Source organism: Peromyscus leucopus, chromosome 3 (genome assembly GCF_004664715.2).
Source record: "Peromyscus leucopus breed LL Stock chromosome 3, UCI_PerLeu_2.1, whole genome shotgun sequence".
NCBI classification, from domain to species: domain Eukaryota; kingdom Metazoa; phylum Chordata; class Mammalia; order Rodentia; family Cricetidae; genus Peromyscus; species Peromyscus leucopus.
The window spans coordinates 147669187-147741002 of record NC_051065.1 but is presented as its reverse complement, the minus strand read 5'-3'; the positions used below and the strand labels follow the sequence as shown (position 1 = coordinate 147741002).

Below are 71816 nucleotides of genomic sequence, written 5' to 3'. Positions count from 1 at the left end.
GGGTTTGAAGATGACCTGTCTAAAACATCTCTGTTCAATTTTAAAACATATCTAATATGACTACAAGTTCTATTGTAATGTCTAACTACTAACTTTCATTTCTTTATATCCTAATAGTAGGTAATAATAACATTCATGGATCAGAAATTTGCATTACATTGTTAAATGAATGGTATGAATACAATTAGAAATATACATATAGCATTTTCTAACAATATCAGTTTCAAATTTGTATACAATATAAAACAATTCAATCCAATGTAAAGTATTTAAAACTAGTAATTGTCTTTTTCTTTTCTTTCTTTCTTTTTTTTCTTTTTTCTTTTTTCTTTTTTTAAAACAAGAACCTTAAATCTAATCTCCTTTGCTTAGCCTTTTTCCTAACCCTTGACAATAACTTGTAACCAACCCCCCTAAATACTGAAAATTATCCCAGACCCAAAACCCATTAAAAAGACCAAAAAACCACCAGCCCCACACCACCTCTTTGGGAATGTGGGCGTCGTATTCTTAAAATTGCTTCCTGCTGGGTATGGGCGAAGTTTTCTTTATCTTGAAAGAAAAATTTTAGGTTAATTGTCAAATTCTAGGTGAGGTAACTATATCCTTCATTATCCAGTCTGTGTATAATGCCAAAGTTCAGGGTTTATCTCAAGTCCTTATTCAAGTAGTCTTTGAGACTGGATCATCTCAGCTAGTCATCTCAAATTTGCTCTGAGCACCTTGTAGTTCAAAGCTGATCTATGGATGATGTTTGTCAGCTTAATGATATTATTATTGTCCACGTGGAATTGTTGTTGTTGTGGGGCCCCATCTTCTTTCTGGAGACTTCAGTTGATGTTAGGCCTGGCCGTGATTTCCTGCAGAAAACTGATAAGAGACTCGAACACAAAAACATATATATGCAGCTAGCCTTTTTTTCTAGAATTAGTTAGTACTCTATGTGACCATTCATATCTTAACAAAGTTTAAAATGTATATATATTAATCTTGTAAATTTTGATATAAAATTTATACTTTAAGAAAAGTTTAAAGAATCAGAATAGAATCAAAGAGTTGAGATTAGTAATAGAATAGTCCCTTAATTAATTTTGCTTTTGTCCTGTACCATAGCAGAAGATGGCTCTTATTCTGGCATGATACAGGGAGTTTGCATTTACCTTTTAACAACATGCTTGATTTTAAAGAAGGAGAGAGCCATTCTCCAACTCCAAAGTCAGCTTTAAATTTTAATTGAACTGGGACTGTTAGAAGACCAATAGTGTTAAATCTTTAGAGAAAAGCAGAAACAAACATTTAGGAAGACATAAAATTTTTTTAGATAATATATAACCATACACCATTTCACTCTGTTTCTTGGATAGATGATTTGTCCCTTTTCTTCAGTTGTCTCATTTGTCCAGTGTTCTTCAGATTCCTTAATCTTCATTCTCCTAAAAGATAAAAACAAAAACCTTTCCCCAAGACTAATTTTGGGGATGTTCCTTTTTGGCAAGTTATTATCTGATTAAATGAAAAGGCATGTGTTATTGATACAAGTTAGTTTAAATTGGATGTTCATGCTGGTTGATGAACTATCACCTCCTCTAATTAAGAGGTCTCTCTTGTTCAAATCGAACCTTTATCAATTTTGATGGTACCCACAGCTTATCTTCTCCTGTAGAAACAAAAGCAAAACCTCGTCCCCAATGTAATACATACCCTGGTTTCCATTCTGAGGTCAGCACATCCTTAAAGTATATAGGCTGATTTAATTCTGTAGTTTTTTCTATTATCCAATGTCTCTCTGCAGCTGTTGTTCCTTTCTCATTGGCATTCAGAAAATTCAAAGTTAGAAGAGCATTATGCAGTCTATTTCTGGGGGTTTTTGTTACCCATTTCTGTTTGTTTAGCATATCCTTTAGAGTTCTGTTTGATCTTTCTATAACTGCTTGACCTGTAGGATTATGTGGTATGCCTGTAATATGCTTTATATTGTAATAAGCAAAAAACTGTTTCATTTTAACAGAGACATATGATGGAGCATTGTCAGTTTTGATTTGTGCAGGTATACCCATGATGGCCATAACTTCTAGCAAATGAGTGATTGCAGAATCAGCCTTTTCAGAACTCAAAGCAGTTGCCCATTGAAATCCTGAAAAAGTATCAATGGTGTGGTGTACATATTTCAGTTTTCCAAATTCTGCAAAGTGAAACACGTCCATCTGCCAGATTTCATTTCTCTGAGTACCCTTTGGGTTACATCCTGCTGGTAATGGCGTTTGATTGTAGAAGGAACAAGTAGGACATTTCTTTACTATTTCTTTGGCTTGTTGCCAGGTTATGGAAAAATCCTTTTTTAAACCTTTACTATTGACGTGATATTTTTTATGAAATTCTGAGGCTTCCAGCACATTTCCTATCAATAATTTATCAATCTCATCATTGCCTTGTGCTAGAGGGCCTGGCAGACCAGTATGGGATCGAATGTGAGTTATATATAAAGGATGATTCCTTTTCCTGATTGTATCTTGTAATTGAATAAATAGTGAAGTTAATTCTGAAGCATCAGGGATAAATTCTGCAGTCTCAATATGTAACACCACTCTTTCAGCATACTGAGAGTCAGTTACTATGTTGAGAGGTTCTGAAAAATCCATTAATACCAACAGAATAGCATACAATTCTGATTTTTGAACTGAATTATACGGACTTTGAACCACTTTACTTAAATTTTCTGATTTGTAACCTGCCTTTCCTTCTTTGTTGGCATCTGTATAAAATGTACGAACTCCAGATATGGGTTTTTGCCGTACAATTTGAGGCAAGATCCATTCAGCTCTCTTTATAAGATCAATTCTATTGCTTTTGGGATATTTGCTGTTAATTTCTCCCAAAAAATTACTGCAAGCTCTTTGCCAAGGTTCACTTTCTGTCCATAATTTTTCAATGTCCTCCTTAGTTAATGGTATGACAATTTCTGCTGGGTCTATGCTGCTAATTGACGAAGTCTCAATTTTCCTTTGTAAATCAAGTCAGAGATTTTTTCCACATAAGTTTTTAATTTTTTATTTGGTTTATTTGGTAAAAATATCCATTCCAATATAATATCTTCCTCTGCATTAATATTCCAGTAGGAGAACGCCTAGAAGGTAAGATAACCAAAATGCAATCCAGCTTTGGATCAATACGATTCACGTGTCCTTCATGCACTTTCTTTTCTACCAAGGCCAATTCTTTCTCAGCTTCAGGTGATAATTCTCTTGGACTATTTAAGTCCTTGTCACCTTCTAAGGTTCTGAACAAATTATTCAGTTCATCATTTTTTACCCCAACAATAGTTCGTAGATGAGAAATATCTCCAAATAATCTTTGAAAGTCATTAAGAGTCTGTAGTCTATCTCTCCGAATTTGCACCTTTTGGGGTCTAATTTTTTGTAGCTCTATTTTATATCCTAAATAATTAATAGAATCTCCTCTTTGTATCTTTTCAGGAGCAATTTGTAATCCCCAGCAAGGCAAAATTTTCTTTACTTCTTCAAACATTATTTCTAAAGTATCTGCATTTGAGTCAGCTAGTAAAATATCGTCCATATAATGATAAATTATAGATTTAGGAAATTTTTTAGTATCACTTCCAATGGCTGTTGTACAAAATATTGGCACAGAGTTGGGCTATTCAACATTCCCTGTGGGAGGACCCTCCATTGAAATCTTTTAACCGGTTGAGAATTATTATAAGTAGGCACTGTAAAAGCAAATCTTTCTCTGTCTTCTTCTTGTAAGGGTATTGAAAAGAAACAGTCTTTAAAATCAATAACTATGAGAGGCCATCCTTTTGGTAACAGAGTAGGCAAAGGCATCCCAGATTGTAGAGAGCCCATTGGCTGAATTATTTTGTTAATTGCTCTAAGGTCGGTTACTATTCTCCATTTACCAGATTTCTTTTTAATAACAAATACAGGAGAATTCCAAGGGCTGGGTGATTCTTCAATATGCTGAGCATTTAACTGTTCTTCTACCAGCTCTTCTAAAGCCTGGAGTTTCTCTGTTGTTAAAGGCCATTTCTGGACCCATACAGGCTTGTCTGTTAACCATTTTAAAGGTAGAGCTGTTGGTATCTTTGGAAGATCATTAATTATTGTGCCCTGTTCTTGTATAATATGGATGGCTGGTGAACACTCATTAGAACAATATCTTCTAATATTTCTCTCAGTAACATGTGTTAGTTTATGATTTGTTTCTGAGATTGGAGGGATGTTAATCTGAGTATTCCATTGTTGCAACAAGTCTCGACCCCACAGGTTCATAGTTATGTTAGCCACATATGGTTTTAATTTTCCTCTCTGTCCTTCTGGACCTATACATTCGAGCCATCTTGCACTCTGTTTCACCTGAGTAGAAATCCGAGGGGATTTTCAAAGCAGCCACCTAGTGTCCCAGGTGTAAATCCAAAGAGAAAGAGAGAGAGAGAGAGAGAGAGAGAGAGAGAGAGAGAGCAAGAAAGCATAGCTGGCTAAAGTTTAAATGCAGCCACGTGTTCCCTCTTGTGCCGAGTCAAGGCTTGGGTCTGGCTTCCTTAAGCTCCGACCACGTGCGTTGGCTTTACAGGCAGGGCCCTGTTCGGCAGGGCAACTCTGAGTTGTTTGTAGCACCGGCTTTAAGCAAGCAGGATTTAAGCAAGCAGCTCACCTATAGTCCAGCCTGAGGTCAAGCAGAACTAGACCCAGGCTAAGAAGCCGCTGCTCGGACTAAGAAGCCGATTGCCGCCGGCCGCCGTGTGCCGCTGCCGCCGCCGCCGTGGGAAAGCGGACCTGCCGCCAAGCCAAGCAGTTTTTAATGGATTCTTGTCACGTTGGGCGCCAGATATAGATGTAACCAACCGTCTTATTAAATAAGAAACACAGAAACAATGTAAAAGAGAAAGCCGAGAGGTCAGAGCTCACAGCTAAAATCTCACCCTTCCTCCTGCTGTCCCAGCTTCGCGGAAAAAAGAGACCTACTTCCTGTCTGTTCTTTTTTTTATAGTATGTTGTTCTGCCTTCTCATTGGTTGTAAACCCAAACACATGACTGCCTCGTCACTGTCTGAATGTACAGCCCCCTAGGTCTTAAAGGCATATGTCTCCAATGCTGCCTATATCTCTGAACACACAGATATCTATGGGATTAAAGGCATGTGCCACCACCGCCACACTCTTGCTATGGCTCTAATAGCTCTGACCCCCGGACAACTTTATTTATTAACATACAATCAAAATAATATTTCAGTACAATTAGATTACCACCACAACTAGGTATTATAACTGGAATTCTTGTTTGATAACTGTTTTGTTATATATAATTTTACTATGTTAAAGTTAGAACTTTCCTTTTTAATTAAACTGAAGGGGGAAATGCTGTGGGATAATGCTTTTGTACACTGGTTTAATAAAATGCTGATTGGCCAGTAGCCAGGCAGGAAGTATAGAATGGATAAGCAGACAAGGAGAATTCTGGGACCAGGAAGGCTGAGTCAGGAGATGCCATCCTGCTGTTCAGGGAGCAGCATGTAATGGCACACAGGTTAAGCCACAGAACACATGGTAACATATAGATTAACAGAAATGGGCTGAGTTTAAATGCTATGAGCTAGTCAGTGGTAGGCCTGAGCTAATGGCTGAGCAGTTTTAATTAATATAAGCCTCTGTGTGTTTACTTGGGTCTGAGCAGCTGTGGACCAGGCGGGACATAGGACAACTTCTAGCTACAGACATATATACCACAACTCCCTTCCATACAAAGCTCAAGGAACATTGTGGAAGAGGGCACAGAAAGTTTAAGAGCCAAATGTGATGGGTAACTATAAGGAAACAGTGTATTTTGGACAGAGCAGGACACCTGAATATAGGACTCATAGTGGTTGTTAAAGAATGCACAAGCCCAAGTCATACCAAACCCTATCATGGGAAAAAACCTGTCTCTAGGTTGTTTCCAGGTTGTGGCTATTAGGAATAACACTGCTATGAACATAGTTGAGCAATTGTCCTTTTAGAATGATTGATCATCCTTTGGGGTATATGCCCAATATTCTTCCAGGGATTCTTATGTCTCCACTTCATTTTAACTGGTGCAAAATAGAATCTAAAAACTGTTTATATTTTTATTTCCTTTAAGGCTAAGTATTTTGAACACATTTTTAGGTATCCACTGGCCATCTGTATTTATTCCTTTGAGAATTCTCTGCTCAGTTCATGAGTCCTGTTGGGAAAGATTTTTTTAAAAACCTGTCCTGTAAGCTATCTCTCCACCTTGCTAATTGTTTGTTTTGCTGTTTATACCACATTTTTGAGGATGCTATTAGCAATCCTTTAGCTAGATAATGTAAAGTGATTGGAAGTGGTCTGCATAATTGATCAAGTGTGTTTGCATAATTCTCTGTGGAAGGATTAAACTTTGAAGCTCTTGACACATTTTTGGGTGGGACCTACAGTGTAGGTTGTCTGTCTTTCTACCTATTTATAGGTTTGTGCAAGTGACTGCTATTGACTAGTAATATAAGAGTGACTTTTTAATGACCACTACATTATTTGTGTGTGTGTGTGTGTGTGTGTGTGTGTGTGTGTGTGTGTGTGTGTGTTTCTCTTATCATATTCAGGGATTGAAGTTGGGTGATCAGGCTTGGTAGCAAACACCTATACCTGCTGAGCCATATCACTAGCCTTGAACGTCACATTAGAATAGAGGAGTATATTTCATGCTTAAATACTCTGTGGTCTTGGCTCCAAAATGAGGAAATGCATGGAAGGATCCAAGCAGAATTAGCCTTAGCTAAACCCTAAGCACAAATAAAATGTGATTGAGAAATAAGTGTTTGGTGTTGTAAGCCAGTTAGGTCCTGGAATTGTTGATGACATGGTATAGTTCATGCACATTGTGGTTTTTACCTGAGGGAGAGAGAGGTAACTTTAAAACTCAATTTTGTAAACTGAGTTTGAATGATAGACTCTGGAATAAGTGGTTACAGTTGGGAGGATGTGTGTGCATGAATCACTGGGTCCCTGAACCACATATGGAGAACTACTAATTCTCTTGTTCTTCTTGTATCCTTTAAAAATACTATATTCCTTTTCCTTACTAAATAATGCAATTTTGAGTAAAGTATTATACGACAAGGCAGGGTAGGCGTCCATGGTAGGGTGGGGTGTGGAGAAGCAATGATCTGTCTGTGCAGAGGGCTGGCTTGAGAGCTGAATTGGTCCTGAGCAGTGACGGGAAATGTGTCTTGAATGGGGAGTAAGTCCACAGCAGCAGCCTGATGTAAAACTTCAGAGCCTGAGAGGTGACAATGTGTCTGATAATGGGCAGGTGCAGAGCCTCTGAGCTCAAGCATGGGGAGAAGGCATCCATGCTTGAGGCCCCTTCTTCAGGGAAGTCAGAACCCTGAATGAGTGAGTGAGCAGAGGGTCCTCACGGACAGCCTGGTGTGACACCTCAGCACTTGAAGGAGGTGAGGGTGGGACCCAGTGCACAATGTTAGCTCAAGTCAGGTGGGATCCGGAGACTCAGCAGGCTGAGATGACCTTTCTTGCAGAGTGTAAACCAGGAGTGGGTTCCAGGGACCAGGCAAGGTAGAGAATGTGGGAGTGGAAAACACAGGTGGAACTCAGTGACTTTCAAGAGAACGAGGAAACCCTTGATGGGGTGAGGAAGAACTGGGTGTCAGAGTGCAAGCAGGTTAAGGGGAGTATCCATGCCTCAGATAGAGCTGGTGTGGGTTCCACAGACTGAGGAGGGCGAAGACACTGTCTCCATGAGGTGGGACAGTCTAGGGTGTATACTAGGTGTCTTTGTGTTGAAGAACTCTTCTGTGCATGGGGGCGACTTGAGTGTGGTGTTAAAGCTTCAGGTAGGCCATGAGGCAACTCTTCAGGTTGTGGGAGTAGGAATCACAGCACAAGATGGGAAATGGAGGCTTTATTGTAGAGGTCAGCTCAGACCGAGTGTCAGAATCTCAACTCTGTGAGGAGTTTGACTTCTCTAACGGCCTGGTTCCTCTTTTCCATTCCTTCCTGTTTTCTTCTCTTGCCCTTTGAGTTCTTGGTATCTCTATGACTGTATACAGATCCTGGGTGTGTTCTCCATCTGTGATTCTCCTTTTGCAGGTCAGCAGACTGCACCTCATGGTGTACGCTCAGGGCAGCTGTCTGTTGCTGCCTCTCATCTCTAGCTGGTATTGGGTCCATTTGCTGCCACATTTGTTTCTCGTTCAGGATCTATTTTAAAGAAGGGATGGCATACACTTTGCGAGGGCAGGTTCTCAACACGTTTTCAGAAAACATTTATATTAACAAGAACCTCAGGAATAAACTTGATTCCACAGACATGGATGCAGACTCTCCTCCAGGTAAGAAAACATTTTCTGCTGCTCTTAGTGATGGTGTAAAGGACAAAGATGATCTTAGTCACTGGCCATGTCTCTGGGTCACTGGAGCGTCAACCAAGTGTGTTGCCTGTAGACAGATGTGAAAGGATGTGGGATTGTACAATGGAGAAGAGAAGGTGTTATCTTTTGCCATCTAGAGAAAATCCCACCACCCATTTTATGGTATCATTTTTACATATAAACAGACACGTACATGTGTAACAAATTGTTTCAAAGCTAAACCAATACATACTGATTTCCCCTCTATCTGGTGACATGTCATAGTCTGTTGGCATCCAGGTGTTGAGTACTTTCTTTCGCTCTCTCCCTCCTGTGATGGGGACAGAACCCAGGATCTCATCCATGGTTGGGAAGTATTGTAACTCATTTAGAAGTGGTGACTGAAAACGTGGTGACTTTATCACAAAATGTGACTTCTTGACTATTGCATATTTGAAGTTGGAAGCAAGCTGGAAGCTTTTTTTTTTCTTTTTTATTTATTTATTTTATTTTTATTTTTATTTTTATTTTACAACACCATTCAGTTCCACATAATAGCCACAGATTCCCCTGCTCTCCCCCCCCCCCCGCAAGCTGGAAGCTTTAAAAGTATATAATGGAATACTATGCAATCATAATAAAACTAATAAAGAAGACATGATAATACAGAAAATTTACCATTCAGTTGTGCTGGCAAAAGCCTGTAATCACAAAACTCAGGAGTTACAGACAGGGGGTTGCTGTGAGTTTGAGGCCTGCTTGGACTACAAAATGAATTGGAGTCAACTTGGGGTACATACCAGTCACTGTCTCAAAATAGAACATAAAAATATAATGGAAAAAATCATGATATAATGTCACAGAAAATGATGGTCACTAAGTGGTATTAATGGTGTTCTAATTATGGAAAATACGTATTTTATATGTAAAAGCTTTAAACTTTAGGAAAGATACATACCAAAAGACTGAGAACAATCATTCTCAATGTCAGGAATGAATGATTTTATGTACATTGTAATGTTTTTATAATTAACATAAATTATATATGTATACATTATGTATATAGTATATAAATATAATATATAAGGAATATAATTATTTAGAGTTATATTTTCCTATTATTTCAAACATCATGTTTTTATTGTTTATCATGCACAAAGAGTAAAATAGGAGAAAGAAGAGGAAATAGGAACAGAACTGAAGACATGAATTTGGTTTGTCTTTTAGCTCCTCAAAAGAAGACCAGGACTCATGAAAGTTGTCACAGATTCTCCAAATTGCTCCTCATCTCATTCATAATATTTTTACTGCTATTGAAAATGTTATTCTCAGTTGCTCTGATCAGTAAGTATGCCCCTGGGAGAATATATCACAGAGTAGGAAAGGGACTCATTAGACAGATGGTGACCCAGAAACCTGAGACAGACACTCTCTGGATGAATGGATGACATTGGGAATTTCTCTCTGTTTCAGAATAACTCTTCTGTAAAAGTCATTCAATCTCACTGGGAAGCAAGTATGTGTTTGTTGGTGTCACAGAGTGAAATCCTGGGGCATCTGTATTAGGTTCCAGTACTGAGGATGAATCTGTATTTCCTCAGCAGTATTTAGAATCCAGATCCATTGGATATACAAATATTTATATTTTTGAATGATCAGGGTGATGGAGAAGGTGACCAGAGCTATTCCAGGGACAGTGCTCCAGTGGAGTTCCTTCTAATCATTTATTTTTGTTCCAGATCATGTGAGACCTGAAAGCTATTTAGAAAATAGTGGATTTCTCTAAATTTATCAAAAATAAAAAGCATAAAATATATTTTATGATTATTCATTCATTCATTCAATAATTAATAATATCCATTTACTATATATTAGGCCACAAATCAGAGAGTCCAAAAAGATCAACAGTCCCCAGTCTCAGGAAATGTAGAGAACAGTCAAGTGAACCAGTGCTTAGAAATTGCATGGGAAATGCTGTGCAGGTGAGAAGTAAGGAGTAAGCACAGGGGCTAAGAAAAGCTTGGAGCAGATGACACCTAGAACTGTGTGTGCCAGCAATGTCCTAGACATGTGGAGGCATGGGAAATATGGGCAAATATAGGTGTACATTATTGTCATGTATAGTGCTACATGGAGAACTAAGCATGAAACTGTAGGGAACAGACAAAACTGGACGTAGATCACAATATAGCTCATACTATATCACACAGGTATCCCCTCTAATGTTATTTTATTTAGTAGCTCTTGCTGAACCATTAACCAACTTAAAACTTAGTAGGTTAATTGAACTATTTGTTTATTCTTGCTTGGTGGTTTCACAGAGACTGGTCTCTCTTGGGAGATTCCCATGGTCCTAGGTGAACTTACTCATTCTCATGGAGTCATACATCAGTAACAGACAATCCAGCTTCCCATGGCAACTTCAAACTTTCAGGATGGATGGTGGCAGTAAGCCAAGCCCAACATGGAGCACACACACATTTCCCTTTGCGTATTTTAGTGGCCAAAGAACTCTTAAAGGCATCTCAGATGAGGTGATGTAGACACAGACCAGTTTCTTTTCTTTTTTTTTTTTGTGATATATATTTTTTATTTTACAGTATCATTCAGTTCTACATATCAGCCATGGGTTCCCCTATTCTCCCCCTCCCACGCCCTCCCCTTACCCCAGCCTACCCTCCATTCCCACCTCCTCCAGGACAATTCCTCCCCCGAGGACTGTGATCAACTTGGTAGACTCAGTCCAGGGAGGTCCAGTCCCTTCCTCTCAGACTAAGCCAAGTGTCCCTGCATAAGTTCCAGGTTTCAGACAGCCAACTCATGCAATGAGCACAGGACTAGGTCCCACTGCCTAGATGCCTCCCAAACTGATCAAGCCAATCAACTGTCTCACCTATTCAGAGGCCTGATCCAGCTGGGAGCCCTCAGCCTTTGGTTCATAGTTCATGTGTTTCCATTCATTTGGCTATTTTTTTTCAATAATTGAGTAAAACTGAAATTTATTATATGCCACAGTCGTCCTAGGGACCTCCATGCTATATATATAGCCTCTATGGTTCTATGGGTTGTGGTCTGATTGTTCTTTATTTTATATCTAGAATCCACCAATGAGTGAGTACATACCATAACTGTCTTTCTGGGTTTGGGTTACCTCCTCAGGATGATTTTTTCTAGTTCCATCCATTTGCCTGCAAATTTCATGCTTTCATTGTTTTTCTCTGCTGAGTAGTACTCCATTGTGTATATGTACCACATTTTTTTCATCCATTCTTCCGTTGATGGGCAACTAGGTTGTTTCCAGGTTCTGGCTATTACAAATAGTGCTGCTATGAACATAGCTGAGCATGTATCTTTATGGTATAAATCAGCATTCCTTGGGTAGATGCCCAAGAGTGGGATGGCTGGGTCTTGAGGTAGTTCGATTCCTAATTTTCTGAGAAATGGCCATACTGATTTCCACAGTGGTTGTACAAGTTTACATTCCCACCAACAGTGGAGGAGTGTTCCCTTTGCTCCACATCCTCTCCAACATTGGTTGTCATTGGTGTTTTTGATCGTAGCCATTCTAACAGGTGTAAGGTGGTATCTCAGAGTCGTTTTGATTTGCATTTCTCTGATGATTAAGGATGTTGAGCATTTCTTTAAATGTCTTTCAGTCATTTGTAGTTCTTGTTTTGTGAATTCTCTGTTTAGCTCTTTAGCCATTTTTTAATTGGACTGTTCAGTGCTTTGATGTCTAGTTTCTTGAGTTCTTTATATATTGTGGAGATCAATCCTCTGTCAGATGTGGGGTTGGTGAAGATCTTTTCCCAATCTGTTGGCTGTCTTTTTGTCTTATTGACTGTGTCTTTTGCCCTGCAAAAGCTTCTCAGTTTTGAGAGGTCCCATTTATTAATGGTTGTGCTCAGGGTCTGTGCTGTCGGTGTTTTATTTAGGAAATGGTCTCCGGTGCCAATGCGTTCAAGAGTGCTTCCTATTTTCTTTTCTATTAAGTTTAGTGTAACTGGATTTATGTTTAGGTCTTTGATCCACTTGGACTTGAGTTTTGTGCATGGTGACAGATATGGATCTATTTGTAATCTTTTACATATTGACATCCAGTTATGCCAGCACCATTTGTTGAAGATACTTTCTTTGTTCCATTGTATAGTTTTGGCTCCTTTGTCAAAAACCAGGTGTTCATATGTGCATGGATTAATGTCAGGGTCTTCAATTCGATTCCATTGGTCCGTATGTCGGTTTTTATACCAGTACCAAGCTGTTTTTATTACTATAGCTCTATAGTAGAGTTTGAGGTCCGGGATGGTGATGCTCCAAGGGTTGCTTTATCATATAGGATTCTTTTAGCTATCCTGGGTCTTTTGTTTTTCCATATAAAGTTGAGTATTTTTCTTTCCAAGTCTGTGAAGAATTGTGCTGGGATTTTGATGGGGATTGCATTGAATCTGTAGATTGCTTTTGGTAAGATTGCCATTTTTACTATGTTAATCCTACCTATCCATGAGCATGGGAGATCCTTCCATTTTCTGATATCTTCTTCAATTTCTTTCTTTAGAGATTTAAAGTTCTTATCAAAAAGGTCTTTCACTTGTTTCGTTAGTGTTATCCCAAGGTATTTTATATTATTTGTGGCTATTGTAAAGTGTGATGTTTCTCTGACTTCTTTCTCAGCCCTTTTATCATTTGTGTATAGGAGGGCTACTGATTTTTTTGAGTTGATCTTGTATCCTGCCACTTTACTGAAGGAGTTTATCAGCTGTAGAAGTTCCCTGGTAGAGTTTTTGGGGTCACTTATGTATACTATCATATCATCTGCAAATAGTGAAAGTTTGACTTCTTCCTTGCCAATTTGTATCCCTTTGATCTCCTTTTGTTGTCTTATTGCTCTAGCTAGAACTTCTAGTACTATATTGAATAAATATGGGGAGAGTGGACAGCCTTGTCTTGTTCCTGAATTTAGTGGTATCGCTTTGAGTTTCTCTCCATTTAATTTGATGTTTGCTGTTGGCTTGCTATAAATTGCTTTTTATTATGTTTAGAAATGTTCCTTGTATTCCTAATCTTTCTAAGACCTTTATCATGAAGGGGTGTTGGATTTTGTCAAAGGCTTTTTCAGCATCTAAGGAGATGATCATGTGGTTTTTTTCTTTCAGTTTGTTTATATGGTGTATTACATTGACTGATTTCCGTATGTTGAACCATCCTTGCATCCCTGGGATGAATTCTACTTGGTCGTGATGGATGATTGTTTTGATGTATTCTTGGATTCGGTTTGCCAATATTTTGTTGAGTATTTTTGCATCAATGTTCATGAGGGAGATTGGTCTGTAGTTCTCTTTCTTTGTTGCATCTTTGTGTGGTTTGGGTATCAGGGTAATTGTAGCCTCATAAAAAGAGTTTGGTAGTGTTCCTTCTGTTTCTATTGTGTGGAACACTTTGAAGAGGATTGGTATTAGTTCTTCTTTGAAAGTCTGGTAGAATTCTGCACTGAAACCATCTGGTCCTGGGCTTTTTTTGGTTGGGAGACTTTTGATGACTGTTTCTATTTCTTTAGGGTTATTGGTCTATTTAAATGGTTTATCTGGTCTTGATTTAATTTTGGTATGTGGTATTTATCCAGAAAATTGTCCATTTCTTCCTGGTTTTCCATTTTTGTGGAGTACAGGTTTTTGAAGTATGATCTGATGATTCTCTGGATTTCCTCATTGTCTGTTGTTATGTCTCCCTTTTCATTTCTGATTTTGTGAATTTGGGTGCTCTCTCTTTGCCTTTTGGTTAATTTGGCTAGTGGTTTGTCTATCTTGTTGATTTTTTTTAAAGAACCAACTCTTTGTTTCATTGATTTTTTGTATTGTTCTCTTGTTTTCTATTTCGTTGATTTCAGCCCTCAATTTGATTATTTCCTGGCATCTATTACTCCTGGGTGAGTTTGTTTCTTTTTGTTCTAGAGCTTTCAGTTGTGCTGTTAATTCATTGGTATGGGATTGCTCCATCTTCTTTATGTGTGCATTTAGAGCTATGAATTTTCCTCTTAGCACTGCTTTCATAGTGTCCATAAGTTTGGGTATGTTGTACTTTCATTTTCATTGAATTCTAGGAACTCTTTAATTTCTGTTTTTATTTCTTCCTTGACCCATTGATGTTTCAGGTGGGCATTATTCAGTTTCCATGAGTTTGTGGGTTTTCTATAATTTTTGTTGTTATTGAGTTCTAACTTTAAGGCATGGTGGTCTGATAAGATACAGGAGGTTATTCCAATTTTTTTGTATCTGTTGAGATTTGTTTTGTGTCCGAGCATGTGGTCAATTTTTGAGAAGGTTCCATGGGGTGCTGAGAAGAAGGTATATTCTTTTGTGTTAGGATGGAATATTCTGTAGATATCTATTAGGTCCATTTGAGTCATAACATCTGTTAGGTCCTTTATTTCTTTGTTAAGTTTCAGTCTGGTAGATCTATCTTTTGGTGAGAGTGGTGTGTTAAAATCTCCCACTACTAATGTGTGGGTTTTGATGTGCGTTTTAAACTTTAGTAGTGTTTCTTTTATGAATGTGGGTGCTTTTGTATTTGGAGCATAAATGTTTAGAATCAAGACTTCATCTTGGTGGATTTTTCCCGTGATGAATATGTAATGTCCATCCTGGTCTCTTTTGATTGATTTTAGTTTGAAGTCTATTTTATTAGATATTAGGATAGCTACACCAGCTTGTTTCTTAAGTCCATTTGCTTGGAAAACCTTTTCCCAGCCCTTTACTCGGAGGTAGTGTCTGTCTTTGGAGTTAAGGTGTGTTTCTTGTATGCAGCATATGGATGGGTCCTGTTTTCTTATCCATTCTGTTAGCCTGTGTCTTTTTATAGGTGAGTTGAGACCATTGATATTGATGGATATTAATGACCAGTGATTGTTAATTCCTGTTATTTTTTTGGTTGTGTTGTGTTGTCCTTCTGTGGTGTATGTTGGTGTAGGATTATCTATTGCTTGATTTTTCATTGATGTGTTTAACTTCTTTGGGTTGAATTTTCCCTTCTAGTGCTTTCTGTAGGGCTGGGTTTGTGGACAGGTATTGATTAAATCTGGTTTTATCCTGGAATATTTTGTTTACTCCGCCTATGGTGATTGAAAGTTTTGCTGGGTATAATAGTCTGGGTTGGCATCCGTGGTCTCTTAGTGTCTGCATAAGGTTTGTCCATGATCTTCTAGTTTTCATAGTCTCTATTGAGTAGTCTGGTGTTATTATGATGAGTTTGCCTTTATATGTTACTTGGTCCTTTTCCTTTGCAGCTCTTAATATTTTTTCTTTATTCTGTGTGTTTAGTGTTTTGATTATTATGTGGCGAGGGGACTTTTTTTTTGGATCCAGCCTATTCGGTGTTCTGTAAGCTTCTTGTATCTTCATAGGTATTTCTTTCATTAGGTTAGGAAAGTTTTCTTCTATGATTTTGTTGAATATATTTTCTGTGCCTTTGAGTTGGTATTCTTCTCCTTCTTCTATCCCTATTATTCTTAGGTTTGGTCTTTTTATGGTGTCCCAAATTTCCTGGACGTTTTGTGTTAGGACTTTTTTGTCTTTATTGTTTTCTTTGACTGATGAATCTATTTTCTCTATCGTGTCTTCAGCGTTAGAGATTCTCTGTTCCATCTCTTGCAATCGGTTGGTTATGCTTGTTTCTGTAGTTCCTGTTCGTTTAGTCAGGATTTCTATTTCCAGCATTCCCTCAGCATGTGTTTTCTTTATTGTCTCAAATTCATTTTTCAGATCTTGGAAGGTTTCTTTCATCTGTTTAATTGCTTTTTCTTGGCTTGATTTGATTTCTTTCCATTTTTTTTTCGTTTTTTCTTCCATTTCTTTAAGGGAGTTTTTTATTTCCTCTTTAATGGAGTTTTTCATTTCCTCTTTAAGGGAAGTTTTTATTTCCTCTTAAAGGAGTTTTTTATTTCCTCTTTAAGGAAAGTTTTTATTTCCTCTTTAAGGTAGTTTTTCATTTCCTCTTTAAGGAAAGTTTTTATTTCCTCATTGAGGGAATGTTTTATTTCTTCTTTAAGGGCCTCTATCATCTTCTTAAAGTCATTTTTAGGGTTGATTTCTTCTGTTTCTTCTGTCATGGTATGTTTAGGTCTTGCAGGTGTAGAATCACTAGGTTCTGATGTTGCCATATAGGTCTTTATGTTGTTGCCTGTATTTTTGCACTGGCGTCTACTCATCTTTTCCTCTGTGTGGTGCAGGTGGTGTCTGTGTCTGAGAGTGCTCTCTTGTTCTAATTTTTAGTCTTGGTTTAGTAGTGGTTCTTGGTTAAATTGGTGCTATTGGGCTATTTCTTCAGGGGCAGCTGATTTCGATCAGTGAATTATATACTTATGATTCTGGTGATCTGGTTTGGTGTCTGGGTAGCGCCTTCTTCTGTGTTCCCAGGTCACATTTTGTTCATTTGTCAACTCCTCAGCTGATCTTGTTTCTTCAGACTTTAAACTGTAGGCATCTGAATCCTCTCCCAGATGGGTTTCAGCTGAGCAGGGTAGTCTCACCAACACCTCCAAGTTGTTGGGTTTCACAGGATCAGCAGCTGGGCCCTGGGTTGTCCTCAGAAGGAGTGTTCAGATTCGTTCTGGTTCTGACCCACGGAGATAGCTTCTTCCCCAGATGTTGGGGTTAGGGGCGTCCCTGTTCCAAGCTGCGTCTGCTTGTCTCCGTCCCTGGGCCTGTCTACCTCTGTGGTCTGTCTGCCTCTAGGGGCCACCACCGGGCCTGAATGTCTCTGCCGGCTGCAGCCAGGACTGAATGTCCCTGTCGGCCACTGCCGCCGGGTCCGTTTACCTCAGCGGGCCGCCGCTGGGCCCGTCTACCTCTGTGGGCTGCCGCTGGGCCTGAATGTATCTGCTGGCTACTGCCGGGTCTGAATATCCCTGTCGGCTGCCGCCGCTGGGCCTGTCTACCTCTGTGGGCCGCCGCCGCAGGCCTACCTGCGTCTGCTTGTCTCCGCCGCCGGGCCTGTCTACCTCTGTGGGCTGCCGCTGGGCCTGAATGTCTCTGCCGGCTGCCGCCGGGCCTGAATGTCCCTGTCGGCCGCTGCCGCCGGGTCCGTTTACCTCAGCGGGCCGCCGCTGGGCCCGTCTACCTCTGTGGGCTGCTGCTGGGCCTGAATGTATCTGCTGGCTACTGCCGGGTCTGAATATCCCTGTCGGCTGCCGCCGCTGGGCCCGTCTACCTCCACGGGCCGCCGCCACAGGCTTACCTGCGTCTGCTTGTCTCCACCGCTGGGCCTGTCTCCAGACCAGTTTCTTTAGTAGGGAACTGCAAAGGCATAGTCTAAATGGATATTCACATGGGGAAGGATAAGGAGTGTGTCCAGTGTTTCAAATATGCCACAGTCGTGGAGATTCACTGAAGAATCTGAAGCAGGCCATGATAAAATTAAAACTGACTTAGAGAAGTTTGCTCTTACAGAGTGTGAAAACAAAGGGAAGGAGAAATTAGGACATTAATTCAGAATCCATCTGAGCAGCACTAGGGGTTTGATCCAAGGATCATGTGAGTGATGCTCAGGAGAGGAGATAACTTGGACAAAAGGAGGTGACTTTTTGGTCAATATGGATAGCTGAGAATAGGGGACACAGAGGAGTGAGGTATGACTTTAATATTCTGACTTCACACAGTTAGCAGTCATGAAGTAATTTGAAGAGGAAGATGAGCAGGAGGTTTGGGTTGGAATAGATGATTTAATTTTGTTTGTTCACCTAAATCTCAGATGCACAGTTTAGTTGATGCATACTAACATGTTTTAGGAAAGAGGTGTACATTTTAGAAGACCTTTGCTTATAGGCAGCCGATAACAAAAACAGATTAAAAAACAAAACAACCACTTCTACCCCCACCCCAACACCAACAACCCAGGGCAATGAATATCACTAAGGAAGAGGATTTTGGAGGAGAAAGAGAAATACAGAAGGAACTGGATGCAATGTTCTGTTTTAAGAGAGGTGGGTGTAGAAGGAAACAGGTAGGAAAGAGCACAGGAAACAGCAGCAAACAGGACCAGGCAAAACCAGAGGGAGCCACTGTCTCCCAACAGTTAAGGAGGAAGAGAAGTGGGCAGGGTAATGTGAGAAGTCCCACAGGAAGATGACTGATCAGTGGTCATGAGGAGCCATTGACATCTAGTTCAGGAGTGTTTGGTAAATGAGCAGAAGTGAAAGCCAGAATCTAGTGACTCCAGGAACAAGTGGGAGATGAGGAAGAGAAGAAAGAAAATTCAATTTTCTAGAGGAAAGATGAGTTAGTTTTAAGTTAGGAACTCCATGAAAGTGTGGGGACACTGGGAAGTCAGAGCTAGCTGGGGTGGAGGCAGATACCGGAAAGAAGAGGACGAAAACAAAGTCCTTTTGATCAGTGTTGGGCTTCTATAACTTCTGTGCTCAGGTAACCTGGAACTGCTCTGGATTAGCTCATCTCTCACCTCATTTCCTGTGGTGCTCACATACTGAATAGAACTTATCACCTAAGATGTAGTCTTTATTTTACCCTCCATTAATTGTTGAAGAGTCCCCAGGTCATGGATCTGTCCTGTCCTTCCAGCTCTTCCTGAAGATAGCTGTGGTCATAAATCACTAGGAGTAGTGTAATCTTGACTGTGGAGTAATGGAAAATTGTCTTTTTGTTTTTTTGGTTTTTTGAGACAGGGTTTCTCTGTGTAGCTTTGCGCCTTTCCTGGAACTCACTTGGTAGCTCAGGCTGGCCTCGAACTCACAGAGATCCGCCTGGCTCTGCCTCCCAAGTGCTGGGATTAAAGACGTGCGCCACCAGCGCCTGGTGGAAAATTGTCTTTATTGTGGTAGGGTCTCATGTAGCCCAGACTAGCAATGAAATAGCTAAGTAATCAACTAACTAAACCAACCAACTAACGAAGCCAAACTAACTAACCAACCAACTAACTAGTAAAACCAACCAACCAACTCTACTAACTTGTATAGTAAGGATGACCTGATTCTTTTTCTATATCTTATTCTAATTCCCAAGTGCTAGGGCCAAAGCCATCACATTTTGTGGGGATGGGGAAACTTTCCCAGGATGGCTTTAACTACTCAGGTAATTGGACATTTATACATTTCGTTTCTACAAAGAATGTAAGAAAGTGAAAGTAAAAAGTCAAGTCTTAGCACTACCAGGAAAATGAATTGTTTTTATTCTGTTTTACAGCTTTGTCTAAAAAATATTCTCAGCTTCTTGATGAAAAAGAAATCATAAAAGAACTGAATTACGCTGAGTTGGTGTGTAGAAAACAGCATTTACTCTCGAAAGGTAAAACTTAATGTGCTTAAAACCAGTATTTCCAACAAGATTCTGGGGTAGCTCCACCAGCAATGGGCACTATGGGAACATGACTTAATACCACACACTTTATACCAGGTGCCTGTGGAGTTTTTTTTAGAGGTCTCCCATCAGGCATAATTGGAATTGTGTGGCCTCCTAGTGTCAACAAAGAAGAGTTTCAGAGAAGGAGAAGTAATACTGGACTGAGTAGAATTTTATTATAAACAGAAAGGAGCTCCAGAAAGAATAAAGCAAATCTGCTGGTGTGAATGTGAGCATCTCCAGGGAGTCATGCTCAATGGTGTGTGTTTAAGATTTCATTTTTAATTAATACATGTATATATGCACGTGCCTGTGTGTGGGTTGGTGTACGTGAGTGCAGTGCCTGCAGAGGCAGAAGAGGCGGTCAGATCCTGGAGCTGGAGTTAGATGTGGTTGTGAGTCACAGGCTCTGGGTGCTGGGAACTGAACTCAAGTCCTCTGTGAGAGCAGTACACACTCTTAACCACTGGGCCATTTCTGTAGTCCCTCAAGTGTTTTCATAAGTGTGTGTGTGTGTGTGTGTGTGTGTGTGTGTGTGTGTGTGTGTGTGTTTGTGAGTGTTCTTATGCTGGTCTGTGTATGTTCTTGTGTTTTTCTCAGTTTCAGTGTCTACAAAGTGTAATTTACTCAAGATTTAAATAGAGAATTTGTTTTTCTAGTAAACTAAGTTGGAAGGTGGACAGATGAATGTGTATTGTTTAGGTTTAGGAAAGAGAGGGAAGTGCTTAATGCTATCCATCAGTTTGCCCCCGAGTAAGTTAAGATTCTCGACTGTCTTTGACATCTGTAATTGAGATGTCTTTGGAATACACCATCTGGCCCTAAATAGGCACAATTTGTTTATTGTCTTTGACAAGATACCATTTGGAAACACTTGTTTCTTTAGACCATTTGAGCTTGTCTGGGGTTCCTGCCTTTCTCAGCAGATCTCTCTCTCTTTGCTCACTATATTCTTTGCTGTAAAGAAGCCTGTAGTCCTATTCAGGGAGTCTTTGCCTATGCCCACATCTTGAAATGTTGTCTTTACTTTTTTTGTAATAACTTCAAGGTTCCAAGCCTCACAGTAAGGTGTTTAATTCATTTAGACTCTATTTTAGAGTCAATTTTCACGCAGAATGGCTATGGGTCTAGCTTCACTCTTCTGCACATTGGTACCTAGTTTTCCCAGTACAGTTTGTTGAAGAGCATATCTTCCTCCGGTATGTATTTCTAGTGAAAAGTCCGATGGTTGTAGCTGTGTGGGTTCATGTTTGTGGTTCTCTTTTGTGTTCATTGATCAATGTGTGTACTTTTGTTGTGGTCCCATGCTCTATAGCGTAGCCTGAAGTCAGGTTTGGAGATACCTCCAACATCATTCTTTTTTCTTTATGGTTGCTTTGGCTATCCAGTTTTTTTTTGTGCTCTCTTTATAAATTTTGAGATTGTTTTGTTCATTTATCTTATGAAGAATCTTGGAATTTCTATGAGGACTTCATTCATTTGTAGATATTTAGGGTTTTTACATGAGACTTTATTTTTCTGTTTCATTTCACTTTTTTTTTCCTTGAGGGTTCACTGATATCTCTGTTGCTTTCAGGATGCAATTAACATCCTGGAATACTTAAAATATGTGTCTCAGATATAAAATTTCCATTCAGCTCTTTACATCTTTTTCTGTTCATGGTTTACATATATATATATTTTTTTCTGAGTTAGGGTTTCTCTATGTAGTTTTGGTGCCTGTCTTCCATCTTGCTCTGTAGACCAGGCTGACCTTGAACTCACAGAGTTGGTTTACATGTTTTTAAAACCTTTTCCAGAATCTTTTTATTTCCATCCAGAAAATAAAAATATCATGGGCATTAAAGTTTTTAGATTAAACCTATAATTAATTATCTTGCTTGTTATAATATATTGACTACCACTTTTATCATCACTAATTAAAAATGTCTGCTAACTCTGAAAATTTGCTTCCTTGGATAGTGGCATCTATTGTTTTCATGTGTAAATACGTATATATTTATGTAATATGAGAACTTCTGGTTCTTGGTATGATGAGTTCTATTCTTTGGAGACCCAGAATGTTTTGCATTATGTCTTGGGCATCTGAGGGTTCTATACACTCAGTTTTCCTGACACCAACCCGTTAGGATAAAGAGGCCCTGACATTGGTGTCAACAGTGGTAGACTGGGGTTTCTTGGCACCTGACAGAGAGTCCAGAGTCCCAGTTTCCATGTGGTCTTCACATCAAGCAGCTTTTAAAATGACTCTATGACATTGCACTTACATTTCCTTCTTCCCCCAAAGTCTGGAGCTGTTGCCCAAAGGATTGGAAGCCATTTAGTTCCCACTGCTACTTCACTGCGACTGGCCCAGCATCTTGGAGAGAGAGTGAGGAGAAGTGCTCCAGCATGGGTGCTCATCTGATGGTGATCCACAGCCAGGAAGAGGAGGTGCATCCTGGGAGAGAGTGGGGCCTGGGCCTTGCCTGCTGTCTGCCTCCTTTTACTAAGAGGGAGTTTTGTTGACATGGGTGTTGCTGATGTGGCAGAAGGCTTTCCATCAGGAAGCTGGAAAGGTTGCTCCAGCCTTGGCATTCTACACCTTGTCCCTGCTTCAGTGAAGCTGAACAACCCACAAGGAACCATGGCAACAGAAATACAACCTCTGAGGTGGAGGGAAGGATGAAATGTTTCTGCTTGAAAGAGCAGTTTGTGATTTCAGCACTCTAATGCTTCCTGTAGTACCCACTGCCTAACAGAGGAGGGTGCAGAGTTGATTAGGGAAAGGGGATCAAATCAGGAGAGTCACAGCCAACCATCAGAAATGAAATATCTGAGGTTGTGAATGGAGAATGCTTAAATCTGCTAAATTCTCTCATGCACAACATTCAAGAATGGTGTTGGGGAAGAAAAGAGGGGAGTGAGTCTGAGATTGTTTCCAATGTCATGGAAATCAGGCCCATGAGTGATGACTTTGTGTCCTGCTCAACCAGAGAAGATGGCACTCCTGGTGGTGTGGGTGGCTCTTCTATTCCTTGATCCTTTCTTTGTCTTTTCATCTCTGTGTGACCAGAAGAAAGTCAGTCAAAATATCACAGTGTTCCTCTAAAATATATACTTGGTGAATTCAGTCTATAATTTGAAAACTATTGATGGACCTAGAGAGATGAATAGGATTTGATTATTATGTATTTCCATATGTGCATCACATTGGATCTATACTTTTGTATAGTTAAAATAACTTTTAAAAGATTTTATACAATTTCTATAACAGAAAAAGAAGCATTCCATCCAGGCTGAATGCTGTGTCTTTCTTTCCTCTTAGGATTTCATCACCAAGATCCTGGATCCTAAAGCTGTTTATTATATTGGGCTTTTGGATGCAGGTCATCGACAGTGGCGCTGGGTTGATCAGACACCATACAATGAAAGTGCCACGTGAGTCCAGAGTTACCTAGAGGAGTCCTGGGTCCTGTAGCATGAGAAGACTTTAGGGTGTTCCAGCTGTTGGTTATGAAACTAAAACAGCTCACTCCTGGTGTGAGTCCTGAGGATGGAGTTACTTTATCCCCATTTCCTCATCAAGGAGTCCTGTGAGACACATGTCACTGATACTCCAGGACAGATGAGGGAACTGAGTTTAAGAGTGTAGGATGATAAGTACCCAGGGTACTCAACCAAGGTGCTGCACCATGGTGTGTTTTATTATTCAATCTCTCTCTATATTTTAAAATAGGATTTAATTTATTTTTATTTGTGTGTATATGGCGGTATTTTATTTGTACTGAAATGTGATTTTAATTGTATGTTAATAAATAAAGTTGCCCGGGGTCATAGCTATTAGAGCCATAGCAAGAGCCAGGCGGTGGTGGTGCACGCCTTTAATCCCTGCATTTGGTAGACAGAGCTAGGTAGATCTCTCTGTGTTCAGGGATACAGCCAGCATTGTAGATGTACACCTTTAAGACCTGGAGGGCTGTACTTACAGTCAGTGACGAGACAGTCATGTGTTTGGGTTTACAACCAATGAGAAGGCAGAACAGAAAGACTATATTAAAGATAAACACACAGGAAGTAGGTCTCTTTCAGAGAGGTAGGGCCACCGTGGGAGCAAGGGTAAGGTTTTAGCTCTGAGCTCTGACCTCTTGGCTTTCTTCTTTACATTGGTTCTGTGTCTCTGTATGAGTGTGTGTCGTGTGTATGTGGGTACCCATGGAGCCCAGAAGATGGTGTTGGATGCCCTGGAGCTGGGGTTGCAAGTGGCATGACTGTGCAAACATGGGTGCTGGGAACAGAACTCTCATAGTTTCTAGAAAAGCACAAGCGCCCTTAATTCCTTAGCCATCTCTCTAGCTTTTATTTATATCTTTATAATAAAAATTGATTTTAAGATCATAACTGATTATTTCTCATAAATCAAAAGTCCTCAATCTGATATGTGTGTTGTATTTATGTAATTATTTAAAAATTTAATATCTTAGTATGTTCCCACATTCTATCCTGATTTCTGTTGTGAGAAACAGGTAGTGATGCTACTGTCCTTCTCAGTCTTCAGAAGAGACAGGTAGGAGTCCAGGATTGTAAGTTACTTGTCCTAGATGACAGAAATAATTGGATTATCTAGATATTTTAAGTAGTTCTCCAGTCTCGAAAATAACACTATTGTAAAATGAAAAAAAAAAAAACTTTAATAAAACATGAGAATAAGGAAAGACCTTTTCATCATACAAATAATCACATGGAATGACAGTCCCTGGGTACCAAGACCTAGGGATGAAGTAGCCCTTGGAATATGTTCTGGGAGAAAATTAAGTAACAGGCTAAGAGAATATTGAGTGAGGTGGTCCTGTTTTCAGGGACATGTCAGACATGGGTGGTGGAGAACGGTTGTTTTGTACACACCTGAATCTGATTTCCACAAATTCCCATTGTATCCTGAGGCTTGCTTACTCTTATTTTCTCTTTCCCAGAATCACTGAGGGAAACACACTAATTCTCTTTCTTCCCTTCCAGGTTCTGGCACCCAGGTGAGCCCAACAGTGACATTGAACAATGTGTTATAATAAATCATCGATATTCTGGTTGGGGCTGGAATGACATCCCTTGCAGTGCTAAAGAGAAGTCAGTTTGTCAGATGAAGAAAATATACTTATGAATCAAGCATTCTCCATGGACATGGATTGCATTTTTATCCAGCATTTCCAGACACCTGGAAAGATCTTCTTGTGGAAGAGATGTCCATTAAAAATTTAGGTAGGCAGCCAACAGTTATCCATTTGATAACACTGGCCTTCACAAATACTTATCTATTCATCCTTTACTCTTTTATATAATGAGACTTTCTCTTATACCTGGTAGCACACACCTTTAATCCTAGCATTTCAGAGGCAGAAATCTGTAGCTGGAGTTTTTCTGCCTGGCCCACAGTCAGGACAAATCTCTCTCACCCGCCAGTCCCACAGCGGCTCAGACCCAACCAAGTAAACACAGAGACTTATATTGCTTACAAACTGTATGGCCGTGGCAGGCTTCTTGCTAACTGTTCTTATATCTTAAATTAACCCATTTCTATAAATCTATACCTTGCCCCGTGGCTCGTGGCTTACTGGCATCTTCACATGCGGCTTGTCATGGCGGCGGCTGGCAGTGTCTCTGACTCAGCCTTCCACTTCCCAGAATTCTTCTCCTCCTTGTCCCGCCTACACTTCCTCCTGCCTGACTACTGGCCAGTGTTTTATTTACTAACCAATCAGAGCAACACATTTGCCATACAGAACATCCCACAGCAGAAATCCATCTGTTCAAGGATACAGTCAAGCATGGTGACTCACGCCTTTAATCCCAGAAAGCCAGCCTTTAATCCTAGGGAGTGATGGTAGAAAGCAAAAAGATATATAAGGCATGAGGACCAGAGACTAGAAGCATTTGGCTGGTTGAGCTTTTAGGTTTTGAGCAGCACAGTTCAGCTGAGAGCCATTCAGATATGAGGACACAAGGGTTCCAGTCTGAGGAAACAAGATCAGCTGAGAAGTTGGCCAGATGAGGTTAGCTGTGGCTTTTTCTGTCTCTCTGATCATCCAGCATATACCCCAATACCTGGCTCAGGTTTGATTTTATTAATAAAGACTCTTTAAGATTCATGCTACATATACCAGAGACTCTGTGTCCATTCTTAGATTCCTAAAGTGTTATTTGATGATAATTTTGTATGGTTTGGTTCCTCTACCCATTTCTCTCTCTCTTTGTTCCTCTGTCTTTGGATTTATTGATGTATAATTGACAAATAAAATATATATATATTTACATTACAATATCTTGACTTGATATGGAAACATATTGGGCAATGGCTACCACAATCAAGTTAACAACACCCTCTATTACCTAACATTGTTGTCTGTTTTGTGTGTGTGTGTGGTGTTAGAACATTTAAGATCTTCTTAAACAAATTCAGACAGACAGGATGACATTGTTACCATTGTCACTTTGATCGTCAGTGCTTACTCACATTTTCTCTGGCAGTTTGTGCCCTTCCATCAGCATTTTCTGTGTCCCCCAATACCTGCACTGCCAGGAACCATTCAGGAACTTGATCCTCATGGCTAGTGCATCAGGTGCTATGGGTGACGTGAGGCTGATGTGGGCCTCTAATGGTGGCTGATGCTGGCTGGGTGGACTTTATCCATATCAAGTTTAAGAAGACGATGAACAACATTCTACTGCCACACCCATGATTTTTCGTGTCTCAGGTTGGTGCAGGCCACATTAGGGACAGCCTGTGCCCTGTGGATGGACATTAAGGAGACTCACATGTCCCTTGGGAGCCTGTATGCTACTTAACACTTGGGAAGGCTTTTCAACTTCTTATCAGAAGTATTTTGAAACAGAAGTTGGCTGGATGGTATCATCAACTGTTGACATTTAGATAATTCGATATGTGTATGTATGTGTACATATATGAAAATGTTACTTGATAGGTTACTTGAGAGTTAGTTCGATACATTACACTTCAGTCAATATTTCAGTATATATCATCTGAAATTGTCATTGTACAAAAAAACTATACCACTATCACTCTTAGAAAATGTAACAGTTCTTTTCTCAGATGATGTGTGATCTTGCCTGTATTTCCTCAGCCATCTCCAAAATGTTTCTTATGACTGTTCTGATAAGCCACAGCTGAAAAAATTTAATTTACTAATTAAATTATTCTACAAGTTTAGGCCATGACTCCAAAGACTGTCCTCATTTCAGACTTGAGCTTCAAGTTCAGGAGTTCCCAAGGGTGCCCTTACTTCAAGTCAACTCTCTGCAGAGTCCCAGGATCCCTTGATACCTGCAGATTTATAAGTTGTAGGATGACACACTGAACTAATGATTCTGCTATATTAGTATTATAGTTTTGTTATGTAGAAGAACACAAAGCAGAACTAAAGGGAGGGACATCCCAGGAAAGGTCAGGGAGGGTTCCAAATAGGGAACTTCCATTGACCCCATTTATGCATCTTTTCCCACAATGTTAATAAGAGACAGTATACAGAATAGGCCAACCAGGGGGCACTCATCTGGGCTCTGATGTTCAGAGATTAATCAGGGTTCATTATATAGGTGTGATTGTTTGATTTATAAGAGATTGAACTCAGCCTTCAGCATCACTTCCCTGCCAGGGTGAGCATCTCATGGCTCAAAGACTTCACACTTTAATCACAATGTCAGTGTTTCTGAAATGGTGAGCTCCCAATATGAATTGTCTTGTTAGCATGAACTGTGAAAGAACTGAGCAGCATAAAGCTTCATGACCTACCATCATAAAGCAGCCTTCCCAATAGCTCCAGGAATTCCAAAGAATTAGAGAGGTAGCCTCCTATGAACTGGGTAAAAGTCTACATAAAGTCTTTCTTTGACAGGTCAGGTGTAAAAGATATGAATACAGATATTTGTGAACAGGAAAATGTGCACCATCACCATCCCAGACATAACCACACTGCTTCCTGACAGACCCCATGGTGTACATGACAGACACCCAACACTAAACTTGTATGACACCAGTCTACTTCACTATCAGAGAAAATAAAGCTCAAGTTGAATATTTTATTTATTTATTTTTATGTATGAGTTCTCTATCTGCATGTGTGGCTTTATGCCAGTAGAGGGGATCAGATCCCTCTAGAGACGGTTGTGAGCAACTATATAGTTGCTGGGAATTGATCTTGGGACCTTTGGAAGAGCAGTCAGTGCTCTTAACCACTGAGCCATCTCTCCAGCAAGTTTTAGTATTTCATGCTCGTGTTGCAATAGTACCTCTTTTCTGCTGATGGGATTAATGTTTCATTTTAAAACCCAATAACATAAATCTCCTGAGTAAACAGTAAAGGGATTAGGTGTAGATCCTATGCTGGTTCCCAGTGCTTTCATACTCCTCTGTAAAGGGACTGTTTCAAAGCCTTTGACTCATCTTTCTTTTTATAGAGTATGCTTTCAACCCCAATTGTCTGGTTTGTCCAGGTCACTTTCACTGACCCATAGAATGAGAAATAATCTGATTATCTAAATACAGGAGGCTACTACACATTCAACTTACAAGAAGCTGTGATTCTCTGACCTCACTCCAAAGTGATAAATGTGTAAAGAAGCTGAACAGCATCTCAGTGACCCATAACCAAACCCTTAGGACATATCCAAATGAGAAATATTTGTCATTGGAAGCCACTTGAATATTGTGTGTGGATTATTCTAGTATATGTGGGATATGATAAATTTAGAAATATATTTTTGCTGAGGGGGTAAAACCCCTGAGCACCTGTGACTGGAGTGAAGTGGTGTGTAGGTATATTTATCACCATGGAAACAGTCAATTGGTCTAATAATTACACAGGAGTTCATATTCTGTCATATCTGGTTTCTTTCCTTGCATCACCTCAGTTACTTAGTAACTTACTGAATAAAGAATGGTGTAGGAGGGCAAGGCAGGTGTCTGTGGAAGGGTCAGGTGTGGGGCAGCAATGGTCTGGCCCAGGGTCTGGGTGACCGTGCTGAGGGCTGGCATGACAGCAGAACTGGAGCCCAAGCAGTGAGGGGAATGTCAGCATGCTGGTGAGAAAGTGTCTGGATTCAGGAGAGAGTCTCAAGCAGCAGTCTGGTGTGAGACATCAGAGCCTGAGATGTGAGGGGGCAGCTATGCTATGGAATGGTCACTTGTAGGGAGTCTGTGCTCCAGCATGGTGAGTAGAGTATGAACTCATTAGGTAACTTCCTGTGGGGGGTCAGAACTGGAAATAGGAGAGGAGAGGGTTCTAATGGAGGAACTGGGAATTTGGAAGGATTAGGAGGGCACCTGTGTAGAGTGAGGAGGGCACCTGTGTGGAGTGAGGAGTGCACCTGTGTATAGTGAGGAGTGCACCTGTGTAGAGTGAGCAGTGCACATGTGTATAGTGAGGAGGGCATCTGTGTATAGTGAGGAGTGCACCTGTGTATAGTGAGGAGTGCACCTGTGTGGAGTGAGGAGTGCACCTGTGTATAGTGAGGAGTGCACCTGTGTAGAGTGAGCAGTGCACCTGTGTATAGTGAGGAGGGCACCTGTGTATAGTGAGGAGGGCACCTGTGTATAGTGAGGAGGGCACCTGTGTATAGTGAGGAGTGCACCTGTGTAGAGTGAGGAGTGCACCTGTGTATAGTGAGGAGGGCACCTGTGTATAGTGAGGAGTGCACCTGTGTATAGTGAGGAGTGCACCTGTGTAGAGTGAGGAGTGCACCTGTGTATAGTGAGGAGTACACCTGTGTATAGTGAGGAGTGCACCTGTGTATAGTGAGGAGTGCACCTGTGTATAGTGAGGAGTGCACCTGTGTATAGTGAGGAGTGCACCTGTGTATAGTGAGGAGTGCACCTGTGTATAGTGAGGAGTGCACCTGTGTATAGTGAGGACTGCACCTGTGTATAGTGAGGAGTGCACCTGTGTATAGTGAGGAGGGCACCTGTGTAGAGTGAGGAGGGCACCTGTGTAGAGTGAGGAGTGCACCTGTGTATAGTGAGGAGGGCACCTGTGTATAGTGAGGAGTGCACCTGTGTATAGTGAGGAGTGCACCTGTGTATAGTGAGGAGTGCACCTGTGTAGAGTGAGGAGTGCACCTGTGTATAGTGAGGAGTGCACCTGTGTATAGTGAGGACTGCACCTGTGTATAGTGAGGAGTGCACCTGTGTATAGTGTGGAGGGCACCTGTGTAGAGTGAGGAGTGCACCTGTGTATAGTGAGGAGTGCACCTGTGCAGAGTGAGGAGGACATTCATGCATGGTGTTGATGTTACCCATGCATAGTGAGAAGGGCACCGGGCATAGTGAGGAGTGCACCTGTCTATAGTGTTGGCTCTATACTGGGTTGGATTCAGAGACACAGAAGGTTGAAAGGAGATTCCTTGCAGAGGGCAGACCAGGCATGGGTAAAGACTGTCTCTATGGTGAGTATCAACATGGGACCTTAGTGTCTAGTAGAGTAAGGAGAGCACCCTTGCCTGGTTGTGGATGTCCTGGCATTGGGTGTAGTGGTCAAATAGGCCGAGGAGAGTGTCTGTGCAGAAGGCAGAGCTGGTATGGGTTTCAGAGACTGGCAAGGTAAGGATGCTGTCTACCTGGTGGGATAACTGTGTGGCCACTCAGTACCGTCCAGGGGGATGAGGGCTTCTGCACATGGAGGTGACCTAGTGGAGTGTAAAGCCTCAGGGGTAAAGGGAGGTTCCTCAGGGATTTGCACCAGGAGTCATCACAGAAGACCGGTGAAGGAGGTTCCTCAGGAGTGAGAACTCCAGCAAGGTGTCCGGTCCTGCTAAAGGGAGGAAGGCATCAGTGCAGGGACACAGGCTTGACCTGAGGGCTGGAGCCCATCCTGGAGAGACAGGCAGCTTAGACGTGGGAGGGTGATGGGCAGCATCAAGAGATTGTCACTTGAGAGCTTTCCATTGAGATAATGAACACAGATTTTTTTCACTCACAGAAGTAGGTAGAAATGCTGAAATTTGGGAAAGAAATGAGACCCGTGGCGGCATTACATTAAAATGGGGTAATAGTGTGAACCCATGGTTTTCAGTATGTTTGGATACAAAAGTATGAGAAAACCTAGAAACATGAACTGTGTGTGTGTGTGTGTGTGTGTGTGTGTGTGTGTGTGTGTGTGTTCTGCATGCATGTATGTCAGTGGCCGTGTCAGAGGAGCAGCAGCTGACAGTTAAGGTCCAGGAAGCCGACTCACCAGGAATCACAACGCTCATGGTGAATCTGGGATAGGCATAGCCCTGAGAACCTCAGCCCCAGAACGTCTCTTGCTACTGCTGTGCATTTCCACCTTTGCTGCTGCCGTCTTCCTCTGGTATCTGGCATGGTGAGAATGGGCCTGGGGAGTCCCCACTGCCCTTAATGCAGTGTGATCATCTCTTGGTAATATCCCGTTCTACTGGACATTTTTACCTGAGGATTATTATGAAGATGATTTCCTTCTGAGCTGTACTGTTCAACTGAGACAATGATTTTATACACTAATAGTGTTACTGTAAATAGAAGTTTGATGATTGAGAGTTTTTAATCAACATAATAAGGGATTATGATAGAAGTTAGTTTAGTGGGAAAGTTAACATAGGTAAAGGGAGGATAAAATGTTGCTCCTGACTCTGATAAAACAGAGCCTGCAGAGGATAAAAAATAAAACAAGGAAATGTCACACAGCTATTTCTCTTGAAGAGCCATGTAGACTGTGGCTTAGGTTAATGATTAAGTCCCAGTAGCCTAGGTAGCTTAAATTCTTTTAATCTTAGTGTTGGAAAATGTGTTCATAGGTTTCAGATTGCATCACAGCTGAAACAAAGCTTTGAAAAGTAACTTAAGGTTAGACTGTGAAAGTTTTGTGACTAGCTTTGAGGGGGAAAACCCTAGGAAACCATCTAAAGTTTAGAAAGGTGCACAGTTGAGTGAGGACGCGTTAAGGTCAGGGAACAAGAATAAATTATTACTAGCTCATGTGCCTCTTGCTACATTGGTTGATGACCAAAGGTGATGATTAATTCCTTGTGCCCATTTCTGCCCTCAACTTCCTGTTGATGAATGGGTATGCATCCTAAAGATTTAAAGTAGAGATGACTGATTGTTTTTCATATATAAATTTTATATTTGTGATTATTCTAAGGTTTCCTATAAGTTTACTTTTAGAGATAAATAATAAAATGATTGGTCCTTTCTCTGTAACCACAGTATACAACCTGCCGGCAAAAGAACTGGCTGATAAAATACCCTGCTTGCTCACACTCTGTTAATCTATAACAAGTTACTTAGAGGTGAATGCATGTGGGTTCTTGGGATGATTTTGTTTTAATCATGTAAGGGAAATGAGAAACATATTTTTCTAATCTGTATTCATTGTAATCATTCACTTGAAAAATAAAGTGCAGTATATTGTAATTTTATATTGCCTGAAAGATTTTGCTGGGGTATTTAAGCTGTAAGGGAAAAAAAAATCAAGTTAATTAGAATGAAGACATCAAGAGAGACAGAAGGGACATTTATGGATAGAGGTCAGAAAAGAAATGAAGAACTGAGAGAGATGATAAAAAGATCCTAAGTGTGTGTGTGTGTGTGTGTGTGTGTGTGTGTGTGTGTGTGTGTGTGTGTGTTCCCTCTCTAGCAGGCCCCAGACTGTTAAGTTTTACTCCCTCAGATAAAAAATCCAGGTCCAGTAGTTCCGTAGGCTCCCCCTCAAGCCCTGTGCTGCTGGAGGCTGGTCCTCAAGGCAGAAGAACATGTGCTGTTTGCTTATAATGTGTCTGAATGGGAGTAGCTAGAGTAGATTTCAAGAAGGGAAGTGTTTGGCAGAGTTGGAGCCTGAGCATGTGGATATGAGCTAGAAGACATTTGCAGGAGGGACTCAAATGATCCTATTATTAGTAAGTAGTTTAAGTTCCCCTCTGGTATATTGTGATCCATTAATTTTCCCAACTGTTCCCAAAGTTCTGTGAACCCATGAGGCTCCTGCTCAGCAGTTCAGGGATCAAGGGAAGAGAGGCATGAGGAGAGAGACATCCTCCTCCCACAGCTGCTAACCAGAGCTGTGTCAGGATGTGGCCAGTGGTCCAGTGAGTGGAGAGAGCCCATGAGTGAGTTATGAAGACAGTGGGAAGCAGAGAGCTCAGAGGAGCAGCTTCAGAAGGACCAGGATGTGAGGTTTGCCTTCCCTCTGCTGGAGGCAGCTGAGTGGGAAGTGGGAGCCCACACAATGGTGAGTGGCCAATGGTCCTCTAGAATGTGGTGTCAGAACTTGTCTGTCCCGTCAAAATGGATGTTGTCAGTGTCTTAAGTGTTTGCTCACGTTTCTGGTTCGTCTAAAACCATATTTGCATACAGAAGCTCATGAATTTATGTTTGTTGCAGAGTGTCTTAGGACAGAGTTCTCTCACAGTGTGGTTCCTCTTCTCCTCTTCTTCGCATGTCTTTCTTTCCCCCTTTGAGTTCCCACTTTATACTATTTGTATATCGTGCTGAGTAGGTTCAAATGCTACAGTTCTTATCTTCTTGTTTCAAGATTTTGCATCTCTGTATGTGGCCTGAGTGATTCTGTGGTTTCACATTCTCACGGTATATCCCAGGGGGAAATCCCTCATCTCTCATACAATTGTGTGATATGACAACTTATTCCCATGGTACTGTGGTCCCAAATTTTAATTTAGAGAATACCAGGAATAAAAGTACTTGCTCAAGCTATGATAAATAAGAGGTGTGTATATTTTAGTTAGTTCCTCAGGTTCTAAATCATTCCATTAAGAAGGGCAGATGCACACATGAGCTCACAGAGACTGTGACAGCATACTTTAGACCTGCACATGCTCAAGCCAGACTAAATCCCAGCATGGAGGAGGGGACATGGGCACAGAGTCCCACCCTAACACAGATGCTCTTCCCATTTATAGCTTCTGGAGAGGAAAACCAGCTTTCCCTAGTGGAGTGTCACTAGGTACAACAACCACACTCCAGGGCAGGCCCCATGCTCAGGAGCAGTCGACAAACACAAATGGACTCCATGGTTTTTGTTCTTTTAATGAGAGAGAATAAACATGAAGTTGAGTGAGTAAGGAGTTTGGGGAAAGTCCAGAAGAAGATAGGGACAGGAAAGACTATGATCAAAATATCTTGTATTAAGATCTCAAAGAGTAAATAAGAATGTTATTTAGAAAAGGTGAGCCTTTGGGATACTTGCCTGCATTGTTTTTTTTAAATTTCTTTTATTTTATATATTTTATTTTACAATACTCTTCAGTTCTACATAACAGCCACAGATTTCCTTGTTCTCCCCCTTCCTGCCCCCCTCCCCGTCCCCCCAGCCCACCCCCCTTTCCCATCACCTCCAGATCAAGGCCACCCCCAAGGACTGAGATCGACCTGATAGACTCAGTCCAACTTGCCTGCATTCTACATAATACAATAAGGTGCTGTGGGCTCAGTTTTCAAGGGAAAGCCAGAGATTCAAGTGGAGGAGAAGCTGCATGTGTAGTGTGTGAGGGGTAACTTGGGCACCCATGACCTTGATTTCCTCAAAGTTCACTCACAGCTTTCAGACCCCTGTTGCCTCTATCCCTTTTCAAAGTATTGTTGTGTGAATTACCTTCATCATTTTCTCTTTCAGACTCTGGCGCTCAGAGGAACACAGTGGCAAGAAGGGATTTTGTGTTGTGCTAAATTATCACCCAAACATTAAAGGATGGAGCTGGAGTGATGTCTCTTATGATGGTTATTATAGGTTAGTTAGTGAGATGATGCAGCTGTCTTATGAATCAAACATTCTCTATGGACACATGACGTGGTTGGAGTGAAATCCATAATTATGAACATAGTTAGGGTTCAAACATAGGTGCTTGGAATTGTATCAGTAATCTAGGGTCTTAGTAATTTCTCTCTCTCTCTCTCTCTCTCTCTCTCTCTCTCTCTCTCTGGTTATCTCTCTTTCTCTCAGAAGTCAGGGTCTCCCTATGTAGCTCTAGCTGTCCTAAAACTTACTATGTAGACCAGGATGGTCTCATACTCACAAAGATCCTCCTGCCTTTCCTTCCTGAGTGCCGGGATTAAAGGCATTTGACCCTGCACCCAGAGTCTTAGTAAATTCTTGATGTCTGCAGAATTTTATGTAGCTGGGTCACAGATTCTTCCATTTATGAGAACATTGGCTCATGTTTGTCCTCATTCATCCATTTGTTCATTCATAAAAGAAGCATTTTCTCCCTGTCAGCCACTATGTTAGAGAGCCCTTTGTGCACACACAGAAAGCACTTGTGTCTCTCTGCTAAGGTCTGTCTGATGCTAAGGTTTTACTCACTGATTGGATGCTGTGATTCTGTCCCCATCTGCCATTTGTCTTTCCTCTTTGGCTTTGTTGATGTATAACTGACTAGTAAACTTCTGTATGCTTAAGATACCGATGTGCTGATCTGATATACGTATATACTAGGAAATGATTACAGGTTAGCTAACACATGCATTACTGAAGGCAGTGGCCATTTATTTGTGTTTGTGCAGAAAGAACACATAAGGTCTTCCCAAACAAATTCCTGTCGGGCTGTAATACTATTGACTGTTGTCACCACAGTGCACACTGGTCTCCAGAACTTCTCTTGGATCTGAATTTTCAGTTCACCATCACCATCCTATTTCTTCCAACACCCAGCTCCTTGAAATTGCTATTGAATTTCTTCCTGTGAGATTTCCTTGTGAAGATCCCACAGAAGTGGGATCTTATCTACACATGGCCATCCCAATGTGACCCCAGAGTTCCTGCAACTGTGCCTTTCATTAGCTGCTCATTTCCTGACCACAATCAAACTCAAGTTCTTTCTATGCAGGTTTTGGTTTCATGTGTATCAGATTTACAAGTTCACTTCCCAGGGAAGAAGGTGCACAATAATTCTTGGGGGGAACTTTTTATTTTCTTCCTTAGACAAGGTTTCTGTGCAGCCCTGGATGTCCCAGAATTTGCTCTGTAGAGTATGCTGGCCTTAAACTCAGAGATCTGTCTCCCAAGTGCTGGGATTAAAGGTGCGGGCCTTCATGGCCTGACATCTGGGGGGACTTTTACTTTGTTTAGAGTGAGTTTTCACCATTATTGTTTCTACAACAGAGCCGGGTGAAGGAAGCAGAAAGGTCCCCCATCACTTAGCTCCTCTGACTGCACAGTAGAGTGAACTTGAACTGCAGCATTGCCCCAGTACTCAGTGCTGGACAGCTTCAGTCTATTTTGTATTTTATGTGCTCCTTAATTTTCCTCAGAGGACTTTTTTTTTTTTTTTGGTTTTTTCGAGACAGGGTTTCTCTGTGTAGCTTTGCGCCTTTCCTGGAGCTCACTTGGTAGCCCAGGCTGGCCTCGAACTCACAAAGATCCGCCTGCCTCTGCCTCCCAAGTGCTGGGATTAAAGGCGTGCGCCACCACGCCCGGCTTCCTCAGAGGACTTTTAAATACACAGATATGTCACAGAATTAAAGACTGGAGTCTAAGAAATGTTTGCTCAGACTTGCTCAAAACCAAATGGATCAAGGACCCTGACATTAGATTTTAGACCCTGAATTCGATGGGGCAGAAAGTAGGGGATAGGCTTGACTTCAATGGCCCAGGAAAAGACTTTGAACAGAACTCCAATAGACCAGAAATTAAGACAAACAGTTAATAATGGGGATCTCATTAAACTAAGGGCTTCTGATCAGCAAAGGCTGTCAGTGGAATCAGAAAGAATTCAATACCAACTGTATATCTGATAGAGAGTTACTATCTAGAATAGACAAAGAGCTTTAGAAAAAGGAAAGTACTCCCACAAAAGGAAGGAAATTAACAATTCAATAAAAAGAAAGATAACAACTGGAGAAAAATCCTTATCCACACAATTTAAAAATTCTTTGAGGTTTTTCACACCCCAGTCAGAATGATTAAGATAAAACAAAACTAAACAACAACAATGAAACCCAGCATCAACAAATGCTGAGCTGGATGTGGGACATGGGAACACTTATTCATTGCCAGAAGGAGTGCAAACTGGAGTAATGACTGTAAATATCAGTGTGGAGTTCCTCAGAAAGCTAAAAATAATGTCTGCCAGACGATCAAGCTGTACCTCTCTTGGGCATTTACCCAAAGGACTCCGTATCCTAATCTAGAGACACATGCTCATCCATGTTCATTGATGCTCTGCTCACAATAGCCAGGAGAAAAAGGCCTAGATGTCCATCAGCTGATGAATGAATAATGAAATGTATATTTATGCAATGGAATATTATTCAGCTGTTCAGAAAGATGAAATTATGAAATTTTCAGGCAAATGAATGAAGCTGGAAGCATTCATCCTTGTTGTCTAGCTATCATAGTGCTGGGAAGTGCTGTTCATACTACCAGAGAAGAAGAGGATTCATCAATCTTATCCAGTTCTGAACCCTGGGAGCTACAAGTATGATGTGACTTGGCAAGACCTGCCCACTGGTGGAATAGTGGCTGCAACATCATGACAGCAACCAACAACTTTCTGATTAGATTTAAGTTTAGCTCCATAAGATGAAGCACACACCTGAAACCATAATTGGGTAAGAACCTGCGACTAGAGTGATCATAGGCTATAGGGGAGAATCTATTACTATTATTTAGCTAAAGGGACATAATACACTGGCTCTTAAAGACTTACCATTAAATCTGAATCAATGTATCAGCCTTCTCCTGAGAAGCTTCAATTTGCTATAGATGATGATTAATACAGAGACCCACAACTGGCCAAGGTACAGTGAATAAGCAGAATGCTCACCCCTAAATGGGACATGTAATGGGGGATTTATTAAGGCAACTACATGTAGTTAGAAGGGAGGTTTATTTTGGGGCAACTTACAACACGTAAATGGATAGTTTACAAGATCCGGGAGAGGTGCAGTGCAGTCCAGCGGTGTTCTCTGGAGAACTCTGCTTGGTCTACCATCCAACACCCAGGATCACCAGGAACCAAGAGAGCTGGCACATCCAGATCTCAGGTCTTAGGTAGGGGTGACAGTTACCGGAAGCCTCACTGGGGGTAGAACTTCCAGGCCAAAGTTGGAAAAGCTACCCGCTACATCCCCCCTTTTGTCTAAATAAGAAAGTTCTAACCTAATACAAAACTATTCAAAAGGGGAATCATCATCAAATATTGTCCATGAGGAATAAGGGATAATGACCTAGACAAGATGGAACTACAACCAACATGAACAATATCAAACAAAAGACACATACTAAAATCCAGAGAAGTCTGGAGCATAGGTAAATGGCATGTTACAAAGACCATTCCAAAAGCTGTCCTATCCTAAAGAACCTAAATCTAATACTTAATATGTTCTAGCTCAGATACAAAAAGATTGTAACTATAACTGTTAGTCTTCAATCCTATCAAAGACCTGAGAAGGAATATAATATCTGAGAAATGGGAGAAGGACGCAAGCAACTTTTAGAAGTCTTGTGAGAGTAGACAGAGACAGCTGGCCGCCTGGACGGTCACCTGAAGTTACTCAGCATTGCTGGTGCATTCAAAGTGGCTACAGGTTTAGAGTACCTGTCAGACCATTTTACTGTCAGCAGTCGAGGCAAGGGCAGGTGTTTGCCTAGTAGGCCATTTTGTACCAAGATGAAGACAAATTTCCAAATGGAAATGTCACAGAAGCCCAGCATTGTCTTGGGATCAGATCAGTGCTGCCAGGAGCAATAAGAAACATTTAAATGCCATATTATTCAGGTTTATAAAGTTTTGACGATACTTATGTATCTGACATATGTTTCTGTAAGTCTGGAGAACCTATCTAAAATAACAATAGAAATGTCAAACATAGGTGACTATAAATCTCTAAGTCTTATCTACCCAGATAACCTAAGTACTAAGGCCTCACGTAAACAGGGTAAACAGTTTGTAAGCAAATGTGCAGTAAAAGGATGATGACTTCAAAATTGTGACAATACACAAAATAGCTTAAGCAGAGGTGGAAATGTATAGAACAATATGCAATATGACAATAATCCTAAATATATATCAATATACCAAATATCCTAAGCAGAGGTAGAACATACATACAGTATAACAAATATAATTTTACATTTGTATCAATATACAAAACATTTCAAATAAGAGTAGAAATATATGTACATTACAACAAATATGGTTCTGTATTTGTAACAATATACAAATTATCTGGAATAAGAATATAAACATAGTTTGCATTTGTATCAATATACAAGAATCCATAACAGTACAATTTATCTAAGGCTGATATTTTACTAAATTAGTTTACTAGTATATACAATAATCTACCTTAATATCCTATACATATCCATTCCCTTTTATTAGGTAATATTATATCCTTCTGAGGTCTTTGATGTAGTTGAAGACTATATAGTTATAATTTTCCTTAGTTATGATAAAAGGTAAATTAGATATGAAACCTTAGACTCACAAATATAGGATAAATAGAATATTTTCTTTGAATTTGCCAAATATATATAGTCTAGATATTGTAACTGTAATTCTTGTTTGATAACTGTTTTGTTATATATAATTTTACTATGTTAAAGTTAGAACTTTCCTTTTTAATTAAACTGAAGGGGGAAATGCTGTGGGATAATGCTTTTGTACACTGGTTTAATAAAATGCTGATTGGCCAGTAGCCAGGCAGGAAGTATAGCATGGATAAGCAGACAAGGAGAATTCTGGGACCAGGAAGGCTGAGTCAGGAGATGCCATCCTGCTGTTCAGGGAGCAGCATGTAATGGCACACAGGTTAAGCCACAGAACACGTGTTAACATATAGATTAACAGAAATGGGCTGAGTTTAAATGCTATGAGCTAGTCAGTGGTAGGCCTGAGCTAATGGCTGAGCAGTTTTAATTAATATAAGCCTCTGTGTGTTTACTTGGGTCTGAGCAGCTGTGGACCAGGCAGGACATAGGACAACTTCTAGCTACAGACATATATACCACAACTCCCTTCCATACAAAGCTCAAGGAACATTGTGGAAGAGGGCACAGAAAGTTTAAGAGCCAAATGTGATGGGTAACTATAAGGAAACAGTGTATTTTGGACAGAGCAGGACACCTGAATATAGGACTCATAGTGGTTGTTAAAGAATGCTCAAGCCCAAGTCATACCAAACCCTATCATGGGAGAAAACCTGTCTCTAGGTTGTTTCCAGGTTCTGGCTATTAGGAATAACACTGCTATGAACATAGTTGAGCAATTGTCCTTTTAGAATAATTGATCATCCTTTGGCTACACGCCCAATATTCTTCCAGGGATTCTTATGTCTCCACTTTATTTTAACGGGTGCAAAATAGAATATCAAAACTGTTTATATTTTTATTTCCTTTAAGGCTAAGTATTTTGAACACATTTTTAGGTATCCACTGGCCATCTGTATTTATTCCTTTGAGAATTCTCTGCTCAGTTCATGAGTCCTGTTGGAAAAGATTTTTTTTTTTTTTAAAACCTATCCTGTAAGCTATCTCTCCACCTTGCTAATTGTTTGTTTTGCTGTTTATACCACATTTTTGAGGATGCTACTAGCAATCCTTTAGCTAGATAATGTAAAGTGATTGGAAGTGGTCTGCATAATTGATCAAGTATGTTTGCATAATTCTCTGTGGAAGGATTAAACTTTGATGCTCTTGACATATTTTCCCGTGGGACCTACATTGTCCATTGTCTGTCTTTCTACCTATTTATAGGTTTGTGCAAGTGACTGCTATTGACTAGTAATATAAGAGTGACTTTTTAATGACCACTACATTACTTGTGTGTGTGTGTGTGTGTGTGTGTGTGTGTGTGTGTGTGTGTGGTTCTCTTATCATATTCAGGGATTGAAGTTGGGTGATCAGGCTTGGTAGCAAACACCTATACCTGCTGAGCCATATCACTAGCCTTGAATGTCGCATTAGAATAGAGGAGTATATTTCATGCTTAACTACTCTGTGGTCTTGGCTCCAAAATGAGGAAATGCATGGAAGGATCCAAGCAGAATTAGCCTTAGCTAAACCCTAAGCACAAATAAAATGTGATTGAGAAATAAGTGTTTGGTGTTGTAAGCCAGTTAGGCCCTGAAATTGTTGATGAGAAAGTATAGTTCATGCACATTGTGGTTTTTTTTCCCAAGGGAGAGAGAGGTAACTTTAGAACTCAATTTTGTAAACTGAGTTTGAATGATAGACTCTGGAATAAGTGGTTACAGTTGGGAGGATGTGTGTACATGAATCACTGGGTCCCTGAACCACATATGGAGAACTACTAATTCTCTTTTTCTTCTTGTATCCTTTAAAAATACTATATTCCTTTTCCTTACTAAATAATGCAATTTTGAGTAAAGTATTATACAGGACAAGGCAGGGTAGGCGTCCATGGTACGGTGGGGTGTGGGGAAACAATGATCTGTCTGTGCAGAGGGCTGGCTTGACAGCTGAATTGGTCCCGAGCAGTGACGGGAAATGTGTCTTGAATGGGGAGTAAGTCCACAAGCAGCAGCCTGATGTGAGACTTCAGAGCCTGAGAGGTGACAATGTGTCTGATAATGGGCAGGTGCAGAGCCTCTGAGCTCAAGCATGGGGAGAAGGCATCCATGCTTGAGGCCCCTTCTTGTGGGAAGTCAGAACCCTGAATGAGTGAGTGAGCAGAGGGTCCTCACGGACAGCCTGGTGTGACACCTCAGCACTTGAAGGAGGTGAGGGTGGGACCCAGTGCACAATGTTAGGTGGGATCCGGAGACTCAGCAGTCTGAGGCGACCTTTCTTGTAGAGTGTAAACCAGGAGTGGGTTCCAGGGACCAGGCAAGGTACAGAATGTGGGAGTGGAAAACACAGGTGGAACTCAGTGACTTTCAAGAGAACGAGGAAACCCTTGATGGGGTGAGGAAGAACTGGGTGTCAGAGCGCAGGCAGGTTAAGGGGAGTATCCATGCCTCAGATAGAGCTGGTGTGGGTTCCAGAGACTGAGCAGGGTGAAGACACTGACTCCATGAGGTGGGACAGTCTAGGGTGTATACTAGGTGTCTTTGTGTTGAAGAACTCTTCTGTCCATGGGGGCGACTTGAGTGTGGTGTTAAAGCTTCAGGTAGGCTAAGAGGCAGCTCTTCAGGTTGTGGGAGTAGGAATCACAGCACAAGATGGGAAATGGAGGCTTTATTGTAGAGGTCAGCTCAGACCGAGTGTCAGAATCTCAACTCTGTGAGGAGTTTGACTTCTCTAACAGCCTGGTTCCTCTTTTCCATTCCTTCCTGTTTTCTTCTCTCCTCCATTGAGTTCTTGGTATCTCTATGACTGTATACAGATCCTGGGTGTGTTCTCCATCTGTGATTCTCCCTTTGCAGGTCAGGGGACTGGACCTCATGTTGTATGCTCAGGGCAGCTGTCTGTTGCTGCCTCTCATCTCTAGCTGGTATCGGGACAATTTGCTGCCACATTTGTTTCTCATTCAGGATCTATTTTAAAGAGGAATGGCATACATTTTATGAGGGCAGGTTCTCAACACATTTTCAGAAAACATTTATATTAACAAGACCTCAGGAATAAACTTGATTCCACAGACATGGATGCAGACTCTCTTCCAGGTAAGAAAACATTTTCTGCTGCTTTTAGTGAGTGATGGTGTAAAGGACAAAGATGATCTTAGTCACTGGCCATGTCTCTGGGTCACTGGAGCGTCAACCAAGTGTGTTGCCTGTAGACAGATGTGAAAGGTTGTGGGATTGTACAATGGAGAAGAGAAGGTGTTGTCTTTTGCCATCTAGAGAAAATCCCACCACCCATGTTATGGTATCCTTTTTTACATATAAACAGACACGTACATGTGTAACAAATTGTTTCAAAGCTAAACCAATACATACTGATTTCCCCTCTATCTGGTGACATGTCATAGTCTGTTGGCATCCAGGTGTTGAGTACTTTCTTTCGATCTCTCCCTCCTGTGATGGGGACAGAACCCAGGACCTCATCCATGGTTGGGAAGTATTGTAACTCATTAAGAATTGGTGACTGAAAACGTGGTGACTTTATCATAAAATGTGACTTCTTGACTATTGCATATTTGAAGTTGGAAGCAAGCTGGAAACTTTAAAAGTATATAATGGAATACTATGCAATCATAATAAAACTAATAAAGAAGACATGATGATACAGAAAAATTACCATCCAGTTGTTTTGGCACAAGCCTGTAATCACAAAACTCAGGAGTTAGAGACAGGGGGGTTGCTGTGAGTTTGAGGCCTGCTTGGACTACAAAATGAATTGGAGTCAACTTGGGGTACATACCAGTCACTGTCTCAAAATAGAACATAAAAATATAATGGAAAAAATCATGATATAATGTCAAAGAAAATGATGGTCACTAAGTTGTATTGATGGTGTTCTAATTATGGAAAACACGTATTTTATATGTAAAAGCTTTAAACTTTAGGAAAGATACATACCAAAAGACTGAGAACAATCATTCTCAATGTCAGGAATGAATGATTTTATGTACAATGTAATGTTTTTTATAATTAACATAAATTACATATGTATATATTATGTATATAGTATATAAATATAATATATAAGGAATATAATTATTTCCAATTATATTTTCCTATTATTTCAAACATCATGTTTTTATTGTTTATCATGCACAAAGAGTAAAATAGGAGAAAGAAGAGGAAATAGGAACAGAACTGAAGACATGAATTTGGTTTGTCTTTTAGCTCCTCAAAAGAAGACCAGGACTCATGAAAGTTGTCACAGATTCTCCAAATTGCTCCTCATCTCATTCATAATATTTTTACTGCTATTGAAAATGTTATTCGCAGTTGCTCTGATCAGTAAGTATGCCCCTGGGAGAATATATCACAGAGTAGGAAAGGGACTCATTAGACAGATGGTGACCCAGAAACCTGAGACAGACACTCTGTGGAGGAATGGATGACATTGGGAATTTCTCTGTTTCAGAATAACTCTTCTCTAAAAGTCATTCAATCTCACTGGAGAAGCAAGTATGTGTTTGTTGGTGTCACAGAGTGAAATCCTGGGGCATCTGTGTTAGGTTCCAGTACTGAGGATGAATCTGTATTTCCTCAGCAGTATTTAGAAGCCAGATTCATTGGCTGCACAAATATTTATATTTTTGAATGATCAGGGTGATAGAGAAGGGATGGTCAGAGCTATTCCAGGGACAGTGCTCCTGTGGAGTTCCTTCTAATCATTTGTTTTTGTTCCAGATCATGTGAGATCTGGAAGCTATTTAGAAAATAGGTGATTTCTCTATGGATTGGCTTTGAAATTTATCAAAAATAAAAAGCATAAACTATATTTTATGTAGATGTTTATTCATTCATTCAATAATTAATAATATCCATTTAATATATTAGGCCATATGTCAGAGAGTCCAAAAAGATCAACAGTCCCCAGTCTCAGGAAACTAGAGAACAGTCAAGTGAACCAGTGCTTATCAAATTGCATGGGAAATGCTGTGCAGGTGAGAAGTAAGATGTAAGCACACGGGGCTAAGAAAAGCTTGGAGCAGATGACACCTAGACCTGTGTGTGCCAGCAATGTCCTGGACACGTGGGGGCATGGAAAACATGGGCAAATATAAGTACACATTACTGTCATGTACAGTGCTACATGGAGAACTAAGCATGAAACTGTAGGGAGCAGACAAAACTGGACATAGATTACAATATAGCTCATACTATATCACACAGGTATCCCCTCTAATGTTATTTTATTTAGTAGCTCTTGCTGAACTATTAACCAACTTAAAACTTAGTAGGTTAATTGAACTACTTATTTATTCTTGCTTGGTGGTTTCACAGAGACTGGTCTCTCTTGGGAGATTCCGATGGTCCTAGGTGAACTTACTCATTCTCATTGAGTCTGCATCAGTAACAGACAACCCAGCTTCCCATGGCAACTTCAGACCTTCAAGATGGATGGTGGCAGTAAGCCAAGCCCAACATGGAGCACACACACATTTCCCTTTGTGTATTTTAGTGGCCAAAGAACTCTTAAAGGCAGCTCAGATGAGGTGATGTAGACACAGACCAGTTTCTTTAGTAGGGAACTGCAAAGGCATAGTCTAAATGGATATTCACATGGGGAAGGATAAGGAGTGTGTCCAGTGTTTCAAATATGCCATACTCATGGAGATTCACTGAAGAATGTGAAGCAAGCCATGATAAAATTAAAACTGACTTAGAGAAGTGTGCTCTTACAGAGTGTGAAAACGAAGGGAAGGAGAAATTAGGACATTAATTCAGAATCCATCTGAGCAGCACTAGGGGTTTGATCCAAGGATCATGTGAGTGATGCTCAGGAGAGGAGATAACTTGGACAGAAAGAGGTGACTTTTTGGTCAATATGGATAGCTGAGAATAGGGGACACAGAGGAGTGAGGTATGACTTTAATATTCTGATTTCATAAAGTTAGCCGTCATGAGGTAATTTGAAGAGGAAGATGAGCAGGAGGTTTGAGTTGGAATATGATGATTTAATTTTGTTTGTTCACCTAAATCTCAGATGTACAGTTTAGTTGATTGTGGGAGCCCGTTCTCCGGTTCCTCGTGGCTTTACCCAGCAGGTCCGAATAGAGGATGATCAGGACCACAGGCCTGAGTGCAGGTGTCTGAGGTGGTCTGCACTTGGCTGTGCTGGGGAAGGAGGTCTTTTGCTCCACCCCTTGGCATCTCTATAAAAATCCTGGGACAGAGACAGTCGGGGCCAGTTGGAATAGGTTCCAGGCCCTCTCGAGGCTATCCTTTATTTTCTGTTTATCTCAGCAAGATTCTCCTGTATAAATCCTTCTATGTAATATTTCCTGCTGATTGCACTCAAGAAAACTCTGGGGAACTGTGGGGGTGGTGGGTAAACGCCCCACAGAATGGTATCTGAACAGGGACTAAAGAAAAAAGAAAAAAAAAAGGGACTAAAGAAAAAAAAGGGGGGAAGATAAAAAAGGGGACTAAAGACAAATGAACAGGGACTAAAGACAAAGTAATAGGGACTAAAGATAAAGGAAAATAATAGTTTTATTACAGAGTTTTTGGGGAAAGTGCTGTCAGCCCTGCCAGTGGAAGAGCATGCCGGTGTTTGAAAAAATATTTTTTATATATATTTTTGGGAGGCAGGGGTTTTATCCTCAAGAGAAAAGGAAAGCAGACTGGAAGGATGTCCGATGCTGCAGCAAAATTCTCTTCTGTCAAAATTTTCTATCTTCTATCCCTTTCTCAAATTCTATCTGTGATAAGTATAAGGTATAGGGTAGTAATATAGTGTAGGAAAAACTTAGAAGTGTAAGATTGTGTAGGAATAAGTAAGGCAACTAGACAGAAAAACTCTTCAATTTTCTAACTTTGGGGGCTATGAAAGCAAACTGGGGAAAAAAATCTTTCTTTGGGCTTTATGGTTAGTAAAATAAGCTCTTCTTTGAGCTTATGGGGAAGAAAAAGTTTCCTATGGAAGCTTTTGATTTAGGGATAGCTGAAATGCCAAATCCAAGTGGCAGGAGAAAGTAATTTCTCCCTGAGGCAAAAATGGGGGTGTAAGAAGTCAAAATTTAAAGTTGGGAAGTTTTGGGAAAAGTTGGTTTTTCTCCTGGGGAAAACAATCTTTCTCTTAAACTCTAAAGCTTTTCTTGTAAAATTTGGGGGAAAAATCTCTCTAAAAAGCCTTAATCTTTCTCAAAAGCTCTCTTAAACTTAAAAACTAAAGCTTTTCAGAACTCTTTCAAAAGGACAAAAATTAGAATCACCTAAAGATATTAGTATGGGGACCACCTGTGATTAGCTCTAAGAGAAAACAACAAACCTCTTAAGACAGCAAAACCTTTAAGTTCTCTTTTAAGCTTTAAAAACCCTCCCTGCAAAGCAGGAGGCAGGGACAGTTTCCTAAAAACCTAGGCTAAGCTCTGTCTCTTCAAGCTAGTAAAAGACAGTGGGTCAGAGTACCCTGAGGGGAAACGCTTGGGAGAGTGGGTGAAGAGCTACCGAGAGCCCAAAAGGGCCGGAAACTTTGAGAAAAGCAGAAAAACCAAGCTTTTCAGTTCCAGCCAAGCTGAGGCATCAAGGGTTTTGTTTCTGAGTGAGTGTTTCAGAATGAAAAGGTGCTCCTAATAGTCCTAATGCAAAGTTCCCCTGAAGCAATGCAAACTGTTAGCATTGCATCCTTGCTTCTGACCAAAAACTCAGAGGTGACTGGCCAGTATCTCTGAGTTGGAGTGCATTTCGGGGATACTAGGGTTCCTGCAATTGTGAACTTCCTGGAGCACAGAGCTGAGGCAGGAAGGTGCAGGACCCAGGGGAAGATTGCTAATGAACAAACAAAACTAAAGCCTGTGGGAATGGCACAGTTGTGTGCTTTCCTACAAGTCCTGGGTTGATAGGTCCACAGCTGCGAAGAAAATCTGAGAAAAACTTTCCTATCAGAGAAAGAACCTTTCTGGGAAAACAGTAAAGCTGAACTGTGTCTGAAGCAGTTGTGCTGCCGAGTCAGAACGCTGTCTGGGGAAAGAGCCCAGCCAGGGCAGAACAGAACTATCCAGGAGTAAAGCTTGCTTTTCTGTCAGAGAAAGCACCTCTTTGAGAAAAGCTTTGTTTCAACTGACTCCCGATGAGATGAGGGAGTGTAGCCCTGAGGGGTGATTGCCTCTGGCATAAGCTCTGTCCTTGAGCACCCAGACAAGCAAACACAACCCACTGGGGGACTGGGCCAGGTGAAGGCCTGATGATGCAAAGCACCTGTTCTAATGGGAGTTTAGAAATGGCAAAAACCTCCCTTGTTAAATTTTTCAGTCTGTACGCAAACCACACAGACCCCGAAAACAGAAACGGACAAAAAAACTCCTACCTTCAGTAGCAGGGAAAGCCGCCACTCTAGTGTCGGAAACCGTTTCTGGGGTAGAGGGGATAAATTGAGACCAAACTGGATACTGTCTTGGAGAAAGACTCTGAAGAAACAGAGAAGGGACAAATACCTCCCCAGAAAATGTATGACCTGAAAAAGCTGCTAGAATTGGAGGCAGATTCGGGGGAGAAAAAAAGCCCCTACCTCCAAAGGCAGCTAGCAGAAGTACAGAGCTGCAGACAGATAGCTGAAGCTCTGCATCTCGGGGGTGGGGTGGGGAAGGAACAAGCAAAATGAGAATAACATCAGTGGGAGAAAATCTCTGAAGGAGCTATGGAAAAGCTCTGTTGCAAATGATCTTGTTTTTCACTGACTGGCTAAGGCAAGCACAAGGCCCGAGCAAAGTTGCTATCAGAAATGCCAGCCTCAATGCTGGCTAACGAGGCAGGTGTGGTTCTGATTCGGGGGCCAGTATCTGATGAAGTTGAAACACCTGTTAAAGCCAGCTGAGGAGAGACCAGAAACTTCCCAATGTGCCATAGCTGAAAATGTAAAATGCTTGTTCAAATCTCCCATTGCAAAAGCAAAAAACTTTGTTCAAACCTCCCGGGCAAGAATTTGTAAGCAAGTCTGGTAAAAGAGAACCAGTTGACTCTCAGACCCAAAAAGTAATATGGGAAATGATATAAGGGACTGATATTATTATGGACTGATATAAGGGAAATGCATTCTGGGAAAGGTAGTTTTCCGCTAAAGATGGCGACATTGCCCTGAAACACTTTTGTCAGCTTGAAAATACATTCATGGTAAACTTAAAATACAGCTTTTAAAAATAAGGAGGAAAATCGTCTAAGGGTTTAAGTATCAGTTCCAGTGAAAGATTGAAAGGATACAGAACTAGGTGCTTAGCGGTTTGGGGCTCTGTTGGTAAAATGCCTTATTTACCCTAATAGCTGTGCAAAGTTTTTATTGTAGTTGGATGACAAAAAGCTACCTTTAAGAGCAAACAAGCCACTTTAAAATCCTTAAGAAAACAAGGGAAAACAGTTTATACACTGAATGTTGTCTTAGATATGAAGAAACTTATGTTGAAATTAAAAAAGTTTTTTGCCTTTTAAACAAACTGCCTGCAATGAATAATTCCTTTGCAAATCTAGTAAGGAGACAAGGAAACAAACTTCAGAAAATCTAGCTGTCTTACAAAAGAGTTGCTTTACCTGAAAGTTCCTTATAAGAAATCAATGCTAAATATCACAGCTGCTAATAACATCAGGAGTTAAAGCTAATGAAGTGAAAATACTAAATCCTGAAACTCAAGTGAAATGGAAAGATCTCTGCTCGGGATTATGGAAGGGTCCCGATCCTGTTTTAATATGGGGTCAAGGACATGTTTGTGTTTTTTTGCAAGAGGAGAATGAAGCTCGGTGGTTACAGGAGCGTTTGGTAAGGAGTGTGGAACTAAGAAAAGTCAGCTCCAATGACGTTCCTATAAAGGAACCAGAATGAAAGTGGCTCGATTAGTGTTTCTGAGGTTTTGTCACTGGTTTAATGCAAACAGTGAGGAATAAGAGTTCGGAGCTGTGCCGCTTTTGGCTTTACTAGCTCCTTTAGAAAAATACCTTATATCACCTAATAGCTGTGCAGTTTGGCGAAGAGCTTTACAGCAGCTAAATACGGTAATTTCACCCTCAGCGTGAAGTGAAGTTTTTCCATAGAACAAACCAAAAGTGCTGCTGTAATAGAAACGTTTGTCTGAATTGAGGCATTCAGGGGAACTATTATGAATTTGGGTGAAGGGACAGCCTCTAGATAAAAACTGTCTACCGCTGACAGTGCATCTCTGCTGGTCCGGAACGGCTGAGAGAACTGGCAATTTTGGAGTGTGGCTTCGTCCCAAGAATGTTACAATCCCCTAGCAACAAGTATCACAACTCTATAACGACAACACTCACTAAATCCCAGTGCTTTATAACAAAGCTGACTATAAACTCTAAACTTAGAAATGATGTACGTACTTCCTGTCTAGTTAAGAGAATCTTTCTAATAGAGATGGTGATAATAATTAAGAGTAAGAAGTAGAAAAATGAAAATAAGATATGTGAGTTTGTAAAAATTCTGTCTTGTTATATCTGTGTTAAGAAATCTTTAGGTGTTTACTAAGTTAGATATATGCTAATGGTAGCCTATATAAGTTTGTAAAATAGATCTATAGAGTTCCTTTAAGAATATAAGCTTGTAAGAAGTATCTAAGGTAGTCTTAAGACATGTAGTAATAAGCTTGTAAGATGCTAGTTGTAAATGTAAGTTCAAATAAGAAGTAAGATGGAATGAATATAAGTATATAAAAATTAATAAGAAATATATTTGCTAAAGTAGTTCTATAGTTTCCTTAAAGTATAAATAAGTAGATGTTAATATGTTGTATGTGAGTTTGTAAAAACATGTAAATGTTGAATATGAGTCTTAAATGCTTTGCAAGGCAAAAAATGTTATATGTGAGTTTGTGAAAAAGTGTAAATGTTAAGTGTGAGTCTATTAATGTATATGGTGAAAACACCTGAGACACAGGAGATAGAGTCCTAGTAGACTGCAAAGTAGGCAGTCTGAATGGTTTCAAAAGCTCCAGAAGCCGATAAGAAGCTAAGAATGGCGGACGCCAGAACCAGCACAACAAGGCATTCGCAGCTGAGATCCGTGGAAAATCGACACAACACAGAAAAACCTGAGCTAACATCAAAAACGGTGCGGTTTAGAATACTACTGTACCTAAAAAGGTCTCTGGCTTGAGAATAAAAGTTCAGAGATGCTTGTTTGAACAAAAATTATTAACTGCAAAAAGTTTTGGTTGAAAAAACGTCTCTTCATATTTGGAAGTGAAAGCCTGATACCAGAATTTTTCTTGTTTGAACTTTTTGAACTTAAAAATGAGATAAAATTACAAAAAGATTTTGGTTATGGATTTCTCATATTTGGAAGGTTAGTACCAGAATTTATCATTTGAATTTTAAGACTTAAGAAATGAACAATAGAGATTTCATTGCAATGGGACAATTTTGAGTTTACTCATAGTAATGACCTAGGAACTGTTTTCTGGAATTGGGTTAAAAATGGAACTGTTTAAATGAAGAAATTTATTTCTACCTAGAATCAAGATGCAGTTTTGTGTATGCATATATGCTTTATTAACTGGTGATTTATGAATTGTTTTATGGAACTGTTTATGTAAAAATGGAATTACGTACAGAACTGGTTTTGTGTTACAAATGGAACTGTTTAAGTGGAAAAGTTTGGGTTTTCTAACTAGGCTTGAGATTTTGCTTAAATTATAAAGCAAAGAGAGAGTTAATAGTTCTTAGTCTAATTTCAAAAATTGTTTGAGTGGATTAATGTCATGTTTTGTTAGTAAGAAATGCAAATGGGGTATACTAAGAGACTACTTTTAAAGTGTGTAAAGAGTTTTATTAAGAAACTGCTTTTGGATGTTATGCTAAAAGTTTTCAAAGTGTTAATGGATAGATTGAAAATATTGTTTTTCAATATGGGTTTGTAGGAATTGTATAAGTTTGGGTTCCTCTAACTAGGTTTGAGTTTTTGTTTAAAAATTATAAAGAAAAGGAGGAGCTATGAGATTGAATTATGTTTGCAGAAACCTATTGATATTTATGCATCCTGGTTTTGTGGAGTTGAGGAAATGTTTAAGTTTGATGTGAATACATCGAAGTTTTTCCTATGTTCTGTTAACAAGAAAACTCAAATGACTGAGTTAAAGTTGTAAGACAGAGAAAATTGTTAACTATATAGTACCATATATGCTAATTCAAATGGTTCTGTTAAGAGTTTGCTTTGAGTGGTAAGATTGAGAGAATTGTGACTATGTATAGCAATATTTATGTTAACCTGTTAGTGGTAATGATGAAGCTAAAGGATTCTTTAAGTTTGAAGTCGCCTTTTAAGTTTTTGGTTTAGAAAGGGCTTGAGGCAGCTAAGAGTGCTGTAGTCACCTTGGACCTAATTCAAAAGAGAAATGCCATCTATATCATCCTCTACTCCCATACTGGGAGGTGTAACAGCTATGGAGATTGCTGTAAGCCATTAATAGTTGTTTTTTTTATATATTAAGAAGGGGGGACCTGTGGGAGCCCGTTCTCGGGTTCCTCGTGGCTTTACCCAGCAGGTCGGAATAGAGGATGATCAGGACCATGGGCCTGAGTGCAGGTGTCTGAGATGGTCTGCACTTGGCTGTGCTAGGGGAGGAGGTCTTTTGCTCTTTTGCTCCACCCCTTGGTGTCTCTATAAAAACCCTGGACCAGAGACAGTCGGGGCCCGTTGGAATAGGTTCCAGGCCCTCTCGAGGCTATTCTTTATTTTCTATCTGTTTATCTCCGCAAGATTCTCTGCTATAAATCCTTCTATCTAATATTTCCTGCTGATTGCACTCAAGAAAATTCTGGGGAACTGTGGGGGTGGTGGCTAAACGCCCCACAGTTGATGCATGCTAACATGTTTTAGGAAAGGGGTGTACATTTTAGAAGACCTTTGCTTATAGGCAGCATATAACAAAAACAGATTAAAAAACAAATCAACCACTTCTACTCCCCACCCCCACCCCAACAACCCAGGACAATGAATATCACTAAGAAGAGGAATTTGGAGGAGAAAGAGATGCAGAAGGAATTGGATGCAATATTCCATTTTAAGAGAGGTGGGTGTAGAAGGAAACAGGAAAGAGCACAGGAAACAGCAGCAAACAGGACCAGGCAAAACCAGGGGGAGCCACTGTCTCCCAACAACAGTTAAGGAGGAAGAGAAGTGGGCAGGGTAATGTGAGAAGTCCCACAGGAAGATGAGTGATCAGTGGACATGAGGAGCCATTGACATCTAGTTCAGGAATGTTTGGTAAATGAGCAGAAGGGAAAGCCAGAATCTAGAGACTCCAGGAACAAGTGGGAGATGAGGAAGAGAAGAAAGAAAATTCAATTTCTCGAGGAAAGTTGTGTTAGTTTTAAGTTAGGAACTCCGTGAAAGAGTGGGGACACTGGGAAGTCAGAGCTAGCTGGGGTGGAGGGAGATACAGGAAAGAAGAGGATGAAAACCAAGTCCTTTTGATCAGTGTTGGGCTTTTATTTCCGTGCTCAGATATCCTGGAACTGCTCTGGATTAGCTCATTTTCCCTCACCTTTCCTGGGGTGCTCACATACTGAATAGAATTTATCACCTAAGATGTAGTCTTTATTTTACCCTCCATTAATTGTTGAAGAATCCCCAGGGTCATGGTTCTGTCCTGTCCTTCCAGCTCTTCCTGAAAATATCTGTGGTCATTAATCACTAGGAGTAGGGTAATCTTGACTGTGGAGTAATGGAAAATTGTCTTTATTGTGGTAGGGTCTCATGTAGCCCAGACTAGCAATGAACTAACTAACTAATTAACTAACTAAACCAACCAATCAACCAACTAACTAAGCCAAACTAACTAACCAACCAACTAACCAACTCTACTAACTTGTATAGTTAAGGATGACATGATTCTTATTCTTATTCTATATCTTATTCTAATTCCAAAGTGCTAGGGCCAAAGCTATCACACTCTGTGCTGATGGGGAAATTTTCCCAGGCTGGTTTTAGCTACTCGGGTAATTGGACATTTATACATTTCGTTTCTACAAAGAATGTAAGAAAGTGAAAGTAAAAAGTCAAGTCTTAGCCCTACCAGAAAAATGAATTGTTTTTATTCTGTTTTATAGCTTTGTCTAAAAAATATTCTCAACTTCTTGATGAAAAAGAAATCATAAAAGAACTGAATTACACTGAATTGGAGTGTACAAAACAGCATTCACTCTCGAAAGGTAAAACTTAATGTGCCTAAAACCAGCATTTCCAACAAGGTTCTGGGGTAGCTCCATCAGCAATGGGCACTATGGGAACATGACTTCATACCACACACTTTATACCAGCTGCCTGTGGAGTTTTTTTTAGAGGTCTCCCATCAGGCACAATTGGAGTGTGTGGCAGCCTAGTTGTCAACAAAGAAGAGTTTCAGAGAGGGAGAAGTAATACTGGACTGAGCAGAATTTTATTATAAACAGAAAGGAGCTCCAGAAAGAATAAAGCAAATCTGCTGGTGTGAATGTGAGCGTCTCCAGGGAGTCATGCTCAACTGTGTGTGTTTAAGATTTCATTTTTAATTAATATACGTATATATGCACGTTACTGTGTGTGGGTTGGTGTACATGAGTGCAGTGCCTGCAGAGGCAGAAGAGGGGGTCAGATCCCTGGAGCTGGAGTTAGATGTGGTTGTGAGTTACAGGCTCTGGATGCTGGGAACTGAACTTAAGTCCTCTGTGAGAGCAGTACACACTCTTAACCACTGAGCCATTTCTGTAGTCCCTCAAGTGTTTTCATAAGTGTGTGTGTGTGTGTGTGTGTGTGTGTGTGTGTGTGTGTGTGTGTGTGTTCTTATGCTGGTCTGTGTATGTTCTTGTGTTTTTCTCAGTTTCAGTGTCTACAAAGTGTAATTTACTCAAGATTTAAATAGAGAATTTGTTTTTCTAGTAAACTAAGTTGGAAGGTGGACAGATGAATGTGTATTGTTTAGGTTTAGGAAAGAGAGGGAAGTGCTTAACACAATCCATCAGTTTGCCCCCGAGTAAGTAAAGATTCTCAACTGTCTTTAACATCTGTAATTGAGATGTCTTTGGAATACACCATCTGGCCCTAAATAGGCACAGTTTGTTTATTGTCTTTGACAAGAGACCTTTGGGAAACACTTGTTTCTTTAGACCAGTTGAGCTTGTCTGGGGTTCCTGCCTTTCTCAGCAGATCTCTTCTCTCTTCCCTTACTGGATCCTTTGCTGTGAAGAAGCCGGCAGTTCCATTCAGGGAGTCCTTGCCTATGCCTACATCTTGAAATGTTGTCTACTTTTTTTGTAACAACTTCAGGGTTCCAAGCCTCAAAGTAAGGTGTTTAATCCATTTAAACTCTATTTTAGAGTCAATTTTCACGCAGAATTGATTTGGATTTAGATTCATTCTTCTGCACATCAGTACCTAGTTTTCTGAGTACAGTTTGTTGAAGAGCCTATCTTCCTCCGATAATTATTTCTGGTGAAAGTCCGGTGGCTGTAGCTGTGTGGGTTCATGTTTGTGGTTCTCTTTTGTGTTCATTGATCAATGTGTGTACTTTTGTTGTGGGACCATGTTCTAAAGTGTAGCCTGAAGTCAGGTCTGGAGATACCTCCATCATCATTCTTTTTTCTTCATGGTTGCTTTGGCTATCCAGTTTTTTTTGTGCTCTCTTTATAAATTTTGAGATTGTTTTGTTCATTTATCTTATGAAGAATCTTGGAATTTCTATGAAGACTTCATTCATTTGTAGATATTTAGGGTTCTTACATGAGACTTTATTTTTCTGTTTCATTTCACTTTTTTTTCCTTGAGGGTTCCCTGATATCTCTGTTGCCTTCAGGATGCAATTAACATCCTGGAATACTTAAAATATGTGTTTCAGATATAAAATTTCCATTCAGTTCTTTATATCTTTTTCTGTTCATGGTTTACATATATATATTTTTTTTCTGAGTTAGGGTTTCTCTATGTAGTTTTGGTGCCTGTCTTCCATCTTGCTCTGTAGACCAGGCTGGCCTTGAACTCACAGAGTTGGTTTACATGTTTTTAAAACCTTTTCCAGAATCTTTTTATTTCCATACTGAAAATAAAAATATCATAGGCATTAAAGTTTTTAGATTAAACCTATAATTAATTATCTTGCTTGTTATAATATATTGACTACCACTTTTATCATCACTAATTAAAAATGTCTGCTAACTCTGAAAATTTGTTTCCTTGGTTAGTGGCATCTATTGTTTTCATGTGTAAATATGTATATATTTATGTAATATGAGAACTTCTGGTTCTTGGTATGATGAGTTCTATTCTTTGGAGACCCAGAATGTTTTGCATTATGTCTTGGGCATCTGAGGGTTCTATACACTCAGTTTTCCTGACAGCAACCCGTTAGGATAAAGGGGCCCTGACATTGGTGTCGACAGTGGTAGACTGGGGTTTCTTGGCACCTGACAGAGAGTCCAGAGTCCCAGCTTCCATGTGGTCTTCACATCAAGCAGATTTTAAAATGACTCTATGACATTGCACTTACATTTTCTTCTTCCCACAAACTTGAAGTCTGGAGCTGTTGCCCAAAGGATTGGAAGCCATTTAGTTCCCACTGCTACTTCACTGCGACTGGCCCAGCATCTTGGAGAGAGAGTGAGGAGAAGTGCTCCAGAATGGGTGCTCATCTGATGGTGATCCACAGTCAGAAAGAGCAGGTGCATCTTGGGAGAGAGTGGGGCCTGGGCCTGGCCTGCTGTCTGCCTCTTTTTACTAAGAGGGAGTTTTGTTGACCTGGGTGTTGCTGATGTGGCAGAAGGCTTTCCATCAGGAAGCTGGAAAGGTTGCTTCAGCCTTGGCATTCTACACCTTGTCCCTGCTTCAGTGAAGCTGAACAACCCACAAGGAACCATGGCAACAGAAATGCAACCTCTGAGGTGGAGGGAAGGATGAAATGTTTCTGCTTGAAAGAGCAGTGTGTGATTTCAGCACTCTAATGCTTCCTGTAGTACCTACTGCCTAACAGAGGAGGGCGCAGAGTTGATTAGGGAAAAGGGATCAAATCAGGAGAGTCACAGCCAACCATCAGAAATGAAATATCTGAGGTTGTGAATGGAGAATGCTTACATCTGCTAAATTCTCTCATGCACAACATTCAAGAATGGCGCTGGGGAAGAAAAGAGGGGAGTGAGTCTGAGATTGTTTCCAGTGTCATGGAAATCAGGCCTCTGAGTGATGACTTTGTGTCCTGGTCAGCCAGAGAAGATGGCACTCCTGGGGGTGGGGGTGGCTCTTCTATTCCTTGATCCTTTCTTTGTCTTCTCATCTCTGTGTGACCAGAAAAACGTCAGTCAAAATATCACAGTGTTCCTCTAAAATGTATACTTGGTGAGTTCAGTCTATAATTTGAAAACTGTTGATGGACCTAGAGAGATGAATAGGACTTGATTATTATGTATTTCCATATGTGCATCACATTGGATCTATACTTTTGTATAGTTAAAATAACTTTTAAAAGATCTTATAAAAATTCTGTAACATAAAAAGAAGCACTCCATCCAGGCTGAATGCTGTGTCTTTCTTTCCTCTTAGGATTTCATCACCAAGATCCTGGATCCTAATGCTGCTTATTATATTGGGCTTTTGGATCCAGGTCACCGACAGTGGCGCTGGGTTGATCAGACACCATACAATGAAAGTGCCACGTGAGTCCAGAGTTACCTAGAGGAGTCCTGGGTCCTGTAGCATGAGAAGACTTTAGGGTGTTCCAGCTGTTGGTTATGAAACTAAAACAGCTCACTCCTGGTGTGAGTGCTGGGGATGGAGTTACTTTATCCCCATTTCCTCATCAAGGAGTCCTGTGAGACACATGTCACTGATACTCCAGGAGAGATGAGGAAACTGAGTTTGAAGAGTGTAGGATGATAAGTACCCAGGGCACCCAACCAAGGTGCTACATCATGGTGGGTTTCATTATGTTTCAGTCTCTCTATATATTTAACAATAGGATTTAATTTATTTTTATTTGTGTGTACATCTGTGTCTCTCTGTGAGTGTGTGCCATGTGTATGTTGGTGCCCATGGTGCCCAGGAGAGGGTGTTGGATTCCCTGGGTCTAGGGTCACTTGTGGTATGAATGTGCCAATATGTGTGCTTGGAACAGATCTCTCACATTTTTTGGAAAAGCACAAGCATATTTAATTTCTGAGCTATCTCTCCAACTTTCATTAACATATTTATAATAAAAATTAATGTCAAGACCATCACTAATTATTTTTCATAATCAAAAACCCACATTCTGATATTGTTATGTGTTACATTTATATAATTATTTAAAAACTCTAATATCTTAGTATGTTCCCATATTCTATCCTGATTTCTGTTGTGAGATATAGGTAGTAATGTTATTCTCATTCTCAGTCTTCAGAGAAGAAAAGTAGGAATTGAAGATTTCTTGTCCCAGATGATAGAAATACGTAGATTATCTAGATATTTTAAATAATTCTTCAGTTTCTAAAATAAGAGTTGTAAAATGGAAAAAAAAACTTTGTTAAAACACGAGAATATGGAGAGACCTTTTCAGCAATAAATAAGCACATGGAATGACAGTCCCGGATACCAAGATCTAGGGATGAATTATTCTCTCTGATGTGTTCTGGGAGAACAGTTAGGTAACAAGTTAAGAGAATATTGAGTGCAGTGGACACTGTTTTCCAGGGACATGTCAGACATGGGTAGTGGAGAACGGTTGGTTTGTACACACCTGAATCTGCTTTCCACAAATTCCCACTGCATACTCAGGCTTGCTTACTCTTGTTTTCTCTTTCCCAGCATCACTGTGGGAAACACCCTGATGATCTTTCCTCCCTTCCAGGTTCTGGCACCGAGGTGAGCCCAACTATGACCATGAACAATGTGTTATAGTAAGTCATCGAAAATCTGGTTGGGGCTGGAATGACATCCCTTGCAGTGCTAAACAGAAGTCAGTTTTTCAGATGAAGAAAATATACTTATGAATCAAGCATTCTCCATAGACATGGGCTTGCATTTTTATCCAGCATTACACAGATACCTGGAAAGATCTTCTTGTGGAAATTTAGAAATTTAGGCAGGCAGCCAACAGTTATCCATATGATAATACTGGTCCTCATATATAGTTATTTATTCATCCTTTACTCTTTATATAATGAGAATTCCCCATATACCAGAGACTCTACAGGATTCTTTGTGAATATGTGGAAGCACTCCAGCCTCTATATCCATTCTTAGATTCCTAAAGTCTCATTTGATGATAGAATTTTATGGTGTGGACCCTCTACCAATTTCTCTATGTTCTTCTGTCTTTGAATTTATTGATGTATAATTGACAAATAAATCATGTATATTTACATTACATTGTCTTGATTTGATATGTAAATGCATTGGGCAGTGGCTACCACAATCAGGTTAACAACACCCTCTATTACCTAACCTAGTTGTCTGTGTGTATGTGTGTGGTGTTAGAACATTTAAGATCTTCTTAAGCAAATTCAGACAGACAGTGTGACATTGTTTGTAGCAGGAATCTTAAAAGTTCTTATTAATAAAGTCAAACCTGAGGCCAGTTATTGGGGTCCATGCTGGTAGATCAGAGAGACAGAACAAGCCACAGCTATCTCACCTCGCCGGATCCTCAGCTGGTCTTGTCTCCCCAGACTGGAGGCCTCTGAGTCCTCATCCGGAATGGGTCTCAGCTGAATTACTGCTCAAAAGTCTGAAGCTTAACCAGGCCAAATGCTTAACCAGCCAAATGCTTAACCAGCCAAATGCTTAACCAGCCAAATGCTTCTAGTTTCTGGTCCTCATGCCTTATATATCTTTCTGCTTTCTACCACCACTCCCTGGGATTAAAGGCTGGCTTTCTGGGATTAAAGGTGTGTGTCACCATGCTTGGCTATTTCCAATGTGGCCTTGAACTCACAGAGATCCAGAGGGATTTCTATCTCTGGAATGCTAGGATTAAAGGTGTGAGTGCCACCATTTTCTAGCCTTTGTATCTAGTGGCTGTCTGTTCTCTGACCCCAGATAAATTTATTAGAGTACACAATATTTTGGGGAACACAATACTACCACAATTGTTACCTATTGTCACTTTGATCCTCAGTGCTTACTCACATTTTCTCTGGCAGTTTGTGCCCTTCCTTCAGCATTTTCTCGTGTCCCCCAATACCTGCACTATTAGGAACCTTCCAGGATCTTGGTCCCCATGGCTAGTGTGTCAGGTGCTATGGGTGCCGTGAGGCTGATGTGGGCCTCTAATGGTGGCTGATCTTGGGCTGGGTTATCTTCATCAACAGCAGTTTAAGAAGATGATAACCAACCTTCTACTGGCACCCCCATGATTTTTGGTGTCTCAGGTTGGTGCATGTCACATTATGGGCAGCCTCTGCCCTGTGGATGGATGTGAAGAGACTCACATATCCCATGGAGCCTGTATGCTGCTTAACACTTTAGAAGCCTTTTCAACTTCTTGTCACAAATATTTTGAAACAGAAGTTGACTTTGGTAATATCAATACCCATATAACTACCATCTATAGTAATGATTGTTGACTATTTGATAATTTGATATATATGTGTGTATATGCATACATATGCACATGTTATTTGATAGGGCATTTGAGAGTTAGTTTGATACATAAGACTAAAGTCAATATTTCAGTATATATGATCTGAAATTGTCATTGCACAAAAACTATACCATTATCACTCTTAGAAAATACTTAACATCTCTTTTCTGATATGGTACGTGACATTGCCTGTATTTCCTCAGCCATTCTCAAAATGTTTCTTATGGCTGTTCTGGTTATCCATAGCTGCAAACCTTTCATTTACCAATTAAATTGTTCTACAAGTTCAAGCCTTGCCTTGACGAGACTTCCCTCATTTCAGACTCAAGCCTCAAGTCCAGGAGTACCCAAGGATGCCATTACTTCAAGTCATCTGTCTGCCGTGTCCCAGGATCCCATGATAACTTCAGATTTATAAGTTGCAGGATGACACACTGAAGTAATTATTCTGCTCTATTAGGATTATAGATTTGTTATGTAGAAAGATACACAGCAGAAATGGGAGGGACATACCAGGCGAGGTCAGGGAGGGTCCTAAATAGTTAACTTCCATTGACCCCACATGTGCATCATTTTCCAGAATGTTAATGATTGGCATTATACAGAATAAGACAATCAGGGGGCACTCATCTGAGCTCTGATGTTCAGAGATTTACCAGGGTTCATTATATAGGTGTGAGTGTTTGTTTGATAAGAGAGTGAACTCTGTCTTCTATATCACTTCCCTGCCAGGGTGAGCATCTCATGGCTCAAAGGCTCCACACTTTAATAACATGGTCAGTGTTTCTGAAATGGTAAGTTTCCAACAAAAATTGTCTTGTTAGCATGAACTATGAGAAAACTGAGCAGCATAAAGCATCATGGCCTACCATGATAAAACAGACTTCCCAATAGCTTCAGGGATCCCAAAGAATTAGAGAGGTAACCGCCTATGAACTGGGTAAAAGTCCAGAGAAACTACATGACAGACACCCAACATTCAACCTATATGACACTAATTTAGTTCAATACCAGAGATAAATAAAGCACACTTTTGAGTATTTTATTTATTAATTTTATGTGTATAAGAGCTCTATCTGCATGTGTGGCTTTCTGCCAGTAGAGACCACCATGTGGTCACTGAGAATTGAACTCAGGACATTTGGAAGAACAGCCAGTGCTCTTAATCGCTGAGCCATCTCCTGGCAAGTTTTTGGTATTTTCTGCCTGTGTTGCAATGGTATCTTCTTTTCTACCACTGGGACTAATGCTCCATTTTAAAACTCAATAACATATATCTCCTGAGTAAACAGTAAAGGGATTAGGTGTAGATGCTATGCTGGTTCCCAAGTACTTTCATACTCCTCTGTAAAAGGACTGTTTTAAAGCCTTTGACCCATCTTCCTTTATATAGAGTATGTTGTCAACCCTAATTGATTGATTTGTCCAGGTCACTTTCACTGGCCCATAGGATGAGAATAAATCTGATTATCTAAATACAGGAGGATACTACACATTCAACTTAAAAGAAGCTGTGATTCTCTATGATTCTGGTTCCTAATCGATATATATGTATGAAGAAGTTGACCAGCATTTCAGTGACCCATAGCCAAACCATTAGGACATACACAAATAAGAAATATTTGTTGTTGTAAGCCACTTGAATATCGTGCATGATTTTAATAGTGTATGTGATATATGATAGCTTTAGAAATATATTTTGCTGAGAAGGTAAAACCCCTGAACATCTGTGACTGGAGTGAAGTGGTGTGTAGGTATATTTATCACCATGAAAATAGTCAATTGGTTTAATAATTACACAGGAGTTCATATTCTGTCATATCTTGTTTCTTTCCTTGCAGTACCTCAGTTACTTAGTAACTTACTGAATAAAGAATGGTGTAGGGAGGGCAAGGCAGGTGTCTGTGGAAGGGTCAGGTGTGGGGCAGCAATGATCTGGACCTGGGTCTGGGTGACAGTGCTGAGGGCTGGCCTGACAGCAGGACTGGAGCCCAAGCAGTGAGGGGAATGTCAGCATGCTGGTGAGAAAGTGTCTGGATTCAAGAGAGAGTCTACAAGCGGCAGTCTGGTGTGAGACGTCTGAGCCTGAGAGGTGAGGAGGGCAGCTATGCCATGAAATGGTCACTTGTGGGGAGTCTGTGCTCCAGCATGGTGAGGAGAGTATGAACTCATTAGGTCACTTCCTGTTGGGAGTCAGAACTGCAAATAGGAGAGGAGAGGGTCCTGATGGAGGAACTCGTATTCAGAAGGGTAAGGAGCACACCTGTGCAGAGTGAGGAGGGCATCTGTGCAGAGTTGGAAGACACCTATGCAGTGTGAAGAGTGATGTGGTATAATCATTTTGTACACTGTGAAGATATGTCAGTATGATTGGTTCAATAAACAAACTGACTGACCAATATCTTAACAAGATAAAGTTAGGTGGTAAAGCTGACCTGATAATGATGGAATGAGGAAGGGTGGTATCAGAGGAGTCTCCAGGAGAATGAGTTGGGTACAAAATGGGACAGAGGTAAAAAGCCATGAGCCTCAGGGAAGCACATAGATTAACAGAAATGGGTGAAGTTGTAAAAGCTAGTTAGTAACAAGCCTGAGCTATTGGTGGAGCATTTATAATTTGTATTAAGTCCCCAAGTCAGTTATTTAGGAAGTGGCTGTCTGTTATTTGGGAACTGGCAGTCAGGACAAGAAAACTTTGCCTACAGAGTAGAACACCTGTTTAGAGTGAGGAGGTTACCCATGCATAGGGAGAGGGTACCTGTGCATGGTGAGGAGTGCATCCATGCAGGGTGAGGAGGGCAACTGTGCTTATTGAGGAGGGTACCTTTGCAGAGTGATGCGGGCTCATCTGCATGGTGAGGAGAGTATTTGTGGTGTAGAGGGCACCTGTGCATAGTGTTGGCTCCATACTGGACTGGGATTCAGAGACATAGAAGGTTTAAAGGAGCATCCTTGCCGAGGGTAGACCAGGCATGGGTAAACAGTGTCTCTATGGTGGACCTCAGTATAGGATATTAGTGTCTAGTAGGATAAGGAGAGCATCGTTGCTTGGTTGTGGATGTCTTGGCATTGGGTGTAGTGGTCTAATAGGCCAAGGAGAGTTTCTGTACAGAAGGCAGAGCTGGTATGGATTTCAGAGACTGGCAAGGTAAGGATGCTGTCTACCTGGTGGGATAGCTCTGTGTGGCCACTCAGTACCTTCCAGGGGGATGAGGGCTTCTGCACATGGAGGTGGCCTTGGTGGAGTGTTAAAGCCTTAGCGGGTAAATGGAGGCTCCTCAGGGATTTGCAGAAGGAGTCAGAACACAAGCCCAGTGTAGAGGCCTCCTTCCTCGTGATTTAAGAAGTTCATCAAGGTGTCTGGTCCTGAGAGGGAACATCCAGCTAAAGGGAGGAAGGTATCAGTTCAGGGGATACAGGCTTGACCTGAGGGCTGGAGCCCATCCTGGAGAGACAGGCAGCTTAGTGGAGGACGTGGGAGGGTGATGGGCAGCATCCAAGAGATTATCACTTGATGGCTTTCCATAGAGATAATGAACACAGAGTTTTCACTCACAGAAGTAGGTAGAAATGCTGAAATTTGGGAAAGAATTGAGACCCATGGTGGCATTATATTAAAATGGGGTAATAGTGTGAACCCTCGGTTTTCAGGATGTTTGGATATAAAAGTAGAATAAAACCTAGAAACATGAACTGTGTGTGTGTGTGCATGTGTGTGCATGTGTGTGCGCGTGCGTGCGTGGCATGTGTGTGTGTGTGCGTGCGTGCGTGCGTGCGTGTGTGTGTGTGTGTGTGTGTGTGTTCTGTATGCACATGTGCCAGTGGCCGTGTCAGAGGAGCAGCAGGTGACAGTTAAGGTCCAGGAAGCCGACTCACCAGGAATCACAACGCTCATGGGTGAATCTGGGATAGGCATAGCCCTGAGAACTCAGCCCCAGAACGTCTCTTGCTACTGCTGTGCATTTCCACCTTTGCTGCTGCCGTCTTCCTCTGGTGTCTGGCATGGTGAGAATGGGCCTGGGGAGTCCCCACTGCCCTTAATGCAGTGTGATCATCTCTTGGTAATATCCCGTTCTACTGGGCAGTTTTACTTGTGGATTATTATGAAGATGATTTCCTTCTGAGCTGTACTGTTTAACTGAGACAATGATTTTATACACTAATGGTGTTACTGTAAGTAGAAGTTTGATGATTGAGAGTTTTTAATCAACATAATAGGGTTTATGATAGAAGTTAGTTTAGTGGGAAAATTAACATAGGTAAAGGGAGGATAAAATGTTGCTAATGCCTCTGATAAAACAGAGCCTGCAGAGGATAAAAAATAAAGCATGGAAATGTCACACAGCTATTTCTCTTGAAGAGCCATATAGACTGTAGCTTAGGTTAATGTTAAAAAAAAATGAGTCTAAGCCGGGTGGTGGTGGCGCACGCCTTTAATCCCAGCACTCGGGAGGCAGAGCCAGGTGGATCTCCGTGAGTTCGAGGCCAGCCTGGGCTACCAAGTGAGTTCCAGGAAAGGCGCAAAGCTACACAAGAGAAACCCTGTCTCGAAAAACCAAAAAAAAAAAAAAAAAAAAAAAAAAAAAAAAAAAAAAAAAAAAAAAAAAAAATGAGTCTAGCTAGTAGCCTAGCTAGCTTAAATTCTTTTACTCTTAGTGTTGGAAAATGTGTTCACAGGTTTCAGAGTGCATCACAGCTGAAACAAAGCTTTGAAAAGTAACTTAAGGTTAGACTGTGAAAGTTTTATGAATAGCTTTGAGGGGGAAAACCCTAGGAAACCATCTAAAGTTTAGAAAGGCGCACAGTTGAGTGAGGACGCGTTAAGGTCAGGGAACAAGAACAAAGCAGCCCAATCATTACTAGCTCACATGCCTTTCTTGCTAGGATTGGTTGATGACCAAAGGTGATGATTAATTCCTTGTACCCATTTCTGCCCTCAACTTCCTGTTGATGTATAGGTATGCATCCTAAAGATTTAAAGTAGAGATGACTGATTGTTTTTCATACATAAAAGTTTAGATTTGTGATTATTCTAAGATTTCTTATAAGTTAACTTTTAGAGATAAATAATAAAATGATTGGTCCTTTCTCTGTAACCACAGTATACAGCCTGCCAGCAAAAGAACTGGCTGAGAAAATGCCCTGCTTGCTTACACTCTGTTAATCTATAACAAGTTACTTAGAGGTGAATGCATGTGGGTTCTTGGGATGATTTTGTTTTAATCAAGTAAGGGAGATGGAAAGCATGTTTTTATCTGTATTCATTGTAATCATTCACTTGAAAATTACCATGTAACCACATTGTAATTTTTATATTGTTTGAAAGATTTTGCTGGGGTATATAAGCTGTAGAGGAAAAAAATCAAGTTAGTCAGAATGAAGACATCAAGAGAGACAGAAGGGACATTTATAGATAGAGGTAAGAGAAGAAATGAAGAACTGAGAGAGATGATAAAAAGATCGTGTGTGTGTGTGTGTGTGTGTGTGTGTGTGTGTGTGTGTGTGTGTGTGTGTGTTTCCTCTCTAGCAGATAAAAAAGTTCAGGTCCACTGGTCCCGTAGGCTCCCCCTCAAGCCCTGTGCTGCTGGAGGCTGGTCCTCAAGGCTGCAAAACATGTGCTGTTTGCTTATTATGTGTCTGAATGGAAGTAGCCAGAGGAGATTCCAAGAAGGGAAGTGTTTGGAAGAGTTGGAGGCTGAGCATGTGGGTGTGAGCTGGCAGATGTCTGTGGGAGGAACTCAAATGATCCCATTATTAGCAACTAATTGAGTTTCCCTCTGGTATATTGTGATCCATTAATTTTCCCAACTGTTCCCAACAGTGCTGTAAGACTCAAGGCTGGTACTGAGCAGTGCAGGGATCAAGGGAAGAGAGGCATGAGGAAAGAGACAGCCTCCTCTGACAGCTGCTAACCAGAGCTGTGTCAGGATGTGTCCTGTGGCCCAGTGAGTGGAGAGTGCCCATGAGTGAGTTATGAAGACAGTGGGAAGCAGAGAGCTCAGAGGAGCAGCTTCAGAAGGACCAGGATATGAGCTTTGCCTTCCCCCTGCTGGAGGCAGCTGAGTGGGAAGTGGGAGCCCACACAATGGTGAGGGGCCAATGGTCCTCTAGAATGTGGTGACAGAATTTGGAAGTTGTCATGTCTTAAGTGTTTGCTCATGTTGTAGGGTTCTTCTGAAACCACGTTTGCATACAGAAGTGCAGGAATTTATGTTTGCTGCAGAGTGTCTTAGGACAGAGTTCTCTCACAGCATGGTTCCTCTTCTCCCCTCCTTCCTATGTCTTTCCATCCCTTTTGAGTTCCCACTTTATAGTATTTGCAAATCATGCTGAGTCGGGTTGAATGCTACAATTTTTTTCCTTTCCTTTTATTTTATTTTACAATACCAGTCAGTTCTACATATCAGCCACGGGTTCCCCTATTCTCCCCCCTCCCACACCCTCCCCTTAACTCCAGGATACCCCCCCATTCTCACCTCCTCCAGGGCAAAACCTCCCCCGAGGACTGCGATCAACCTGGTAGACTCAGTCCAGGCAGGTCCAGTCCCCTCCTCCCAGACTGAGCCAAGTGTCCCTGCATAAGCTCCAGGTTTCAAACAGCCAACTCATGCAATGAGCACAGGACTTGGTCCCACTGCCTAGTTGCCTCCCAAACTGATCAAGCCAATCAACTGTCTCACCTATTCAGAGGGCCTGATCCAGCTGGGGGCCCCTCAGCCTTTGGTTCATAGTTCATGTGTTTCCATTCATTTGGCTATTTTTTTTCAATAATTGAGTAAAACCCAAATTTACTATAAGCCACAGTCGTCCTAGGGACCTCCATGCAATATATATAGCCTCCATGGTTCTATGGGTTGTGGTCTGATTGTTCTTTATTTTATATCTAGAAACCACTTATGAGTGAGTACTGTCTTTCTGGGTTTGGGTTACCTCACTCAGGATAATTTTTTTCTAGTTCCATCCATTTGCCTGCAAATTTCATGCTTTTATTGTTTTTCTCTGCTGAGTAGTACTCCATTGTGTATATGTACCACATTTTTTTTTTTTCATTCATTCTTCCTTTGATGGGCATCTAGGTTGTTTCCATGTTCTGCCTATTACAAATAGTGCTGCTATGAACATAGCTGAGCATGTATCTTTATGGTATGAATCAGCATTCCTTGGGTATATGCCCAAGAGTGGGATGGCTGGGTCTTGAGGTAGTTCGATTCCTAATTTTCTGAGAAACCGCCATACTGATTTCCACAGTGGTTGTACAAGTTTACATTCCCACCAACAGTGGAGGAGTGTTTCCTTTGCTCCACATCCTCTTCAACATTGACTGTCATTGGTGTTTTTGATCATAGCCATTCTGACAGGTGTAAGGTGGTATCTCAGAGTCATTTGGATTTGCATTTCTCTGATAATTAAGGATGTTGAATATTTCTTTAAATGTCTTTCAGCCATTCGTAGTTCTTGTTTTGTGAATTCTCTGTTTAGCTCTTTAGCACATTTTTTTAATTGGACTGTTCAGTATTTTGATGTCTAGTTTCTTGAGTTCTTTATATACTGTGGAGATCAATCCTCTGTCAGATGTGGGGTTGGTGAAGATCTTTTCCCATTCTGTTGGCTGTCTTTTTGTCTTATTGGTCGTGATGGATAATTGTTTTGATGTATTCTTGGATTCGGTTTGCCAATGTTTTGTTGAGTATTTTTGCATCAGTGTTCATGAGGGAGATTGGTCTGTAGTTCTCTTTCTTTGTTGCATCTTTGTGTGGTTTGGGTATCAGGGTAATTGTAGCCTCATAAAAAGAGTTTGGTAGTGTTCTTTCTGTTTCTATTGTGTGGGACACTTTGAAGAGTATTGGTATTAGTTCTTCTTTGAAAGTTTGGTAGAATTCTGCACTGAAACCATCTGGTCCTGGGCTTTTTTTGGTTGGGAGACTTTTGATGACTGTTTCTATTTCTTTAGGGGTTATTGGTCTATTCAAATGGTTTATCTGGTCTTGATTTAATTTTGGTATGTGGTATTTATCCAGAAAATTGTCCATTTCTTCCTGGTTTTCCATTTTTGTGGAGTACAGGTTTTTGAAGTATGATCTGATGATTCTCTGGATTTCCTTATTGTCTGTTGTTATGTCTCCCTTTTCATTTTTGATTTTGTTAATTTGGATGCTCTCTCTTTGCCTTTTGGTTAATTTGGCTAGGGGTTTGTCTATCTTGTTGATTTTTTCAAAGAACCAACTCTTTGTTTCATTGATTTTTTTGTATTGTTCTCTTGTTTTCTATTTCGTTGATTTCAGCCCTCAATTTGATTATTTCCTGGCTTCTATTTCTCCTGGGTGAGTTTGTTTCTTTTTGTTCTAGAGCTTTCAGTTGTGCTGTTAATTCATTGGTATGGGATTGCTCTTCTTTATGTGTGCATTTAGAGCTATGAATTTTCCTCTTAGCACTGCTTTCATAGTGTCCCATAAGTTTGGGTATGTTGTACTTTCATTTTCATTGAGTTCTAGGAAATCTTTAATTTTTTTCTTTATTTCTTCCTTGACCAATTGATGTTTCAGATGGGCATTATTCAGTTTCCATGAGTTTGTGGTTTTTCTATAATTTTTGTTGTTGTTGAGGTCTAACTTTAAGGCATAGTGGTCTGATAAGATACAGGAGGTTATTCCAAATTGAGATTTGTTTTGTGGCCAAGCATGTGGTCAATTTTTGAGAAGGTTCCATGGGGTACTGAGAAGTATGTATATTCTTTTGTGTTAAGATGGAATGTTCTGTAGATATCTATTAAGTCCATTTGAGTCATAACATCTGTTAGGTCCTTTATTTCTTTGTTAAGTTTCAGTCTGGTAGATCTGTCTTTTGGTGAGAGTGGTGTGTTAAAATCTCCCACTACTAATGTGTGGGGTTTGATGTGCGTATTAAATTTTAGAAGTGTTTCTTTTATGAATGTAGGTGCTTTTGTATTTGGAGCATAAATGTTTAGAATCGAGACTTCATCTTGGTGGATTTTTCCTGTTATAAGCTTTTGATTAAGAGTTTGTTTTCACTAGCTCTTCAGTGGGTAATAGCTCTATTTCTGGTCTTTATTGTGACTGTGTTTTGGCCGTCACCTGCTGTGCCAGGCTGCCTCCACTCCAGGCCTGCCTGCCTCTGCTGGGTCAGTCTGCCTCTGCCAGCTGCTGCCACAGGCCTACCTGTGTCCTTTTATGTCCTCTGCTGGGTCTGTCTACCTCTGCGGGGCGCCGCCACCCTGGGCCTGTATGTCTCTGCCTGCTGCCACTGGGCCTGTATGTTCCTGTCGGCTGCTGCCGGGTCTGTCTCGAATGCTACAATTTTTATCTTCTTGTTTTAAGATGTTGCATTTTTGTATGTGGCCCAAGTGATTCCATGGATTCTTATTCTCTTGTGGTATATCCCAACAGGAAATTCCTCATCTCTTGTACAACTGTGTGATATAACAACTTATTGCCATGGTACTATAGTCCCAAATTTTAAGATAGGGAGCTGAGAATACCAGAAATTAAATGACTTGCCCAAGGTATAATAAATAAGAGGTGTGTATATTTTAGTTAGTTCTTCAGGTTCTAAATCATTCCATTAAGAAGGGCAGATGCACACACGAGCTCACAGAGACTGTGACAACATACATTAGACCTGCATAATCTCAAGTCAGACCAAATCCCAGCATGGAGGAGGGGACATGGGCACAGAATCTTACCTGTAACGGAGGAGATGCTCTTCCCAGTTGATAGCTTCTGGAAGAGGGAAACCAGCTTTACCTAGTGGAGTGTCACTAGGTATATCAACCACACTCCAGGGCAGGCCCCATGCTCAGGAGCAGTCGACAAACACAAATGGACTCCATGGTTTTTGTTCTTTCAATGAGAGAAAATAAACATGAAGTGGGTGGGTAGGAAGTTTGGAGAAAATCCAGAAGAAGTGGTGACAGGAAAGACTATGATCAAAACATGTTGTATAAAATAAAAATGTTATTTAGAAAAGGATAAAACTATTCACCCATAGTACTGATGTGAAATATTTTCATCTGATAACAAAGTCTTAGAAAGGGTGTAGGAATGATCAAATAGAGTTGAGCCTTTGGGATACTTGCCTGCATTTTACATAATACAATAATGTACTGTGGGCTCAGTTTTCAAGGGAAAGCCAGAGATTCAAGTGGAGGAGAAAATGCATGTGTAGTGGAGGAGAGGTAACTTGGGCACACATGACCTTGATTTCCACAAAGTTCACTCCTCGCTTTCTGACTCCTACTGCCTCTATCTCTTTTCAAAGTAATTTTGTGAGAATTGCTCTCATCTTTTTCTCTTTCAGACTCTGGCACTCAGAAGAACCCAATGGCAAGAAGGGATTTTGTGTTGTGCTAAATTATCACCCAAATATTAAAGGATGGGGCTGGAGTAACGTCTCTTGTGATGGTTATTATAGGTCAGTTAGTGAGATGATGCAGTTATACTTATGAATTAAACATTCTCTATGGACATGTGACCTGGTTGGAGTGGAATCCAATCATGGAGATAGCTAGAGAGGTCCCCATTTGGTCCTCTTAGGGATCAAACATTGGTGTTTGGAATTGTATCAGTAAAACAGGGTCTTAGTAATTTCTCTGTCTCTGTCTCTCTCTCTTTCTCTCTCTCTGTCTTCCTCTGTCTCTGTCTCTCTCTGTCTCTCTGTCTCTGTCTCTCTTTCTCTCTCTTGGGATCAGGGTCTCACTGTGTAGTTCTGGCTGTCCTATAACTCACTATGTAGTCCAGGCTGGTCTCCTACTCACAAAGATCCTCCTCCCTTTCCTTTCAGCATGCTTGGATTAAAGGCATTTGACCCTGCACCCAGACTGTAGTAAATTCTCCATGTCTGCAGAATTTTAGACAGCTGGGTCAGAGATTCTTCCATTTATGAGAACATTGACTCACATTTGTCCTCATTCATCCATTTTCTCATTCTTAAAAGAAGCATTTTCTCCCTGCCAGCCACTATGTTAGAGAGCCCTTTGTGCACACACAGAAAGCACATGTGTCTCTCTGCTAAGGTCTGTCTGATGCTAAGGTTTTACTCATTGATTGGATGCTGTGCTTCTGCCCCCATCTGCCGTTTGTCTTTCCTCTTTGGCTTTGTTGATGTATAACTGACAAATAAACTTCTGTATGCTTAAGATATCGATGTGCTGATCTGATGTATGTATATACTAGGAAATGATTATAGGTTAGCTAACTTAACAAGCTAGTTATGCATTACTGAAGGCAGTGGCCATTTATTTGTGTTTGTGCAGTAAGAACACTTAAGGTCTTCCTAAACAAATTCCTATCACGCTGTAATACTATTGACTGTTGTCACCACGGTGCACACTGGTCTCCAGAACTTCTCTTGGATCTGAATTTTCAGTTCACCATCATCATCCTATTTCTCCCAACACCCAACTCCTTGAAATTGCCCTTGACTTTATCCTGTGAGATTTACTTATGAAGACTCCACACAGAAGTGGGATCTTATCTACAAATGCCATTCCAATGTGACCCCAGAGTTCCTGCAGCTGTGCTTTTCATTAGCTGCTCATTTCCTGACCACAATCAAACTCAAGTTCTTTCTATGCAGGTTTCAGTTTCATGTGGTTTCAGATTTGCAAGTTCACTTCCCAGAGAAGAAGGTGCACAATAATTCTGGGTTGCTTTTTTGTCTGTTCCCTAGACAGGATTTCTCTGTGCAGCTCTGGTTGTCCCAGAACTTGCTCTGTAGACCAGGCTAGACTAGAACTCCGAGATCTGTCTCCCAAGTGCTGGTTTTAAAGGTGTGCGCCATCACCGCCTGACATCTGGGGGACTTTTACTTTGTTTAGAGTGAACTTTCCCCATTACTGTTTCTACAACAGAGACGGGGTGGAGGAGGCAGAAAGGTCCACTTCACTAAGCTCCTGACTGCACAGTAGAGTGAACTTGAACTGCAGCATATCCTTAGTACTCAGTGCTGGATGGCTTCACGCTACTCTGTATATAATGTGATCTTTAATTTTCCTCACAGCACTTTTAAATA

General features: G+C 40.6%; 2 protein-coding genes across 2 annotated transcripts; both read left to right on the top strand.

Moving 5' to 3' along the window:
- The first annotated feature begins 7864 nt into the window (after nt 1-7864).
- On the top strand, nt 7865-25137 carry LOC114683505 (C-type lectin domain family 4 member A-like). Its single transcript, XM_028857838.2, has 6 exons — nt 7865-8364; nt 9610-9726; nt 19572-19673; nt 22015-22160; nt 23035-23147; nt 24723-25137. Exons 1-6 carry the CDS (start codon nt 8250-8252, stop codon nt 24862-24864), a joined length of 735 nt encoding a protein of 244 aa, XP_028713671.1. The 5' UTR covers nt 7865-8249; the 3' UTR covers nt 24865-25137.
- A 16873-nt stretch (nt 25138-42010) lies between these two features.
- LOC114683493 (C-type lectin domain family 4 member A-like) lies at nt 42011-58569 on the top strand. Its single transcript, XM_037204164.1, has 6 exons — nt 42011-42312; nt 43441-43557; nt 53317-53418; nt 55754-55899; nt 56774-56886; nt 58056-58569. The coding sequence occupies exons 1-6, from the start codon at nt 42291-42293 to the stop codon at nt 58195-58197; spliced, it is 642 nt and encodes a 213-aa protein (XP_037060059.1). The 5' UTR covers nt 42011-42290; the 3' UTR covers nt 58198-58569.
- Nucleotides 58570-71816: the final 13247 nt, after the last annotated feature.

Excerpts from the sequence above, each read along its gene's own strand:
- LOC114683505 (XM_028857838.2), top strand. The coding sequence starts at position 8,250 with ATGGCATACACTTTGCGAGGGCAGGTTCTCAACACGTTTTCAGAAAAC. Across the intron at positions 22,161-23,034 it reads TCCACAGCCAGGAAGAGGAG|GATTTCATCACCAAGATCCT; the intron begins GTGCATCCTGGG and ends CTTTCCTCTTAG. Across the intron at positions 23,148-24,722 it reads CCATACAATGAAAGTGCCAC|GTTCTGGCACCCAGGTGAGC; the intron begins GTGAGTCCAGAG and ends CTTCCCTTCCAG.
- LOC114683493 (XM_037204164.1), top strand. The coding sequence starts at position 42,291 with ATGGATGCAGACTCTCTTCCAG. Across the intron at positions 42,313-43,440 it reads GGATGCAGACTCTCTTCCAG|CTCCTCAAAAGAAGACCAGG; the intron begins GTAAGAAAACAT and ends TTTGTCTTTTAG. Across the intron at positions 55,900-56,773 it reads TCCACAGTCAGAAAGAGCAG|GATTTCATCACCAAGATCCT; the intron begins GTGCATCTTGGG and ends CTTTCCTCTTAG.